The sequence below is a fragment of the Magnolia sinica genome, chromosome 8 (assembly GCF_029962835.1).
Source record: "Magnolia sinica isolate HGM2019 chromosome 8, MsV1, whole genome shotgun sequence".
NCBI classification, from domain to species: Eukaryota; Viridiplantae; Streptophyta; class Magnoliopsida; order Magnoliales; family Magnoliaceae; genus Magnolia; species Magnolia sinica.
The window spans coordinates 59,727,663-59,799,751 of record NC_080580.1 but is presented as its reverse complement, the minus strand read 5'-3'; the positions used below and the strand labels follow the sequence as shown (position 1 = coordinate 59,799,751).

At 41.6% G+C, this 72,089-nt stretch overlaps 2 non-coding genes across 2 annotated transcripts; both read right to left on the bottom strand.

Moving 5' to 3' along the window:
- Positions 1–43,007: 43,007 nt before the first annotated feature.
- LOC131254590 (small nucleolar RNA R71) lies at positions 43,008–43,114 on the bottom strand. The gene has a single exon (XR_009175711.1). It is a non-coding gene; the product is annotated as a small nucleolar RNA R71 (small nucleolar RNA).
- An 8,297-nt stretch (positions 43,115–51,411) lies between these two features.
- On the bottom strand, positions 51,412–51,518 carry LOC131254577 (small nucleolar RNA R71). Its single transcript, XR_009175696.1, has one exon. It is a non-coding gene; the product is annotated as a small nucleolar RNA R71 (small nucleolar RNA).
- Between the last annotated feature and the right edge of the window lie 20,571 nt (positions 51,519–72,089).

Genomic DNA, 72,089 nt, shown 5'->3' with positions numbered 1-72,089 from the left:
CTACGGAGCACAAACACAAAATCTATGATAGACCCGCACCCAAATACACTAAAGTGGCGACAACGTGCGGTGTGTGACCATAACCCAAGTCCGGTTTAATCCAGATCATGCTTTGATACCAACTTGTAACGCCCTGAAATTCGGGGGTCGAGCATAACTCGGCTCCCGAGTTCCAAAACATCACTTATGCAACATATTTAATGATGGATGTATGTTGACTGTATTAGTGCATAAAACATGGAATAGATTAAGCCAAAACACAGATATGATTCAGGAATGAGTGAATAAAGTAAGCGGAAGACTTATAGAAAAATATGTGTACAAGTGTAAATCCTTGAAGTACATATACAAACCAGGTTGTATGGAAGTGTTATTTAACAAAATTATAAGTATCAAGTTACATCATTTAAATTCCTAAAAATAATCCCAGCATCCCGTGCATCAGACCAAGGCTCGCTAGAACCCGTCTAAAAACTGCATATAAGAGAAGGCAGCCTCATCATCATCCATCTCCCACTCTGCCTCAGAAGTTGCATCAACATCTGCAACATTAGAACCTAAGACAGAGTCGGGTGGGTGTTTAGCACCGCCCTAGAAACGTGGGAGTGAGTGATCAACTCAGTGGAACAATAAGGCACAGGTTAACATGTTATCAGTTCAATCAAATAGTAATGATAAAGCAGAACAATTAAATAAATCCTAAGTACTCTTGTTAATGCAAGAATGTATGCAATATGATGCGTGCCCTCACGTGTACACCCTCAACATCTTCATCTTACATTACGCATGACACCACCTCAAAGTGCGCCACATCTACAAAATACATGCAAATGCGGTGCATGGATATGATTACCAAGTTGTTATTAGTCCATTTCATACAGCAGGATTGGGAAGCTAAGATACCTTCCTCAGTCACCATCCAAACAGTGATCCATTCTAGGGTCGTCAATCCTAGACATCTCATACGATCATATATTTGACGTCGTAGCAAAGGGCTCTTCACCAATCAATGCACGCCTTTCACACCTTTACTACCACAGTTCGACTTGTCACCTCATTGCGGTATTCAGGTATGCTCGAGGTCACTACAAAGGGCTCATCACCAATCAATGTAGGCCGACAGCACGAATATAGTGTCCCATACCACCATAATCGGCTCACGAGTTTAATTGCTCACTGATCACTACGGGGAGGCTCGTCACCCCAGCGTAGGCCGACAGCTCGACCACGGTGTCCCATACCACCATGTGCGACTCATGAGTCTTAGCGGATCAAGGTACCATGGTTATTAGGATTTCCCTGGTAAGTTCGGTACCCTAGATTCAAGCAGTAGCGTCAATACATGGTGAACATACATCGGACAATCGGGTTACTTGACGAATTCGACTAGCACGAGCGCACGTTGAATTGAGCGACATAGAGTGCGCAAACACTCCGCGTGGCCAAACCACCGCCGACAACTATAATACGGCTCGGGTTCGTCTAATACGTCCTACGTGGCGAAAGCAACCTCAACCATGAACATAGGGTCGATTACCGATTTCCTGGACTAATGCATAGTCCCAAACACCTTACACTACAACAGATATTCATGTTGAATGTAAAACAGTAAAGGAACAACAACTCCAATCATGGTACATAGACATTTGAAGAATATCAACTTAACATAAATGTAAGCATATGAAATGCTTGAATTTAAATAATATGGAATGTAACTTGCATAAAGGAAATCATGCACATTAATAGGAGTGTTGAGAATCACTTCTCAATGCCCGCAATTAGTGTAATAAGTTACACTTTAGATCATTCATGCATTTCTACAAACACTTAGCATACATGGAACAACATACATGACGTATGTTGAAATACATGCATTTGGACAATTCCTTTTACCAAGGAGTTGTCACACATACATCTAATATACATACATGACAAATAATCATGGCAAACATTAGTGCATATTTTATACGTATACGGTACTTTATACATACACATAGAATACACAAATCTCAATATAACACATGCATATCAGGAAAGTAACGTAAACACAACATTTGGCATGTGAAATCTCATCCATAACATGAATAAATCATTAACTGATATTGAAAGCCTTGAAAACCATAACCTATATACTTAAAGTCCGCACCTTAAGCGAGGAAAGAAACACCGAACTGATTTAGACGAGTTGTCTTCGTCAACGGCGATAGGATACCCTAAAACAAGGATAGAAATGAGATACAACAACACCAAGACTAATCTAAGCGCTAACATAGATTAGAGTTAGGTTAACTTACCCCAAGATGAACTCAGAACCGGCAGAATAACGATTCAAAGTGAAGGTTCAAAGATGAAGAAGAACAAGAAAGAATCCAAGATGATTCACCAACTTATCTCTCTCACTATCTCTCTCTTTTCCACTCTCTTTCCAAGCTAGGGTTAGAGAAAATTCGTATGGAAAAGAGAGCTAGGGTTTAAGGACTATAAATAGGCCTCAAATTGATGAAAATAACCCCAGGGTCAAGGTATACTTAAAGTATAACTAAAACCTGCCTCTTACGATCCAACGAAGCACTTCTGGTGGGCCTATAACCACGAAAGGTTAGACTTAAGCTCATTGACCCTGGATCTACGTCAAGCTAAGTTTTCATACCGACCGGCTCTTCAGATCAGCCGTGGCAGACCACACACAATTCAACGGTCACGAAATCTCGATCAAGTCCACAAGCACTAGGATATGCCTGGGCCACCTTCCCTGATCAGAGGGTGAAATTTGGTCAGAATCCAATGGTCAGATAGCTTAAAATCGTTGCGCAAGCGACACGACTCAGATTTCATAAAAACTTATTAAATATCCAACCGTTCTCACACTCTTCACTCCGAACTCAATCAAATCGACCCAAAACATCACATGGACTTGATTTTCGAGGTGATGGTCAAGCCCAACATAGTGACCGCAACAGCCCAAGATCATCGCTATCGGACTTTCGACGCACGGTCCAGGTCCGATCCAGATCTTTCAAAAATTCTCCAGAACAACTGAATTTAGCGATGGATCTCAGATTTCAGAGTAACGTAGCGCTAACTAATCTACAAGTTTAGAGCCATGCAGATACAATTTAAAGTGATTGATGCGAATTTCACAAGCAATCGAGTATAGCGCTAATTACCCCAAAAACAACTACTTAAGGAAAGATTAGCACAAAAATTTCCAAGGTCGTTACATTTGATGAAATTCGTATATGAGAGAGTTACATGTATACTCAGGACTGGTCGAGTACCAGCTAAAAAAATCTAATTTTCAACAATATATACAAAATTTGAAATCTAATCAAGCAAATATATACAATACGATACAAATACGCATAAATACTCATTTTAAAATGCACACGCCAAGATCAAATTTTATTTTGTTAAACCTGCTTTTGTCGAGCAGTTTAGTAAAAATGTCAACATGTTGATTCTCTGTAGGGATATATTCCAAAGATATAACCTTTTCTTCTACTAAATCTTGAATATAATAAAATCTAATGTCAACGTGCTTAGTACAAGAATGCTGAATTAGATTTTTTAAAATATTTATGGCACTGGAATTATCATAATATGTTAACATAGAATCCTGTTTAATTTCATAATTACTTAGCATATGTTTCATCCAAACAAGCTGTGTACACGCATAACCAGCTGCGATATATTCAGCTTCAGCTGTTGAAAGTGATATAAAACTTTGTTTCTTGCTAAACTAAGAAACTAAACAGTTTCCAATATAAAAGCAACCACCACTGGTTGATTTTCTATCATCAAGATTACCAGCCCAGTCAGCATCCAAGTACCCAGCTAATTGAACACTAGTCTCATGTGGATACCAGAGACTGAGATTAACAGTACTAGCGACTATTGCATAATCTGCTTGACAGCAATCATGTGCGACTCTTTAGGATCAGACTAATATCTAGCGCAAATACCAACACTTAGAACGATATCGGGTCTACTAGTAGTTAAATACAGTAAACTACCAATCATACTCCGATATAATTTCGGATCCACATTTTTACCTAAAGAATCTTTTGAGAGTTTCAAAGTTGTACTCATAGGAGTATCAAAGTTCTTACCATTCTCAAATCCAAATCTCTTAATCAAATTCAAAGCATATTTAGATTGAGAAATGAACATTCCATCAGGTTTTTGCTTAACTTGCAACCCAAGGAAATAATTCAATTCCCCAACCATGGTCATTTCAAACTGAGATTTCATCAAATTTGCAAACTCAATAGTCATGTTAGTACAGGTAGATCCATAAATGATTCATCAACATAAATCTGTACTATTAGAATGTGATCATTATATTTTTTAATAAACAGAGTCTTATCAACACATCCCATTTGAAAATTATGGCTTAATAGAAACTTTGTTAGTTTCTCGTACCATGCCCTAAGAGCTTGTTTTAAACCGTAAAGTGCCTTTTTAAGGCGATACACTTGATCAGCATTTTTGGGGTCTTCAAAACCCATTTGTTGTTCAATATAGACTTCCTTATGCAGATCGCCATTTAAAAATGTACTTTTCACATCCATTTAGTAAATCTTAAACTTTCTAAAATATGCAATGGATATAAAGAGTCTAATTGATTTAAGATGTGCTATTGGTGCGAAGGTTTCATCAAAATCAATACCTTCAATTTGAGTGTAACCTTGTACCACTAGCCTAGCCTTGTTTCGAATTATATTACCAGGCTCGTCAGACTTATTTTTGAAAATCCATTTGGTTCCAATGATGTGTTTATCTTTAGGTCTAGGTACAAGATACCAAACATCATTTCTCACAAATTGGTTAAGTTCTTCTTGCATCGCAACAATCCAGTTTTCATCAGCAAGAGCTTCTTTTACGTTAGGTGGTTCTATCTGGGATGTAAAACATACGTAATTACATATATCCTCAAGTTGTATATGGGTACGAACACTAGTGAGAGGGTTTCCAAGAATCTGTGTGGTTGGATGATCTTTAACAGTCCTCAGTTCAGAATCAGTCTAATTAGATGAAGCATCAAATTTATCAATTACTAGAACTTCATCATTATCTCAACTTGAGACTGGCGTGTTTAAGTGATCATCAATGACTACATTGATAGACTCTTGAATCACACTAGTGCTTTTGTTCAGAACCCTATAAGCCCGACTGTTTAAAGAGTATCCTAAAAAGATCCATTCATCACTCTCTGCATCAAACTTTCCCAGATTTTCATGATCTCGTAAAATATAGCACTTGCTACCAAAAACTCGAAAGTATATGACAGTAGGCTTTTTATCGAACCACATTTCATAAGCCGTTTTATTATTACCTTTACAAGTGTAAACCCAGTTAATGATATAGCAATCTGTATTGACTGCTTCAGCCCAAAGATTCTTAGAGAGCTTCATACTATTCAACATGACATTAGCCATTTCTTGAAGCACTCTATTTTTCCTTTCAACTATACCATTTTGTTGTGGTGTTTTGGGCACTGAGAATTCATGTAATATTCCCTGGTCGCTATAGAACTTCTCAAAACCGCTATTCTCAAATTCAGATCCATGATAACTATGAATCTTACTGACTTAAGAACCTTTTTCAGTTTGAATCCTTTTAAAAACTTTTTTCACTTCTTCAAGGGTTTCTGATTTGTCCCTTAAGAAGACAACCCATGTATCTCTGGTAAAGTCATCTACTATTACCAAGATATATCTTTTGCCACCTCGACTTTTCGTCCTGGTAAGTCCTACAAGATCCATACGGAGAAGCTCAAGTGGTCTTGATGTGGTATTGGAATTCACCTTTTTGTGTGAATTCCTCTTTTATTTCCCAATCTGGCATTCACCACATATTTTATCTATTTTTTGTAGTTTGCATAGACCTCTTATAAGTTCTCGTTTGCTTGATTTATATAGATTTTGGTAGTGTACATGTCCAAGACGTTTGTGCCACAAATCAGTCTCGTCTATATAGACCATGTAACATGATTGATTAGATGAGCTGGATTTGCTAACAATATAACAGTTTTCAGACGTTCTACGTCTAGTTAGTATTAATGAACCCTTGTTGTTTGAAATCTCATAGCTTTGATTAGAAAACCGTACACTATGGTTATTATCACAAATTTGAGATATGCCTAGAAGATTATGTTTCAGTCCTTCAACATATAAAACATTTTTAAACAGAGGATGGTTAGATTTGAACCGTTCCTTGGCCAATTATCTTGCAATTGCTTTCATCACCAAAAGTAACTGACCCATCAATCATATCTTTAAGATCGGTGAATAAAGCCTTGTCGCCTATCATATGCCTAGAGCGTCCACTATCTAGGTACCACTTTGAATGGCTTGTAACTTTGAAAGTGATGTGGGCAACCAAGCAGGTAAACTTAGGAACCCATTTCAAAACTGCTTTGGGTTTTGAGAATATAGTTGGTCTTCTTCTGTCTATTGTTATAAGGATGACCTACTGAGTTAGATTTTAAGAGCTCCTTGAATAAATTAACTATCTTTTCAGCTAGTGGGTTTCTATTCTGCTTTTCAAGTTGACATAGCTGGTTTTTGGTTTTTGAAAAGCTTTTGTATTTTTAGAAAAACCTTGACTAGTATTTTTCCCTTTTGAGTTAAAGGACTCTCCTTTCACAAACTTAGGAGGAGTATACTTTTGCTTAGGAGGAACATTTTTATCATAGCCCAACCCAGATCTGTCGTCACATTTTCTAGATCTAGATAAAAGTTTTTCTAACTTTGGATCTCCTTGGGCATACCTCCACGTATCCTTTAAACTTAGAAGAGAAGATGCATCATTTTTAAGTTTCTCATTTTTAGATTTTAGATTTTAAATTAGGGAGGTTTTGAATTCTAAATCGCATTTTGATTTTTCAAAACAATCTGAAATTTGGGATTTTTCTAAAATAAGAGATTCATAAATTTCTTTGAGTTTAGAAAATTTCTCTTTTTGAAGTTTCAATTTCACAGTAATTTTACAACTTTTCTTGTATAGGGCATGTAAGCGTCTTGAAGATCACCTTCATTTTCAAAATCACTATTCAGATTTTCTTCGCTAGTTGAATCATCATAATCTAAAAAAGTGAATTTGGCTAGAGTCATAAGGGCTTTAACTTCACTGCCTGACTCGGTTTCAGAATCTTCTAATTCAGAAAAAGCTTCAGAATCAGACGATTCATCCCAGGAAGCCAACATACCCTTCTTTTTGGGTTTGTCCTTTTTAGGACACTTGTTTACTAAATGCCCATATTCTTGGTAGTTGTAACATTGACTATCTTTTAAAGACTTCCAAGTTTTAGATTTAGGTTTTGATCTTTTCTTATCATTTGATTTTTCAAAATCAACCCTCTTTGTACTCTTGAAAATCTTGTGAAACTTTTTCGCTAAAAGAGCCATATCATCTTCAAAATCAGAGTTGTCTTTAGAAGATTTAAGAGCGATAGATTTACTTTCTAAAGATTTAAAATTTAACTCATAGGTTTGTAAAGAACCAACTAGTTCTTCTACCCTCATATTATCTGTATCACGAAGTTCCTAGATCACGATTACCATAGAGTTGAACCGTTCAAGAAATGAGCGTAGTATCTTTGCACACACTTTACTTTCTGGGATTTTATCGCCAAGACCCCACATTGAGTTTACAATGTCATTTAATCTAGTGTAAAAGTCCATAAACATTTCATTTTCCTCCATATGAATTTCTTCAAATTTGGTTGTGAGGATTTGGGCTTTTGATTTTTAGACAATTGTAGTACCCTCGTATGGAATTTCTAATATATCTCGGGCTTGCTTTGCAGTATCACATGATATGATTCTTTTGAACTCATCCAGTGATAGTACGCAAGTGATTGCATTTAGTGCTTTTGCATTGGCACTACTCTCATTTTTCTAAAGGGTGGTCCAAGAGAAATAAGGAGTTACTCTCATTGATTTTGAACCATTGATACTAGTCACTTCAGTGGTAGGTGGGTTCCATTCAGTCACTGTGGCTTGTCACTCACTTTCATCCATTGATTTGAGGAAGATATTCATCCTAGCTTTCCAATCGGCATAGTTGGAGCCATCAAAGGGTGGAGGCCAAGTGACTAATAGGCTATCAAAAGTTGACATCTTATATAAAGCTTAGATCGTAAGGTCAAGAATTAAATCCAAATAAGAAAGAGAGCTATTAGGCTTTGATACCACTTGAAATGGCCAAGCTTATATGTCCTAGATATAGGACTATGCTAAATTTAAAATAAATATAGCGAAAATAAAGAAAGAGAGATAGCCAAATAAATCAATACACAATGCTGAATGTAATTTCAAAATATTGATTGTTCTAAGGACAACCATGCACCATAAAAATGGCAGTACAACCTTACTAGAACAATTAGAGAAGCTGAAGCTCAAACTAATAAAGAGATAGCAAGGAATAAGTTACAAAAATATAAATCTAAACTATTACAACATTCCCCACTGAGCTTTGAAATAAAATGATTACAATCATTCACATTCACATATACATCCCACAAATGAATAATTAAAGATATGAAATATAAATCACACAACCACAAAAACACAAGGGATTATAGTGGTTCGCCTATGTGTATACCAACTGTTAATAAATAGCCACACAACTACTCCACTCCTAATATCCTCACACAGGGGATATCAGCGTTCACTATCAAAGATAGGTTTTCTAGGTTCACCTAAAACCTTCACAATTGTGTCTTTCTCTGTGGGCTTATATAATTAAAAAAACCTCTCTTTTGAGTTTTCCTAGCTCTCCTCAGATAACCAATACAATGAGATTTTTCTAGCAAATCCCAAAAAAAAACCAAATGAAAGTAAATTACATAAATGTAAAATACCTGACTTTCTCTTTCATTGTAGTAGCTCAGAAGAACCAAGTCGGAGTAGAGATTTGAATGTCAAAGTTCAATGTCCAATACTCACTTTATAATGGTTCTAGGTTCTAATAGATTTTAAATTAAACCAAATGGGGCATAGCTCTATTTGATTTTGATTCCAAGAAGACGGAATACAGAAATTCCTCTTTTCAAATAAGATTGGAATATAGGAACAAAATCAAATAAGAAAAGCTAAAGAAAGAGAATATTAAATATCCACACTTAGCTTAAAATGGAGCACAGACTTATCTCTTAGAAGGCCAAATTAAAGTAGCTTGAATTTCATGTTATATTCTGAGATTCGTGCTCTATTTATAGGTGAGCAAATCATGTCTTTGACTGGTCTAAAGAAATCTACGATTGGTCGTAGAACCAACAGATATTTGAAAATTTGGGCACGATAAGATCTGGTGGTTTCACGACTGGTCGTACGTAGTATATGACTGGTCGTAGGTCTCCTTTAACTGGTCATAGGTTGCTCACGACTAGTTGAAGCTAGCCAAATTTCAACACTATATTTTGAGTCGTAGGTCTACGACTGGTCGAAGCAACAGTCAACACTGTTCATACAACTAGTCAAACAGACCCTAAGACTAGTCAAAGCCTAATAGAAATTTCTGAATTTTTCAACAAACTTACGACTGATCTAGGAAATTCTTAGACAGGTCGAAGCAGTGCTAGGACTAGTCGAACAAGGTCCAGGACTAGTCTTAGAACAGCCTAAACTCACTTATATAAAACATATGAATTATGTATCCAGAATGGCCTACTCTAAAGGTCAACCTAAGGTCAGCCATACCTCAATAGTGAAGTAAGGACATTGAAAATAGGAGACAAGTGACCTTTGAAAGTAGTGAAGCTTGAAGTATTAATGAAGTTCAAACTTGAAAGCTTCTTGAGATCTTGACTTGTGAACAGTACTTGTCAATCAAAGCTGATCTTGAGTAGAGCTTTGTTCTTCATATATGCAAGCTTCATAACAGTGTCTTTGGCACCACAAATTTAATAACAAAAAGGGGCTATTAACTATAGCACTTATACCTTGGAACACAAGCATGAGTAAAATAGGACATTAAGCAGTATCAGGTTCATAAAACCAAGATATAAATGGGGTTCAATATGCAATATTTAACCCTTAACATAATCCTCAACCAGTAGTTTGCTAGTGCCAAGCAAAGTATGCGTAAAATAAGTCTCAATGCTTAATGTTAGAAATCTCTTTAGGAAACCAATCTTTTGTGCACTCACGTATGAATGTGTATAATTAGGATATGAAAGCAAGATTTTGAAAACCTACAACCAAATCACATAAGCAACCAATCAAATAAGTTCTTGATTTATTAAATTGAAACATAGTTTGCATATCAAGTTTTTTAATGTGCTCAGTGAAAATCACTTCAAGATTGGTTTGAAACTCAAGTACTGATTCCGAACTTATCCCCTTTTTCTTCTTTTTCCAGTTTTTGATTTTATATTAATGGTTAATTTTTTTATTCATTCTTTTTATTTTTGCATTCTTTTCTAAATTTTTCATTATTTTCATTCTTTTTCATGACCTCTTTATCGATCTCCTATTTTTTAACTGGTTCTTCTCTTCTTTTAAAGTGGATAAAATTCTCCAGACTCGATTCTCACCATCTATTAATGATTCACATACTAATAATTAGAAATTCTACTACATCTTACAGAAGATAAATTGAATGTGTCTTATGATTTAGATTAACATGATATTCAAACTTTCTCTTAATCAATTGAGCACAAGAACTTAGGTGATAGATTACTCAAATGATTAACTCTAACAATCTAAAATTCAATCTCTATCTCATCATACTCAAAGAATTCTTAAGTACACAATCATCGCTTCCCAAACATATTTCAACTTGAAACATTAAAAATTTTTAAAATTTTTGCTCAAAACTAAGAAAACACTGATTAGGTTAACTAATCCCCCATCCCCAACCGAAAAATCTGTATTTTCCAAAATGTAAAAGAATTAAACATGCAATGCAAAAGAGACAATGAAAAGAAAAGGGAAGTGATGGAAAGGAAATACCTGAAGAAGAAATTTTGAGGCTTCTCTAATGATATCAGTGTGAAGATGGGTTAGCACAAAACAAAACTCAATAGAGTATAAGTAAACTATCCTAAATAGCGAAAGCAAATACCTTAGTCCTATGAAAGTGATAAACCTACCTATACCTCCATCAAACTAAGAGATCAATCCTAGTACACAAGTTCACTCAGAGGTGTGGACATGTCCTCTTTATCAAATTTTTTAACAAATGGCTTTGATCGATATCCATTTACTTTGAACTCATTACCATTGTTTGTATTCCGAATCTCGACAGCCCCATGAGGTTAGTAATAGTGAAGGGGTCGGTCCAATGAGATCATAGTTTACCCGGGAAGAGATGTAACAAAGAATTATAAAAGAGGACCTTCTGACCTGTGTGAATGATTTTCAAAGAATGTGTTGATCATGAAACACCTTCATCCTATCCTTATAAATTCTCGAGTTCGCGTATGCATCATTCTGGATCTCTTGAAGTTCATTCAATTGAAGTTTGCACAGCGAGCCAGCATTGGCCAAATTGAAATTTAAATTTTTAATAGCCCAGTAGGCCCTATGTTCTAACTCCATAGGTAAGTGGCATGCCTTCCCATAGACAAGTCTAAAGGGAGACATTCCAATAAGGATCTTAAATGTAGTACGGTAAACCCATAAAGCATCAATCAATCGAATTGACCAATCCTTACGGTCAAGGTTTACCATTTTTTTCAAAATATGTTTAATTTTTCTATTGAAAATCTCAACTTGCCAACTAGTTTGTGGGTGGTATGGAGTGTTCACTTTGTGGAAAATGTCATATTTCTTCATTAAGTTTGCAAATGCCCTATTATAGAAATGAGAGCCTTCATCACTAATGATGGCTCGAGGCATTCCGAACTGGGAAAGGATGTTCTCTTTTAAGAATTTAATGACCAGTTAATGATCATTATTCCAGCACGAAATCGCTTTGACCCATTTAGTGACATAGTCTACGGCGATCAAAATATATGAGTTTCCAAATGATTGGGGGAATGGTCTTATGAAATCGATGCCTCAGCAATCAAATGCTTCAATGATCAGCATGAGGTTCAAATTCATCATATTTCGATGGGACAATGCTCTCAATTTTTGACAGAGCTCACAAGCTTTGCAAAACTCATGAGTGTCCTTGAATATAGTGGGCCAGTGAAAGTCTCACTGCAGAATTTTGGTCATGGCCTCTTTGGTAGAAAAGTGACCACCACAGGTTTGAGAATGATAGAAGGAGATGACACTTTGGTGTTCATTGTTTGGCACACATCACCTTAAGATTTGGTTTGGACAATATTAAACAAATATGGATCGTCCAAGAAGAATTTGTGTACTCAGTAAAGAATTTTTTCTTATGTAGTCCAATGTGTCGACATGAAACATATAGCAAGATAATTATCAATATCCACAAACCAAGATGAGTGGGAGACTTAGAATAATTGTTTGTCAGGGAGCACTTCATTTATATGTGTTGTCTCAAGGGAATTAGAGAGATCAAGGTGAGAAAGATGGTCAACCACTATGTTCTCTACTCCCTTTTTATCTTTTATTTCCAAATCGAATTCTTAGAGTAGGAAAATCCATCTTATTAGGTGGGGCTTAACATCATTCTTTGAAAGAAGATAATTGAACGCCGCATGATCTGTGTAACTGACGATCTTGTATCTGATCAAGTAAGACCTAAATTGTCCAAAGCTAACACTAGGGCTAAGAGTTCCTTATCTGTAGTAGAGTAGTTCACTTGGGCAGGATTTGGAGTTCTACTTGCGTAATGAATAATGTAGGGCTTCTTTTCTTTTCTCTAGCCTGAAACTGCCATAAAAGTATAGTCAGTCGCGTTACACATAAGTTCAAAAGGAAGGCTCCAGTCGGGTGGCTCCATGATAGGTGCACTGGTTAACATGCCCTTGAGCATATTAAAAGCTTCCTCACATTCCTCGATCCACTCGTATAATGCATCCTTTTGAAGTAGATTACATAGAGGACGAGAGAGGTGACTAAAGTCCTTTATGAATCTCCTGTAAAAATCGACGTGTCCTGAGAAGGATCGTATATCTCATGAGTTCTTGGGTGGAGGTAAGTTAAAGATACGATCAATCTTAGCCTTATCAACCTCAATTCCCTTAGATGAGATGATGTCCAAGGACAATTCCCTTACGAACCCTGAAATGACACTTCTCACAATTCAGTACCAAATTCTTTTCCTCACATCGCTTCATTACACATTTAAGATTCTCCAAACAATCGCTGCAGGATGGACTAAAGACAAAGAAATCATCCATGAAGACCTCTAAAATTGCCCCACCATGTTAGAAAAAATATTCATCATGCATCGCTGAAAAGTGAGGGGGGGGGGGGGTATTACATAGTCCGAATGACATCCTTCAGTAAGCAAAGGTGCCAAAGAGATATGTGAATGTGGTCTTTTCCTGATATTCAGGGGCTATCTTTATTTGGTTGTAGCTCGAATACCCATCAAGGAAACAATAGTACAAGTGACCAGCTAGCCATTCCAAGATTTGATCAATGAATGGCAGAGAAAAGTGGTCCTTCCTAGTGATAGTATTCAACTTCCTTTAGTCAATGCACATTCTCCAACCAGTAGTAACTCTAACTGGAATGAGTTCATTATTGGCATTGGCTATGATGGTGATTTCGGACTTCTTAGGGCCACTTGAGTTGGACTCACCCATTGACTATCTGATATAGGGTATATGATACCCACATCCAATAGCTTAAGAACCTTAGCCTTAACCGCTTCCTTCATATATGGATTTAGTCTAAGTTGTGGTTGCCGGGAGGGCTTTGCATTATACTCTAGATAAATGCAGTGAGTACAAATCAAAAGATCAATTCCCTTGAGATCCGCAATCGACCATCCAAGAGCTCCTTTGTGCTCAATGAGAGTAGAGATAAACATACTCTCTTATTCTTGCTCAAGTGGGAAGAAATCACCACTGGGTATGTCTCATCTTGACCTAAATAAACATATTTCAAATCAGAGGGCAAAGGTTTTAGGTCAAGTTTCGGTGCCTTGAGGTTAGACAGTGGAGGCACTACATCAATTTGGTGCAATTCTTCAAATTTTAGCCTCCACTAGTTAACTTTAAAGTATTGGCACAATATCAAGCATGGCCTCTATAAGGACCGTATCCTAGTCCGTACCATTCCTTAAACTCCCGCAATCCTCTCCATCGAATTCCTGTAACCCGTGAGTTGTAATCGGCATTTGTGCGCGACCCTAAGTCGTATTCTGTAGATCTGAGTCGACTCGACTCAAAACATGTACCATAGTGACCGCACCGTCGCCGCGGTTCCAACGTGGCATCTTGCGCACCGATACGATACTCAGGTTAGGAGTTATGGGCCTATGTATATTTCAAGGAAACGCCGTACATTCCGAATCCCAAGAGAATCTCTACCCAAACATCACATCAATCAATCAAGTACAAGTCAAGTACAACGCATACCTAACCCATCCCACTCTTACTAACAAGGCATGGCACCCATCCTTCTCTCACCCAAAAGTCAACTAAGCCCATACCCTCCATGTTATTTCTTCTTGCAACACCCATTCCACTCTCCTATTTCTCACCCATTCGATTTTATCTCCCTCCATTTCCCAAGCAATCATGAGAGAAAAAGCCTAAGGAGAAAAAAAGTTAAGTGTTAGGCCCACTTTTTTACCCCAAATCTCACCATCCAACCCTTCAATCTTCATCATACTCCATCAAAGAGAGAGCTTAAGAGCCAAGGATTTCAATGAGTTAAAGAAGAAGACAATCGATGGGTGTTTTATAGGATTAGATTGTGCTTTTTATGATGGGCCAAGTGGGGCCTACGGATTGATGGTATGGATCTCACTTTGGACCCTACGTGTGGCCGATGGCCTACTATGATTCATATGTTCATCCCATGATGGGTCCATTCTCCATAGACCCCATCATGATGTTTGTTCTCCCATTGTGAGAAAGTCATCTAGACCTTACATTTTTCATTGAAAAGGAATCTCCACCATCGATATTTTTTTATATTCGTGGGCCCACATGTATTGGGACCGACTTGATGTATGTTTTGTAATGTATGGAAAGGGGGCTCATAGTGGCGAAGCCCACCATCACATGCCTCTCTCTCTCTCTCTCTTCCCTGTTTACGGCCCATCGTGATGTATGGACCCCACCAAAGCCCACCTTATATTCATATCGAGCCCCTATAGGGAAGCCTAGTTATTACATGATAAAGAGGGTGAGGAAACCCACTTGTTGTACTTAGATTCATCCTCTTATACACCCGCTTGACCACCTCGTGAGATGTGTTCTACTCTCAAAACCAATTGCAAGGACTTCGATATGATGTATGTATCATCCACACTGTCCAATTACCCCTTTTGGGATGAGTGTGAGGCTCATCGTTGACGTTAGTATGTCATCTAAGCCATCCATTATTTGTAAGATGAGTACATCATCACGCATTGCCGTAGATGAAAGAATATATGCTATCAGGTTTTGTATATCCAATATATAGAGCCTATCTCGATGTATGGGCAAGATTCGCCATCCTTCCATTGGACCCTGTCTTGGGGTATAAGATATATTAGTACCTTAGAAGGCTAATGTTAGTAAAACATGAGACATGATGCATGGACTACTATAGTTGAGAAGGAACATGTTGTTTAGTTTATGCTCTTGGTATGTGACATGCTAGTGATAGTCAATTATGGATTATTGTTGTCTGCCTTATCAGATAATCATACCTATGTACTTTATTACATCATGATACATACCCATACGCATCATATGTATGCTTGTTATGAGGAGTGACTGATCATAGGATGTGCCGTTGAGCTGGTTTATTATGAGACTCCATGTGAGACGGAGTGGCCCCACATGGGTGCATGGTACGCATAGGTTTGATGCATGACTAGATAGTATGACTCATGCATCTCACATTTTTGTGACATGATCACTGTATGCCCTAACAATATTAGGGCTATGGCCACCACAGGTATATCGTGGATGGCTAGTTGAGACACCAAAAATGTTAGGTTCTAGCATATGGGCATCTAATATGTCCACGGGTAAAAGTCCCTAAACCCCTTGATACCTGAGATGATCAAATGTTTGGACCGAGTGGATGCATGATCACCGAGTACCGAATACCAGAGGTCACGCTTACCAATGTGTCGTAGTCAGTTACAAGTAGGTGTGGCCTTACCCGCCCGAAGGGAGTAGGCAATGATTAGGTTGTGTTTGACCTAGCTTGAGGAATGGGTCCGTTATCGACAAGCCAGGCCAATATTGGCAGGCTAATAGTGAGGTCTCTTCCACTTATCCAATTGTGCTCTTGATGGTGCAGCAAAATGGTGCAGAGTGTACTAGACCCCGGTGATGATCCCAGATATGTAAGATACTGATATGTGGACTTACTGAGCAAGAGTTGCGTACTCAGTATTTAATTGATTGATTCATTCATTCACTATCCACTCGGGCTAGTAGTGCGCAACTAATTCATTACGTGTGCCTTCGCAATGGCCAGGATTTCAGTTGGGGCGCATGACCAACCTGAGATCAAGAGTTTATCACATTGAGTCTAGTTATCTAAATTTAGGTATGGGACTAGATTGGATAGAAGTCCTTTGTGATGAACCCCACGACTTGCAATACCACGTGCTATCATCTCGACTACACACTCCAGTTTTGTCATCTCTTTTGCATTGCATCCTCTACATATGACATTTAGTTTACGATGTTTCTGCATTGCATAGCTTAGATACAACCGACAGTATTCATGGACTTGTCAGGATTTGCATATTACATTGCTTCATCAGTATATGATAATGTCTTATTATGTCTTTACATTGCATAGCTTGGATAAGACTGATGGTATTTATGGACTTGCCAATATTTCAGCTTACTTTGATATTGATATGCTTGGCACATGCAGTGCACAAACATACACCACCCTCTCAGCTTCTTGTAAGCTTATGCACGACCGTAGCGTGCAGGTGACATTAGGTCGCAGTAGCATTGAAGCAAGAGCATGGAGGCCGAGCTTTGTGGATATTTTATTATATATATGTATTTCCTTCTAACATTGTAAATAACTATTTATATTAGTGGATATGTAATGATGATGTTGCTCCTGTGATTTGGGTAAACTTGTGGCTATGCTCCTTTACAAAAATTTTAAACTGAAAATCCTCCTTGTAGGATCCTAGGATCGGAATCTGGTGTATAGGCACTGGGAGCTGAGAATGGGGTACTACGGAGGCTGTCGGTGCCGGATTCGATGATCGAAATTTTTGTGAGCCTGGTTTCTAAGTTTGGGGCGTGACAGAAATTAGTATCAGAGCATAACATGGGAATACCTGAGGATAACATCACATATCTGCTAATAGCTACCCTACACTCTATGATTGTTGAGAACTTAGAATGATTAGGTCCCCGAGTTCGAATAACTTAGCGATCTTCTATTATAGACCCCTAACGTGCGTGCCTTCGAAAGTTCTCAAGGTTGATAGGCGCCTTTGTTCTTCCCTATAAGACATTTCGTCCAGGAGAGTGTCATGCCCCAAACCCAGAAATGAGGCTCACAAAATTTCCTATTGCCGAATCTAGTGCCGACAGCCTCCGTAGTACCTCATTCTCGACTCTCAGCGCGCATACGCTAGATTCCGATCTTGGGATCCTACAAGGAGGATTTTCTAACGTACATTTGTCTCGTAATAAGCATAACCACAAGTTTACCCAAATTACAAAGGCAACATCATCATCACATATCCACTAATATAAACATTTGAATACAGTGCTAAAAGGGAAATGCACATATCGAAATCAAAGCTCCAGAAGACCGCTGCACACTCCATACTCAATGATGTTGCAACCTAATGCCACCTGCATGCATCTATTGTGCATAAGCTTATAGAAAGCTTAGAGGGTGGTGAAAGTGTGTGCACAAGATACGTGTCAAGTATTCAATCAATACAATGTCAAAAATATTGGCAAGATCATGAATCATACGATAACAGAGTAAGCGAAAATACTGACAAGTCCAAGAGTCTTACAATATCAAAGTATGCAATACACATCAGCTATGCAAATGCAAAATCATGGAGAGCCAAATATCAGATGCCAAGGGTACAATGCAATATGTAAATCCTGCTAAGTCAGTCTAGGCCATATAAGTATAGAAAACATAACAACCTAAAATGTCATATGCCTGTGGATGTAATATGCGATGCGAATGAAATGACCAAGCTAGAGTGTGAGGTCGGATGATAGTATGTAGTATCACTAGCTATGGGGTCCATCACAAGGGACTTCTATCCAAACCAGTCTCATACCTAAATTTGAATAGTCAGACTTAATGTGATAAACTCCTGATCTCAGATTAGTCTCGCGCCCAACTAAAATCCTGGCCATGCGAAGGTAGACATAATAAATAGATGCGCACCACAAGCCCTAGTTGATAGTGAATGAATAAATGAATGAGTATGCAATTCCTATTTAATAAGTCCACATATCAGTACGGTTCCTCTTTGGGATCATCACAGGGGTCTAGTACACTCCACACTGACTGTCGCCTCCCTAGCCACACAGCCCAGCTAGTGAAAGAGACCACACTATCCGCATGACTAGTAGTCTGTCAATACCTACCTGGCTCGTCGATAGCGGACTCATTTGCGAGCTGGTCAAACTCAGCCTAGCTTATAACCCCCTCACTTGGGCAGATAAGGCCACACCCCCTCCCAACCGACCATGACATAGTGGGAGACGTGGCCTACTGGTATTCGGCACTCGGGCGCTCATGTATCCATTCAATCTAGACATTGGGGCGTCTCTTGGCCTCGGAGGTTTAGAGACTTTCACCCACGGACATCCAAAGTGCCCAGATGCATTAACCAAACATTTTTGGTGTCCCATCTAGCCATGCACGACCTGCCCGTGGAGGCCATGACCATGATGTCACTAGAGCGTACAATGATCATGTCACACATATGCGAGATGCATGAGTCACACCGTCTAGTCATGCAGCAATCCTGCACGTACCGCGCGCTCATGTGGGTAACTCCTATAAGTGAGTCCCATAAATAATCTGCCCAATGGCATATGCTATGATCAGTCACTCCTCATATCAAGCATACATATGATGCGTATGAGCATGAATCATGGAGTTATACTAAGCATGTTAAATGGTGATGAACTATTCTTCTAACGAAGATGGACCTAGATGGCCTACACATAACAAGTATGGGCCTATTAATAGGCCTTAGGGAGAGTTATAATATAAAATTTAACCAACATTATTCTTACAATGTGGACATCAAACCATCATTACTCCTAAGGCATGGCCTGTCATAAACATCATTACACAAACCATGGTGGAATCACATATTGCAATGGACCTTATATACATCCAATTGGGCCTCGACCCATAGGCCTCAAATACGTTAAATGGGCTGCATCACATGGGCCTCATATACATTAAGGTGGGCCTCAACAATGGGCCACAAATGCATCAAGATGGGCCTCTTCACATGGGCCTTATATATATATATATATATATATATCAAGGTGGGCCTCAACAGACGGCCACAAATACATCAAGATGGGCCTTATCCAATGGGCTGAATCAATGGGCCAAGTTAAATGGGCCGAGTTAAATGGGCCAATTCAAATAGGCCGAACCCAACTCATCTATTTTTAGAAATCAATATATATATGTGTGTGTGTGTGTGTGTGTGTGTGCATATATATATGTATATATATATATATAATGAATCATATCAAAAGATCAACTGGACCGCACTCCAAATAATAGTGGTGACAATGATTTCCACCATTAAAATTCTCAAGGCCCATTATAGCATTTATTTTCTACCTAATTTGATCATAAGGTCACGCATACCTGAATTAAGAGGAAACACAAATTTCCTAATGATCCAAAACTTATGTGGTAACAAAAAGGGTTTCAATGGAAAATGCTCAATCCCCACTATTTTGGTTGTGGTCCACTTGATAGGCAGATCTGCCTCATTTTATCTTAAGCTTTAAGGCAGCTCACCAACTAGTTGGACAGTTTAGATGTAACTCAAACATCAAGGGTGAGGTCCACTGGCCATCCAGCGGATGGACGGCTAGCCAAAGGCTGGACGGCATAGATAAAATGCATGCATCGTGGTTGGGACCCTTGGTCCCCTGCCCATCCATCCACATCATAGTAGGATGCTGCCTGCGTGTCCTCTGGACGTTAATAGCAGCACCTGCTGCATCTTGTTTTATATATTATTTTAAAAAATAGTTTTTCATCAGTTTTTCCTAGGTGGGGCCCGCATCGAGAGGATCCACTCCACCCATTGAATTCTATGGCTCAAGACAGACCAATCAAGCCCAATATTTAATGTGTTTCAGTGTGTAGTAATATTAAAGTGGGCCATAGCGGATTTAAATGGTAAAAATTACTATTTTCTATGCTATGGCCATCCAGGTAATCAGATTGGCTTCATTTTGCAGCCCTACACCTAAAATGAGCTGAAGAATGGAATGGATGGTGTGGATAAGGTTCATACATCAAGGTGGGGCCTGTATGAGTGGCCCACCGAAAAGCCTTAAAAATCAAACTGCTATATCTTTTTTTTTGCTATGAGTACACCTCACTGTCTGTTCACACTTCACAGTGCACGTCCAATGTCCAGGGACGCTGGATGGATGACGTGAATCAAGGTGGGTCCCTCGTAGACATGGCCCACTTAATTGGATCAACCTAATACTTGTGTTTTCCATCACCAAAGGGTAAGGCCCACATGGCTTGGATGGCGCCAAAAACTTGTTCACACCTCAAGTGCAGGGTTGTGATGTAGTAATAAACTCGGTAAGACCGAGGTCGAATCCACAGGGACTGAAACTTGTACGTTTCCAGAAACTAGGTAGAAATAGAACTAGTCTAAGATGTGATCTAGAACAAATAGAATTTAGGGAATAATTGCAGAATAATTATCTATAACTTAAGTAATTCAGAGGAAGGAAACTAGGGATTCAGACGATCCACTTGTAGAGATTAGGGAGAAATTATGCCTGCATTAAGATTTATGGAAATCAAACTGAACCTACCTGATCTGGTTTTTAAGAGATGAAAAGTATATGAATTAGAATGGATTCCATCATCTAACCATGCCCAGGAGACAAAGAAAACAATAGGATTAAACTAATTACCAACCAATCAACCATGTATGAGGATCAGGAAGGGTACTGTCATCCTACCATGCCCATGGAGCAATGATGAACAACAGGGCTTCCTGACTTCATAAACATAAAAAGGGGAAAGAAATATTCAAAGCCATTGCAAACCCATTGTAATTTCAGTCACAACAGACCATTAAAGACTAAGAAAATATTCCTTATAATAATCAACTTAAAACCAAGTTCAGTTCAGAAATTTAAATTAAATGCATGAAATAGTGTCCCCCATCTCAATACAAGCTTCACCTCTTAGCCCTAGCTAAGAGGTTTAACCACACATGACTGGGCTAAACAAGGCAAGTGATAATAGAGAAAAAAAAGAAAGAAAAGAACAAGAAGGAAAAAAAACCAGCTTAAATAAACTTCACTTCCTGTCTTCTCTGTTCCTTCTCTGTTTCTTTTCTCAGACCCAACTCTTGCTCACGTCCACGCCGCCTCCCCGTGTTGCCAACAGCTTCCACCCCTGCCCTGTAAATTCTCTCCAGCCGCAGAAAACCCAGCCGTGCACTCCACGTTCAGCAGCTCCCCACGGCTCCACACTCTCTTCTCGGCTGCACACTCCCAAAAACTCCCCTCTTCCTCCGCTTTTTCTCCTTTTTAAAGATGGAAAAGCTTCCCCCCGATGCTGTGGAGTCCCACCGGGAGTAGGCTGCGGAAACAGTCCTTCCGCAGCCTGGAACGCGTCCCTCTGCTACGAAAGTCCTCACGCAGTCCGGAATTCCGCATCTCCTTTCTTCTTATTTTTTTTCTTCTTTCCAAAAGGACAGCGTCCCCTGGGAGATTTTTGGCCCACCTACATGATGAATGGTTCAGATCAGCCGTCCGACCGCCCCCAAGGGCGTACAACCCGTCGCAAGGGTCGGACGGCGTCCGGCTTTCACGAACGCGTGTAACAGGGCACGCGCTGACACGCGGTGGGGCCCACTTCACTGGTTTTTTGAAAGATCCACTCCGTCTATTCGTATCAGCTCGAAAAAACAGGTGGGACTCAATGTTTTTGGATAAAAATCGGTGCGGTCCAGGGATGGTTTCATTTAGCCGTCCGCCTCTAGTTTTGACGATCAATAGCCGGCCTCCGATCTTTCTTGAAATTTTGCCATCTAGGCAAGGATGATAGGGGGCAAGGGTTTCTGATGGACGGTTCGGATTGATCATCCGATGCACGGTGATGGCCCACCAACTTCCGCAGTCCGATCGTCTGCGTAACAGCGAGACGTGCTGCAGCTGTTGAGAGGGTGAGTTCGAGTCCAGGACGGTTTGACCGTCCTGGAGTTGCCGTGTACGCCTGGTGCACGCACGCTGTATATGTGCGATGCACATGTGGGTCCCATGCTGATGTATATAAGAGATCAGCTCCGTCCAACCATTCTGCCACATCATTCAAACTGTCTAGAACAATTTTGAAGCATATCCGGATATCAGGCGGGCCCCACATAATGATTAAAGGGGCTGATCTGTCCGTTGAGCCACTTCCACAGTGATCCAGGGGCTGAAATTTTACGTGTACGGTTTATTTATGGTCCTCAAGCCACGTATGAAGTTTCGAACTGATCGGATGGTGGGAACCCTATGATCCTGCATTCTGGACCATTTTCGGCCCTTTTGCTTCAGTTTCTCGATTTTCGTACACCCCATTGTCTATTCACACTCCACTAAAAACACGTCTAGCGTCCAGGGACGCTGGACGGACGGTCTCAATATATATCAAGGTGGGTCCCACATGGTCGTGGCTCACTTGATTTGGGTAAATTGGATACTTATGTGTTCCATCACCAAAAGGTAGGGCCCACATGGTTTGGACGGTGTAGATCCAACACGTCCATCAAGTGGGTCCCATGAAGGCGGACAACATGGATACATTGCATACATCATGGGGCCAACAATCAAGGGAAGAGAGAGAGAGAGAGAGAGAGAGAGAAATAGAGAGAGAGACACGTGATGATGGAGTGACCCCGACATTATGAGCCCTCCCTTCCATGCATTCAATCATACATCAAGTGGGTCCCATGTTGAGGGTCAAATATTGCATATTAGACCCTAGTTATTACATGGATTTACGACCACGAAAATGTTTAAAGGCCTATTTAAATCGTGTTTGTGCTGCAAGGTGAATTTACGAGCATGTGACTGAAAAGGATGTTAAGAGTGTGGAGTTAACGCTCTAATGTCACCAAGGCACGGGAAGGACTACAAGGGACCAAGATCAACGGATTTACACGCCAGAGATTCGAGAAATCGGGCCACTCATGTTAAACGAGCCCGAAAATCGTCCAGAATGCAAGATCACAGGGTTCCCACCATCTGCTCAGCTCACAACATCATTCGTAGCCTGAGGACCATAAATGAACTGTACAAGTCAAATTTGAACCCTTAGATCTTTATGGAAGTGGCTCAATAGACACATCAGCCCTAAAACCTCGATTTGGAGCCCACTTGCTATCTAAATATGACACAACTTCCGTCCCCACTATTAAAATAATATGAGAAAAGATATAGACGGAACGGATCTCCCATATACATCAAAGTAGACCCCACCTTGAGTGGCACGCGCACTCGCTGTGCACTAAACCACTCAAGCCGGTTGAACTTGGTTTGATTGAGCTTTCCTTCTCTAAAACGGAGTTTCCATTTTCATTCCAGCATTCACACGCCGTCCATGTGGGATGCTGATGTGGGCCACCATGAGTGTCTATTAGAGAAATCTGAACCGTCCATTCAAAGACCAAGGACCATATGACTCAGACCTAGAGGAGGGAACTAAAAGAGGACAGCTTGAAGGTTTTCAACCATTCAAACATGGAACGGACGGCAGCAACAAAAGTTCTGTGGGCCACACTGAAACTAAGAAAAAGTCATCCATACCCGATTGGTTTTGCGAGGGGAATTCAGTGGACGGAATGGATTTTTCAGGCATCACCGATCACGGATCCCATCATCATCACAGCGTAATCATCTTACGTAGGCTCTGTTTCACATCCGGACGCTGTCCGAGTTTTGCGGAAGGTTGTATGACCATGGCGGTGATCGGACCGTCAATCAGAACCGTCCAGTAGCTATCCAAACAAGTTTCTACCACTCCTATGAGGTTGGATTTGTTAGTTTGGGCAATCCTACCTCTCGGATTCACTTGAAACACAACCCATCTTTGCATTTTTGCTAAGCAGAGGCACGCAGTCCGACGTTTTTGTGAACCACATTGCGTAAAGAGGAGTGCGAAACTCCTGCTCCAGGGCGCCCTTGCCTATAAGAAAGAAGAGAGAGAGAACGGAAGGGGGCATTCAATTGGCAGGGATCCACGGCTGGGAATCTTCTAACGTGAGAGAGAGAAAGAATTGTTAAGAGTGTTTTTTTTTGTTTATTTTTTAAATTTTGGAGGATTAGCCAAATCATGTCAGGCTAAACCTCTTAGCTAGGGCTAAGAGGTGAAACTTGTGGCGTGATGGAATGATCCTACGGTTTGATTCATGTTGAACTTGTTATTGATTGATTTGATTTTAAGGAAGGCTTTAGTTTTTAATGGTTTATTGTGACTGATATTACAGTAAATCTGTGATGGCATGAGTTTTTTCCTTTTCCTTATCCTGATTATGCAGTTAGGAAGTCCCGTTGTTCACCATCGTCTCCTGGGCATGGTTGGATGATGGAATCCTTCCTAACATTCATACATCTATCTGATTGATTGTTGATTAGCATAATTCTGTTGTCTACTTTGTCTCATGGGCATGGTTTTGTGATGGAATCATCTCTAATTCTCATACCTTTCATCTCTTTGAAAACTAGATCGAAGGAAGTTCAGATTGGGTTTTAGTGACATATCTTCCAACTGGATGAAGATGAGACTCAAAGTCCAGTTGAGTTCATGAATCAAGCGTAGATCTCCCTGATTTCTACAAGTGGATCCTCTGAATCCCTAGTTTCCTACCTCTAAATTTCTTAAGTTTTATATTAATATTTCACCATTATTCCTCAAATTATAATCAATTTAGATTTCATCTTACTCTAATTTTAATTCTACCTAGTTTCAGATAACATACAGGTTTCAGTCCCTTGGGATTCGACCTCGGTCTCACCAAGTTTATCACTACATCACAACCCTATACTTGGGGAGTGAACAAGTTTTTGGCACCATTGCCGGGGATTGACGGTTACGATTCTTTGAAATTAATTAGTTTTAGAATTAGTTTGAGATTAGGATCTTACTAGCTTTAGTTTTAGACTTTTATTTCTATTTGATTTCTAGAACTAACTTGTTTCCTGTTATGTAGGATCCTGACATAACCTTCTAAATTGGTAATCCCTTTCTAATTTCTCTACTTTTTCTATTTTTAGAATTAGGGTTTAAGTTTTAGAAATTTTCTAATTCTAGTATTTTTCTATTTTTAAGAAATAGTTTATTTTTAGAAACTTTCCTCTTTTGTTTTTAGAAACTAGGTTAATTATTTCCTCTTTTAGAAATTCTTTCCTTTTTAGAAACCAACATAACTTTCCTGTTTGTAGGATTTTGAGATAAGTTTCTAAATTGGTAATTTCTTTCTTAATTTCTTCCTTGCTATTTCTAAATTAGGATTTATTTTAGCAAGTTTCTAATTCTAACTCTTTTAGAATCTAACTTTGTTTCCTAATTTATTTTTAGAAATTTTCTACTTGTAGATTTTTTTAGAAACTAAGCTTCCTATTTTGTAGGCTTTTAAGATAGAAATTTCTAATTTGGTAAGCTCTTTCTCTACTTTATATTTTTCAGATCTCTTTTAGTAACTTACTTTCTAGTTTAGGACTTTCCTAATTTATTTTAGAAATTTTTCCACTTTCCTTTAGGAATTTCTTCTTTTAGAAACTAGTTTACTTCTATCTTTCTATTTAAGGACTTCCTAATTTTAGACCTTCTCTTTAGAAACTGACTTATTTTGTTTTCTTTTGCAGGTTTTTAACTTAAGGACTCTAATTTGGTAACTTCTTTCCAACCCTCTCTTTCTTTCTAGATTTTCTTTTCCTTTCCTAGGATTAGGTTTCGAATTAGATTGAGGGTTGCGAGTGTTTCATGCCCAAGTGGGCCCATGATAACACTCGACGTCTCTTGACTGAAGGAGGATTGGTTGAGGGGTTAACTATCCATCGTAGGACTAAACACCACTCAAAATTCCCTAAGTTAATTGAAGTGATGGCTAAAAATCAACCTCTTCTACCCCAACATAGGGTGGAGGACATTTAGGATGAGAATGAGGTGCATCAAGCACCCCCGCCTCGTACTTTACGAGATTATTTACAACCAACGGGGGTGAGTACGCTCCCATGCATGATTTTTTCTGAAAATGCAAGACATATGGACATCAAGCCAGGGGTTATCCAACTCCTTCCTAAGTTCCATGAGCTTAAATCTGAAGAAACATATCTACATTTGAAAGAATTTAATGAGTTCATAACTGTTGAGGGTCAAATATTGCATATCAGACCCAGTTATTGCATGGATTTACAAGCATGATACCATTTAATAGCCTGATTTAATCGTGTTTGTGATGTAGAGTGTATTTACAAGCATGAACTGAAAAAGGGTGCTTAAATCATGGATTTAACGCTCTGATGACACCCAAGGTAAGGGACGGACTCCAGGGGACCAAGATCGATGGAATTACACACCGGGGATCCGAGGAAATCAAGTCATTCACGTTAAAGAGGCCCGAAATTGGTGAAAAATACAAGATCACATAGTTCTCGCCATCTGATTGGCTCAGAACTTCATACATGGCCTGAGGGCCATAAATTAACCGTACATATCAAATTTCAGCCCTCGGATCACTATGGAAGTACCCCAACTGACAGGTTAGCCCATAAACCGTTGATTTTGGGCCCGCCTGATATCTGGAACTGTCTCAACTTTGGTCTCGGCGGTTTAAATAAGATGAGGAAATAAATGGATGGATCGGATCTTGCATATACATTACAGTGGGCCCCGTATATACAGCGTGTGTACATGAGGTACACACGTGCCAAGCCGCACCGAACCACGTAAGGCGGGTCAGCGCTGCTGACCCGCGTCTTCTTCTCAAAAACGGCAACTGCCGTTTCACGCTGGTGTAACGGACGGACGCTGTCCGTTTTTGCGGACGCTAGTGGGCCCCACATAGTGTACGTACGGATAATCCAATCCGTCCATCGTGTAGAGGGCCACGAATTCATCGAACCTATGCTAACTGTTTGTACCCATGCAAGCATACGTGCGCAATACAGAGGCCATAAGTGGACTGCCCAGCAACGTTCAAATTGATGTTTGAATGATTTCTTCTCTGATTCTGAGCCAATGGACATGAAAAACCATCCGTTTCTTACTGAAATTTCATCCTGAATCTAATGGACGGGATGGATTTCCCTGAAAATACCTCTGTGGGGCCCACCGATCACGTCAGCGCGGGACGTGCGAAAGGCTACGCACGTCTGCGAAATCTGATCTTCCAGGCAGTTGTGGCCCACCATCTTTGATCATATGGCAAATCTGAACCATCCATCGTGTAGGCCAGCCAAAATACTTCCAAGAGACATTGATTTTACAAAAATAATGCAAGGAACGCGAGAGTTATGAAGCCCCGAACTTAGCTGCGAAAAGGCTTTCGTTGCGCATGCGATAGCTTCCCAAATCCGATTTTCGCCACTCCAAAAGCTATAAAAAGAGTTCCAAACGTGGAGAAGAGGGTATGCTTGAACAGGGGACGCCAGATAGAGAAAGAGAGGCGGAGAGAGAAGTGTTTGGAATTTTTATGTATTTTTTCTTTATTTTTCTTCTTTTTCCTATGATTATGTTGGGCTAGGAGGTGAAGCTTGTGGCTTGATGGGAGCTTCTACAGGTTTGATTTGAACTGAACTAATTGACTCTGTTTTGATTTAAGAAATTCTTTTAGTCATTAATGGTTTGTTGTGATTTAAATTACAGTAGATCTGTGATGGCTTGAATAATTCCTTTCCTTTTATTTTGATGTTCGGAAACCCTGTTGTTCGCCATCGTCTCATAGACATGGTTGGATGATGGAATCCTTCCTAACAGTCATACATCTTTTAGTTGGTTATGGATTGGTCTAAGTTCTGTTGTTTACCTTGTCTCTTAGGCATGGATTTGTGATGGAATCATACCTAATTCTTATACCTTTCATCTCTTGAAAACTATATCGAGTAAGTTCAGTATAATATCCATGAAGCAGGCATAAGTTCAGTATAATATCCATGAAGCAGGCATAAGATCTCCCTGATCTCTACAAGTGGATCCTCTGAATCACTAGTTCCCTTTCTCTGAATTCTTTACGTTTAGATTCATATTTCACCATTATTCCTCAAATCACAATTGGTTTAGATTTCATCTTAGCCTAGTTCTAGATTTGGTTATTTTTAGATAACGTACAGGTTTCAGTCCCTGTGGATTCGACCTTGGTCTTACCGAGTTTATTACTACATCACAACCCTGTACTTGGGGTGTGAACAAGTTTTTGACGCCGTTGCCGGGGATTGACGGCTACGTTTCCTGAAGTTAACTGGTTTTAGAATTAGTTTAAGATTAGGACTTTTCTGATTTTTTTGGATCTATTTTTAGAATTTTCTAATTCCAGGTTTTTCTTTAATTTTTAGAAATTTCCTATTTAAATTACTTTCTATTTTTAGATAGTTTTCTTTTTTTTTTTAGAAACTAACCCAACTTTCTTATTTTGTAGGATTCTGAGATAGGTTTCTAAATTGGTAATTTCTCTCTTCCTTACTATTTCTAGATTAGGATTCCTTTTTAGTAAGTTTCTAATTCTAACTCTTTTAGAATCTAATTTTGTTTCCTATTTTATTTTTAGAAATTTTTTTTAAGACTTTCTGTTTAGAAACTAACTTTCCTGTTTTGTAGGCTTATTAGAAATTTCTAATTCGGTACGCTCTTTCTAAGTTTCTACTTTCTAATTTAGGAATTTCTCCTTGTTTCTTTTTATTTCTATATTTCTCTTCTTAAGAATTTTATAGGCTTACTATTCTTAGAAACTAACTTGTTTTGTTCTATTTTGCAGGTTTCAATTTAGGGACTCCAATTTGGTAACTTCCTTCCAACCCTCTTTCTCTTTTAGATTTTTTATTTCCCTTCTTAGGATTAGGTTTAGAATTTGATTGAGGGCGGCGAGTATTTCATGCCCAAGTGGGCTCGTGACAACACTCGACGTCTCTTGACTGAAGAAGGATTAGTTGAGGGGTTAACTGTCCATCGTAGGACTAGACACCGCTCGAAATCCCCTGAGTTAATTGAGGATATGGCTAGAAATCAACCTCTTATACCCCAACATAGGGTAGAAGATCTCCAGGATGAGAATGAGGTGCATCAAGCACCCCCACCTCGTACCTTACGAGATTACTTACAACCGACGGGGGTGAGTACGCCCTCATGCATGGTTTTTCCTGAGAATGCAGGACACATGGATATCAAGCAAGGGGTGATCCAACTCCTCCCTAAATTTCATGGGCTTGAGTTAGAGAATCCTTACTTACATTTAAAAGAATTTGACGAGATCATAGCTACCTTATACTTTCTTAACGTGTCTGATGACACGGTCAGGTTGAAACTATATGCCTGTAACGACCTTGGAAATTTTTGTGCTAATCTTTCCTTAAGTAGTTGTTTTTGGGGTAATTAGCGCTTTACTTGATTGCTTGTGAAATTCGCATCAATCACTTTAAATTGTATCTGCATGGCTCTAAACGTGCAGATTAGTGAGCGCTACGTTACTCGAAATCCGGGATCCATCGCTAAATCCAGGTGTTCTGGGGAATTTTTGGAAGATGTGGATCGGACCTAGACCGCGCATCGAAAGTCCGATGGCGATGATCTTAGGTATATTGCGGTCACCGAGTTGGGCTTGATCTTCACCTCAAAAATCAAGTCGATCGGATTTCTCGGTCGATTTGATTGAGTTCGGAGTGAAGAGTGTGAGAACGGTTGGAATTTAATAAGCTTTTATGAAATTGAGTCGTAGCTTGCGCGACGATTTTAAGCTATCCGACCGTTGGATTCGACCCAATTTCACCCTCGATCGGGATGGTTGGCCCAGGCATATCCTAGTGCTTGTGGACATGATAGATTTTGTGACCGTTGAATTGAGTGTGGTCCGCCACGGCTATCTGAAGAGCCGATCAGAGCGAAAACTCAGCTGACCTAGATCCATGGTCGGTGAGCTTAAGTCCGACCTTTCGTGGTTATAGGCCCACCGGAAGTGCTTCGTTGGATCGAGAAAGGCGTACTTTGGTTATTACCTAAGTATACCTTGACCCCTAGGGTTATTTCCATCATTTTAAGGCCTATATATAGTCCTTAAACCCTAGCTCTCATTTCCATACGAATTTTCTCTAACCCTAGCTTGGAGAGAGTGGAAAAGAGAGAGTTAGTGAGAGAGATTGGTTGGTGAATCATCTTGATTCTTCCTTGTTCTTCTTCACCTTTGAACCTTTGCTTTGAATCGTTCCTCTGACGATTATGAGTTCTTTTTGGGGTAAGTTAACCTAACCCTAACTGTGTTAGAGCTTAGATTAGACTTGGTGTTGTTGTATCTCATTTCTATCCTTATTTTAGGGTATTCTTGCGCCGTTGACGAAGACAACTGTCTAAATCAGTTCGGCTATTCTTTCCTCGCTTAAGGTGCGGACTTTAAGTGTATAGGTTATGGTTTTCAAGGCTTTCAATCCCAATTAGTGATTTATTCTTGTTATGGATGAGATTTCACATGTCAAATGTTATGTTTACATTGCTTTCGATATGCATGTGCTATATTGAGATTTGTGTATTCTAAGTGTATTTATAAAGTACCGTATACGTATAAAATACGCACTTATGTTTGCCATGATTATTGGTCATGTATGTATGCTAGATGCATGTATGACAACTCCTTGATAAAAGGAATTGTCTAAGTGCATGTATTTCAACATGCGTCATGTATGTTGTTCCATGTTTGCTAAGTGTTTGTAGAAATGCATGAATGACCTAAGTGTAACTGATTACACTAAATGCAGGCGTTGAGAAGTGATTCTCAATACTTCTATGGATGCGCATGATTTCCCTTATGCATTTACATTCCAAGTTATTTAAATTCAAGCATCTCCTATGCTTACATTTATGTTAAGTTGATATTATTCTGATGTGTATGTAACATGATTTGAGTTATTGTTCCATTACTGTTTTACATTCCATATGAATATCTGTAGTAGTGTAGGATATTTGGGACTATGCCTTAGTCCAGGAAATCGGTAATTGACCCTATATTCGTGGTTGAGATTGCTTTCGCCACGTAGGACGTATTAGACGAACCCGAGCCGTATTAGAGTTGGCGGCAGTGGTTTGGCCACGCGGAGTGTTTGCGCACTCCATGTCGTTCAATTCAACGTGAGCTCGTGCTAGTCGAGTTCGTCAAATAACCCGATTGTCCGATGTATGTTAACCATGTATGGACGCTACTGCTTGAATCTAGGGTACCGAACTTACCAGTGAAATCCTATTAACTATGGTACTTGATCCGCTAAGACTCATGAGCCGGACATGGTGGTATGGGACACCGTGGTCGAGTGTCGGCCTACGCGGGGTGACGAGCCTCCCATAGTGACCAGTGAGCAACTAAACTCGTGAGCCGATTATGGTGGTATGGGACACTATATTCGTCGTTGTCGGCCTACATTGATTGGTGACGAGCCCTTTGTAGTGACCTCGAGCATACCTGGATACCGCAAGGAGGTGACGAGCCGATCTGTGGTAGTAAGGGCATGAAAGGCGTGCATTGATTGGTGACGAGCCCTTTGCTACGACCTCAACTATATGATCGTATGAGATGTCTAGGATTGACGACCCTAGTATGGATCACTGTTTTGGATGGAGATATGAGGAAGGTATCTTAGCTTCCCAATCCTGATGTATGAATTGGACTAATAACAACTTGGTAATCATATCCATGCACCGCATTTGCATGTGCTTTGTAGATGTGGCGCACTTTGAGGCGATGTCATGCGTAACGTAAGATGAAGACGCCGAGGGTGTACGCGTGAGGGCACGCATCATATTGCATTCATACTGCATTAACAAGAGTACTTAGGATTTATTTAATTGTCTGCTTTATCATTCTTGTTTGATTGAGCGATAGCATGTTAACCGAGTGCCTTATTGTTCCACCGAGTTGATCACTCACTCCCACGTTTCGGGCGGTGTTTCACACCCACCGGACTACATCTTAGGCCACGATGTTGCGAGATGTGGATGCGACGTCGAGGCAGAGCGGGAGCTGGATGACGACAGAGCCTTCTCTTATATGCAGTTTTGAGACGGGTTCTAGCGAGCCTCGTGCTGGCGCGGATCTATGGGATTACTATTTTGGGAACGAAATGATGTAACTTGTACTTATAAATTTTGATAAATAACACTTTTACACGATCCGGTTGTATATGTAATTCGGGACTTACACTTGTACACATATTTTACTATAAGTCTTCCGCTTGCTTTATTCACTTATCCATGAATCATATCTGCGTTTTGGCTTAATCTATCCCATGTTTATGCACTAATACAGTCAACATACATCTCTCATTAATTATGTTGCATAAGTGATGTTTTGGAACTCGGGAGCTGAGTTATGCTCGACCCCCGAATTTCAGGGCGTTACAAGTTGGTATCAAAGCATGATTTGGATTAAACCGGACCTGGGTTATGGTCACACACCGCACGTTGTCACCACTATAGTGTAATTGGGTGCGGGTCTATCATCGCTTTGTGTTTGTGCTCCGTAGTTTCTATCGGCGAAAGTTTCCTGAAAACCTTTACCGAGTCGAGTCTGTACCCTTACCTGATCACACACAGCGACCCGAAACCTGTTCTAGACCCTCTATTAATGAGTGTAGATGGTCTACCTTCCCATTATTCAGTTTTAAACCTTCCAGAAATCGCTGTTTGCATCAGATTTCTGTCAGAATGACCCGATAAGCTTCAAATTACACAAGGGGCCAATCGGGGCATTTTCTGTGGGACCCAGGGGGGAACCACATCATTTGGACCAAGGAGGACCAGGAGGACCTCGCCAAATCGGCGAGGCATCGCCGATATGTCCAGAGACCGGCGATGTCATCGCCGGTTCGGCGAGGGATCGCCTCGCCGGTCGGCGGGCCGACGCGGGCCGATCGTCCATGAGGCTTGTGTGGCCCACCCCTCCACGGTTTTCATTTTAAAACCCTTCCTTTCATCTATTTCCTTCACAAAACCCTCTTCCAAGCTCTCCTTTTCTTCAACAACCTCTCCAAACTCTCTCAAATCTCTCCCAAATCTTCATCTTCCTTCCATTTTCGTGCAAACCCATCACCCCATTCTCAAATCTTCCATTCCATTGCTGATTTCTCCATCTTTCCCTCTCATTTGAGCCCTTTCATTCCCTTTTTGGCTCATAGTGGTGTGGAAGCTTCACCATCTTCCTATTTCTCTCTTTCTCTCATTTCTCATGGCCCTCTTTGAGATTGTGACGGCCATCTTTTCCATTTCTTCCCTTCTTTCCTTGATGGGGAAGAAGAGAGCGCCGGTGGATGAAGCCGGGCCGAGCCGCGCTACCCGTGCACGGAGGCCGAGAGGTGCCGCCGCGAGCACGTCCGCCACGCGCGAGTTTCAGACGAAGCGGGACCTCGATCCTCGAGCTCCTGTCCGTAGGACCGTGTTGGCGGAATTGTCGCATGGAGTCTATGAGGGGCGTAGAGTCCTTTTTGAGGCTCATGTTGATCCGCGGCTCTTTGGTGAGTTCTTTTTGTTGGAGCGCCTAGAAGGGGCTGGTTGGGGTCCCTTGTTCGAAGGCGAGTATCGCGCGAATGCTAGCACTGTTCGGGCCTTCTATGCCAACATTCTGGAGCCTTCGCTGGATCCTCTGCAGTTCAAGATTTCCTGTGGTAGCGGTCGAGTTGGAATTGTCAATGTTGCTTTGATATCCCGACTCTTGAAGGTGCCACTTGGGGAAGTGCATGCCAGCGAGAAGAATGTGGACAGTGTGCGCGAGAGGGATCGTCGCACCCGATCCTTGTGTGGTCGTCTGGTCGAATGGCAGCCGAATAAGAGTCTTTTGGCTTCTCACATGACGGACGACTTCCGTTTGCTTCACCACATCTTTACGTTCAATGTGTATCCCAGGTGGAGCAACCGCAGCGAGTGTACGCGCCTGATGGTAGATTTTCTATATCAGGTGGGGCAGGATGCGAAGTTGTGTGTGCCGACGTACGTCCTGCGCCAGATTATTCTCATCGCTCGTTCGAGTAGACGGACCGAGTCTCTTCCCTTTGGCCGCCTCATTTGCAAGATTGCACATGAGTTTGGCTATAGGCTTGGAGCTGAGAAACCGGTCCCTGTTCGTCATCTCAACTTGAGGACCCTTAAGCTGATGGAGGTTGGTTCTGGTCGGCTTGCCTCTGAGGGTGAGGCCGGGTCTGAGAGTGATGATGAGAGTTATGCTGAAGGTGGTGCGGAGTCTGAGGAAGAAGCAGAGCAAGACGAGGAAGAGATTGAGGCACAGGATTCGAGTGATCGCTCTCCTCCTGTGGTGCCAGAGCAGGGCGCAGAGCAGGTTGCCAGAGATGCCCGTCTTACACGGCTTGAAGAAGGGCAAGCTACTTTACGCCAGGAGATGGTTGATCTTCGAGGCTTGGTTAAGCACAAGTTCAAGAAGATGTCCCGGACTTTGAAGTCTATCCTGTGTTGCTTGCAGGATAAGGGTGCTCCGCCTCCATCTCCTGATTTCGACGAGTAGCATCGTCGTGGCCTTCTTTGCTTTGTTTGGTGTTTCTTTCTGTGTGTGGCCATTGTTGGCTTGTAGTTGGAGTTGTTGTAGTGTGGTAGCTGTTAGTGGTGGTAGTTGTTGTGGTTGTTTGAAGTGTTAGATGTTGTTATTTTCATGCTTTCCTAGTCGTGATTCATGTATTGCTGCACTACTTGTATTGCGACGATTTTGATTAATGGAATGCATGTGGTTTGTTTTGGTGTTGTGCTGTGTTGTTGTTGTGTGGATGGATTATGTGACTTAGAATCTGACAGGTTGCATCCTTTGATTTAATGTAGGGATGCCTCCTAAGGGTTCGAAGGCTTCGGCCCGTCTTTCGTTGAGTCGCTTGTTGGGGTTCCTCCCTTGAGCGATAGCCGCACGAACCCCAGCTTGGGCCCGGATAGTGGGTGTTGGGTCGACACCTATGGCTCCTCCGGTCACACCTCGGTTCCTGAGCCGAGCCATGCACCTTCTTACGCTTCACTGTTGATAGGTTTGGCGAGATGATGTTGTTGATCGGCGCGATTTGCGGCGATCGGCGGCGGCGAGCGGCGGCGAGTTCCTCTCCTCCATGGTGGCATCTTTGCTCAGTCGATAGGGAGACTCCAACTGTTTCACCTATGCCTCCATGCAGGAGTGCCGGTGCCGTGTTAGTGCGGCGGCACATTCGAGCGATTCCGGCGCTTGAGACCTCCTACTTTTGCGGGTTCTCATGGACGAGGAGGCCGAGTATTGGATTGACCGCATCTCTAAGATCTTGAGGCGTTACACTGCTCTGAGGTCGAGCAAGTTGAGCTTGCCACCTTCATGTTTGAGAAGGAGGCCGGTTTGTGGTGGGACAGTGTGCTTCGCATTGTCGAGGAGGACTTCGTGTGGTCGTGGCGGGCGTTTGAGGCGCGTTTCCACGAGAAGTATTTCCGGTTAGTACTGACATGAGAAGGAGAGTGAGTTCCTTCGCCTCCGCCAGGAGGGTTGTCGATTACGGAGTATGAGAACCGGTTTCTTGAGTTGGGGCGGTATGTTCCTTTGATCTGGGTGATCGGCCGATGAGGATGCGGCGTTTTACGAGGCTGCGACACGAGATCCGATCGAAGATTTGCTGTGGCAGCATTTCTTCATATGCGGAGCTAGTGAGCATGTCCTTGCGAGCGAAGCAGAGAGAGAGCGTCCCGCATGCGAGCACCGATGCCTCCTAGGCCGAGACCGGCTTTCACGGTGCACCTTTCCTTGGCAAGAGGCCGCGTGTTGATTCTCCTCCTTGGCGTTCGGCGCCGCCCGCTCAGCAGATGAGAGCGGATTGAGATGTTCTTATTGTGGGAAGGTTGGGCACTTGGACCGTTTTTGCTTTTCGCGTATGCGGGGCAGTGGTTTCTCCACCGGAGAGGGTTAGCCGTCCGATGCCTCCGGTTATTTCTCCTCCTCCTCTTGATCGGCGCGCTCATCCATCCTTGAGACTGCAGTTCTGGTTTCGAGGCCACCTCGGGGCCCATGGTTCCTCGCGAATCGTCGGCGCGAGCTCGTGTTCATGCGCTTTGTGAAGCGCCTATGTCGACTTGGTGCCGAGGTCCTTTGAGGTGACGCGCATATGGAAGGTATTCCCGTTTCTGTGTTAGGATACAGGGTCCACTACTTCTCTTATTTCTTATGCGGCGATTAGGCGTTTGGGTTTGAGATCTGTTCCTATGCAAGGTGTGCGCTTACTACCGCTACGGGGATGTCCTCTGCCTTGGGCAAGCGTTGTATGGATTGTTTGGTCGATCCTGGGAAGTGGATCGATCCGTGTTGATTTGTTAGTCGCACCGCTTTATCACTACGATGTTATTATGGGTATGGATTGGCTCACGAGGATGCGGGCTGAGATTGATTGTGAAGCTAGATCAGTGACGATCCCTGAGGGCGAGATTGTTACTTTCCTAGTTCAGGTCAGCTACCCTATTCGTATTGATTTTTATTCTTCTCTGTTGGAGAGTTCGGCCGAGTCGGCGTTGGTTAATCGCCGGTAGTTCGGGAGTTTGAAGATGTGTTTGAGTCGATTCTGGATTACCTCCTCGGCGTGAGATTGATTTTGCTATCGATCTTATGCAGTGCGGCGCCCATTTCTTTACCCACCTATCGGATGCCTCGAGTGAAATGGAGGAGTTGAGGAAGCGGATAGATGGCTTGCTTAAATTGGGTTTTATTCGGCCCAATGTGTCTCCTTGGGGAGCGCTGTTTTGTTTGTGAAGAAGAAGGATGGTTCCTTGCGATTGTGTATTGATTATCGCGAGTTGAATTATAGCTGTGAAGAATAAGTACCCCTTGCCCGGGATTGATGATCTGTTTGATCGGTTGAAGGGGGCACGGTACTTTTCGAAGGTTGATCTGCGATCGGGTATCATCGATTGCGCGTCGAGGATGGGGGCGTGCGAAGACCGCTTCAGGACCGGCCGGTCATTATGAGTTCCTTGTGATGTCGTTGGTCTCGCGCCGGCCGTGTTCATGGATCGAATGAACAGGTGTTTCGGCCTTTCCTGTTTTGATTCGTCATTGTATTTATTGATGACATCTTGATTTATTCGGCGAGCCGGGCGAGCACGAGGAGCACTTAAGAGCGGTTTTGGGTACTCTTAGGAGCATCAGCTTTTCGCACAATTCAAGAAATGCGATTTCCGGAAAGAGGAAGTCAAGTTCTGGGACATGTGGTGTCCAAGGAAGGTATAGCCGTCGACCTTGCCAAGGTAGGTGCAGTGCAGGCAGCCTGGTTCAGTTTCTGAGGTGAGGAGTTTTCTTGGCCTTGCCAGGATATTATCGACGCTTTATTCGGGACTTCTCGAAGATTGCCGGACCGTTATCACGGTGACACGGAAGGATTTGAAGTTTGCTTGGAGTGAGCAGGCGGAGTTAGCTTTTCGGGAGCTGAGGACAAGTGGACGTCCGCCCCTGTGCTAGTATTGCGAGCAAGGGGTTAAGTATATTATTTATACTGACGCCTCTCGCTGTCTGGGTTGTGTCCTTATGCGGAAGGACAGGGTGATTACTTATGCTTCGCGTCAATTAAGGAAACACGAAGAGAATTACCCTACGCACGACATGGAAGCAGCTTTCATCTTCGCATTAAAAGCTTTGGAGACATTACCTTTATGGTGAGGAGTTCGAGCTCTTTTGCGACCACAAGAGCCTTAAGTATATTTTCACGCAGCGTGATTTGAATATGAGGCAGCGCAGATGGATGGAAACATTGAAGGACTTCAAGTTCGATGTTTCTTACCATCCTGGTAAGGCGAACCTTGTGGCGGATGCGTTGAGTCGCAAGAAGGCTTTGGAGTTTGCGGCTCCGCTGATGATAGCAGAGTGGGAGATGTTGGAGTTCGTGCGCGATTTTGAGCAGAAGCTTACGGTGGTTGAGCCGTATGAGGTTATCGCACACATTCGTGTACAGCCCGTTATCGACGAGAGGATCGTTGCAGCTCAGGTAGATGATGAGCTCTTGGTGAAGATGAGGCAGCGGGTTGGTACAGATGGGAACTCAGACGGGGGGGGTCTTTCAGTTGGGGGCCTACGTATTCGTGGCGGGTTATGTGTTCCAGACATCGTTGACTTGAGGCGGGAGGTTCTCGAGTTCGCCCATAGTTCTAAGCTTGCGATGCATCCAGTAGCACGAAGATGTATCAGGATATGAGGAGATCATATTGGTGGGATAATATGAAGGTCCAGATTGCTGAATTTGTTTCTCGTTGTCTCACGTGCCAGCAGGTCAAGGCAGAGCATCGCCGACCTCTGGGTTGCTGCAACCCATGCCCATAGCAGAATGGAAGTTTCATCTCTATGGATTTTATTTCCGGGTTGCCGAGGACGAGAAAGGGATTTGACTCTATTTGGGTGATCGTCGATCGATTAACGAAGTCGGCGCATTTCTTACCGATCAGTGTCACTTACTCCGCAGACGAGTTGGCTAGGTTGTATATCAAGGAGATAGTGCGTCTGCATGGAGTTCCCCTGGAGATTGTGTCTGATAGAGACACGCGTTTTACATCTATCTTCTGGACTCGTATCCAGGAAGCAATGGGTGTGAAACTGAAGTTCAGCACCGTGTTTCATCCGCAAGCAGATGGGGAGACGGAGCGCGTGAATCAAGTCTGGAAGATATGTTGCGAGCTTGTGTTTTGGATTTCAAAGACGGTTGGGATGATTTCTTCAGTATGCCGAGTTCGCGTATAATAATAGTTTCAGGCGAGTATCGGTATGGCTCCCTTCGAGGCGTTGTATGGTCGCCGTGCGAGCACCACATTGTTGGGCGAGTGGTGAGCGTAGTTTGCTTGGCCCGAAGTTGGTGCAGGTGACTTGAGAGAAGGTTGACATCATTCGACGTCGACTTCTAGCAGCGCAGAGCAGAGAAGAGTTATGCCGATACGAGGCGTCGACCGCTTGAGTTCGTAGTGGGAGATCATGTTTTTCAAGGTCTCTCCTATGAAGGGAGTTTTGCGGTTCGGTAAGAAGGAAAGATGCCGAGATTTTTTGGTCCATTTCAAGTTCTGGATCGAGTGGGAGCGGTAGCTTACCGCCTTGCTTTGCCCACACCTCTTGCGGGCGTGCATAACGTATTTCATATCTCTATGCTGAAGATGTACGTTCTTGATCCTTCGCATATTATCAGTTGGGAGCAAGTGCAGTTAAGTGAGGATCTTATGTACTGTAACCGACACGTATTCTGGATAGAAAGGAGCAGGTACTGCGGAGCAAGGTTATCCCTCTCGTGAAGGTGTTATGGTCGCATCATGGCGTAGAAGAGGCTACTTGGGAATCTAGCTGAGGTCAGGAAGACCTACCCTCTGATCCTCGAGGCTTATATGAAGGTATGAATTTCGAGGACGAAATTTTCTTTAAGGGGGTAGATTGTAACGACCTTGGAAATTTTTGTGCTAATCTTTCCTTAAGTAGTTGTTTTGGGGTAATTGCGCTTTACTTGATTGCTTGTGAAATTCGCATCAATCACTTTAAATTGTATCCGCATGGCTCTAAACGTGTAGATTAGTGGGCGCTACGTTCTGAAACTGGGATCCATCGCTAAATCCGGTTGTTCTGGGGAATTTTTGATTGGATCGGACCTGGACCGCGTCGAAAGTCCGATGGCGATGATCTTAGTTTGCGGTCACCGAGTTGGGCTTGATCTTCACCTCAAAAATCAAGTCGATCGGATTTCTCGGTCGATTTGATTGAGTTCGGAGTGAAGAGTGTGAAACGGTTGGAATTTAATAAGCTTTTATGAAATTGAGTCGTTTGCGCGACGATTTTAAGCTATCTGGCCGTTGGATTTCGACCCAATTTCACCCTCGAATCAGGATAGTTGGCCCCGGCATATCCTAGTGCTTGTGGACCGGATCGATCTGTGGCCGTTGAATTGAGTGTGGTCCCCCACGGCTGATCTGCAAAAACTCGGCGACCTAGATCCATGGTCGGTGAGCTTAAGTCCGCCTTTCGTGGTTATAGGCCCACCGGTGCTTCGTTGGATCGAGAAAGGCGTCTTTGGTTATAACCTAAGTATACCTTGACCCGGGTTATTTCCATCATTTTAAGGCCTATATATAGTCCTTAAACCCTCTCTTTTCCATACGAATTTTCTCTAACCCTAGCTTGGAGAGAGGTGGAAAAGAGAGAGTTAGTGAGAGAAATTGGTTGGTGAATCATCTTGATTCTTCCTTGTTCTTCTTCACCTTTGAATCTTCACTTTGAATCGTCCTCTGACGATTCTGAGTTCTTTTGGGGTAAGTTAACCTAACCCTAACCCGTGTTAGAGCTTAGATTAGACTTGGTGTTGTTGTATCTCATTTCTATCCTTATTTTAGGGTATTCTTGCGCCGTTGACGACGACTCGTCTAAATCAGTTCGGCGTTTCTTTCTTTGCTTAAGGTGCGGACTTTAAGTGTATAGGTTATGGTTTTCAAGGCTTTCAATCCCGTTAGTGATTTATTCTTGTTATGGATGAGATTTCACATGTCAAATGTTATGTTTACATTGCTTTCGATATGCATGTGCTATATTGAGATTTGTGTATTCTAAGTGTATTTATAAAGTACCGTATACGTATAAAATACGCACTTATGTTTGCCATGATTATTGGTCATGTATGTATGCTAGATGCATGTATGACAACTCCTTGATAAAAGGAATTGTCTAAGTGCATGTATTTCAACATGCGTCATGTATGTTGTTCCATGTTTGCTAAGTGTTTGTAGAAATGCATGAATGACCTAAGTGTAACTGATTACACTAAATGCGGGCGTTGAGAAGTGATTCTCAATACTTCTATGGATGCGCATGATTTCCCTTATGCATTTACATTCCAAGTTATTTAAATTCAAGCATCTCCTATGCTTACATTTATGTTAAGTTGATATTATTCGATGTGTATGTAACATGATTTGAGTTATTGTTCCATTATTGTTTTACATTCCATATGAATATCTGTAGTAGTGTAGGATATTTGGGACTATGCCTTAGTCCAGGAAATCGGTAATTGACCCTATATTCGTGGTTGAGATTGCTTTCGCCACGTAGACGTATTAGACGAACCCGAGCCGTATTAGAGTTGGCGGCGGTGGTTTGGCCACGCGGAGTGTTTGCGCACTCTATGTCGTTCAATTCAACGTGCGCTCGTGCTAGTCGAGTTCGCCAAGTAACCCGATTGTCCGATGTATGTTCACCATGTATGGACGCTACGCTTGAATCTAGGGTACCGAACTTACCAGTGAAATCCTAATAACCATGGTACCGATCCGCTAAGACTCATGAGCCGGACATGGTGGTATGGGACACCGTGGTCGAGCGTCGGCCTACGCTGGGGACGAGCCTCCCCGTAGTGACCGGTGAGCAACTAAACTCGTGAGCCGATTATGGTGGTATGGGACACTATATTCGTGCTGTCGGCCTACATTGATTGGTGACGAGCCCTTTGTAGTGACCTCGAGCATACCCGGATACCGCAAGGAGGTGACGAGCCGATCTGTGGTAGTAAGGGCATGAAAGGCGTGCATTGATTGGTGGCGAGCCCTTTGCTACGACCTCAACTATATGATCGTATGAGATGTCTAGGATTGACGACCTTAGTATGGATCACTGTTTGGATGATGATATGAGGAAGGTATCTTAGCTTCCCAATCCTGATGTATGAATTGGACTAATAACAACTTGGTAATCATATCCATGCACCGCATTTGCATGTGCTTTGTAGATGTGGCGCACTTTGAGGCGATGTCATGCGTAACGTAAGATGAAGACGCGAGGGTGTACGCGTGAGGGCACGCATCATATTGCATTCATACTGCATTAACAAGAGTACTTAGGATTTATTTAATTGTCTCGCTTTATCATTCTTGTTTGATTGAGCGATAGCATGTTAACCGATTGCCTTATTGTTCCACCGAGTTGATCACTCACTCCCACGTTTAGGGGCGGTGTTTCACACCCACCGGACTCTGTCTTAGGCCCTGATGTTGCAGATGTGGATCCGACGTCTGGGAGCGGGAGCTGGATGACGACGAGGCCGCCTTCTCCTATATGCGGTTTTCAGACGGGTTCTAGCGAGCCTCGATCGATGCGCGGGATCTATGGGATTACTATTTTGGGAACCGAAATGATGTAACTTGTACTTATAAATTTTGATAAATAACACTTTTACACGATCTGGTTGTATATGTAATTCAAGGACTTACACTTGTACACATATTTTACTATAAGTCTTCCGCTTGCTTTATTCACATATCCCTGAATCATATCTGCGTTTTGGCTTAATCTATCCCATGTTTATGTGCTAATACAGTCAACATACATCATTCATTAATTATGTTGCATAAGTGATGTTTTGGAACTCGGGAGCTGAGTTATGCTCGACCCCGAATTTCAGGGCACTCTTTCCCTTTTCTTTGAAAGAGAAAGCCAAGACGTGGTTACATTCACTACGTCCTCGATCAATTGGCAGATGGAATGACATGACAAGGGAGTTCATTAAGAAGTTTTTCCCATACCATAAGACGAACACCCTAAGAAAGTCGATCATGAACTTCGCCCAAAGGGAAGATGAAACATTCTTCCAATGTTGGGAGCGGTTCAAGGATCTTGTCAGTTCATGCCCACAACATGGTTTTGAAACGTGGCGCATCACGAACTTTTTCTATGATGGACTGACATCTCCCATGCGCCAATTAGTCGAGACGATGTGTAATGGGGAGTTTATGAATAAAGGAGTCGATGAAGTGTGGGATTACTTTGATAAACTTGCTGAGAACACACAAACATGGGACATCTCCCCTAGACCTAGTACTACGTCTAGGCCGACTCATTCCAAGGAAAGGGGTGGAATGTATCTCCTGAGAGAAGACGATAATATTAATGCTAAGGTAGCTAATCTCACTAGGAAACTCGAGGCCATGGAATTTAAGAAGGATAAGGCTAAGGAAATTGTTTGTAGCATTTGTGGTTGCAACATTCATACTACTGAAAACTGTCCAACTATCTCCGCCTTTCAAGAGGTATTAAATGAGCAATCCAATGCTGTAAGTAATTACCAAAGACCTTTCAGTGGGCCCACCTCTAACACATACAATCCTGGCTGGAGAAACCAAACTTCAGTTGGAGGAATGGACAAACCGCTACACCTCAAGGTTACATAAATCAAAATCCAACTCAAGAGAAACCTCAAGAGGATTCGGTTCTGAAACATTTTCAAAAGCAAGAGCTTTTCAATCAGGGTATGCTACAGGCCTTCCAAGACCTAACAAAAGCAATACAAGGACTTAAGGCTGAACATACGATTGGGAACAAGGGGAGCTTCCCAGCTCAATCTCTTCCTAATCCTAAACCGCAATATGAAGTTAGCGACCCAAGCTCTTCAAATCAGATGGAGCAAGCTAAATCCATCACCACTCTTAGGAGTGGAAAGATCATTGACAAAACCATTCCGGTTAGGGCTGAAAAGCCTAAGGACCCGGAAGTGGATAAAGAAGATGGATCTAGCCATGCCCCACCAGAATTAGAACCGGAACCTCAAGGAAAGCCGGTTGCTCCATTTCCCCAACGGTTGGTTGCACTAAAATCGCTCTCTAACTCTCAGGATATTCTAGAGGTGTTGAAACAAGTGAAGGTCAACATTCCACTACTTGATGCCATGAAACAAATACCTTCATATGCCAAATTCCTGAAAGACTTATGTACGACCAAAAGACGGTAAAATATTCAAAAGAAAATCTTCCTGACTGAGAAAGTGAGTGCCATCCTAAAGCAAGATGTGCCGCAAAAATTCAAAGACCCCGGTAGCCCAACCATATCATGTGTAATTGGGGACCATCGAATTGATCATACACTTCTTGACTTAGGAGCGAGCGTTAATCTTATCCCCAACTCGGTATATAAACAGTTGGGCTTAGGTGAATTAAAACCCACCTTAACCACACTACAACTTGCTGATCGCTCTGTTCGTATACCAAGAGGGATAATTGAAGATGTGTTGGTCCAGGTTGATCGATTTTACTACCCAGTTGATTTCATCATCCTGGATACCGAACCCATCGGTAACACAAGCACTCAGATTCCCGTCATTCTTGGTCGCCCATTCCTTGCCACTTCAAACACAATTATCAATTGCAAGAATGGTGTCATGAGTATGTCTTTCGGGAATATGACATTAGAAATGAATATCTTTTTCAACACGGCCAGACGGATAGAGGAAGATGACGATATCTACGATATTAACATGATCGATACTTTCGTGGATGACAGGACACCCCTTACCTTATCCTCTGATCCTCTAGAGACATGCCTGGCCCACTCCCATGAGTTTGATGATGACATAATTAGGGAAACATGTGCCATGCTTGATGCTGTACCGGTACTTGAAGTTAACTGGTGGAGGCCACAATTTGAAGAGTTACCCCAAACTGATGAAGTACCTCTACCGTCTAACCTCAAGCCACCGAAGCTTGACCTAAAACCTTTGCCCTCTGATTTAAAATATGCATACTTAGGTCAAGATGAGACATACCCGGTGGTGATTTCTGCCCACCTTGAGAAAGAACAAGAGAGTATGCTCATATCTACTCTCTTGGAGCATAAGGGAGCCCTTGGATGGACAATCGCAGACCTCAAGGGAATCGACCCCTTGATTTGTACTCACCGTATATATCTTGAGGATAATGCGAAGACCGCTTGGCAACCACAACGTAGACAAAATCCAAACATGAAGGAAGTGGTTAAGGCCGAGGTTCTTAAATTATTGGATGTGGGTATCATATACCCTATATCTGATAGTCAATGGGTGAGTCCAACTCAGGTGGTTCCTAAGAAGTCCGGGATCACCATCGTAGCCAATGCCAATAATGAACTCGTGCCGACTAGAGTCACTACTGGTTGGAGGATGTGCATTGACTACAGAAAATTAAATACCGTCACGAGGAAAGACCACTTTCCTTTGCCCTTCATTGATCAGATCTTGGAAAGGTTAGCTGGTCATTCCTATTACAGTTTCCTTGACGGGTATTCGGGCTACAACCAGATAGAGATCGCCCCTGAAGATCAAGAAAAGACTACGTTTACATGTCCCTACGGCACCTTTGCTTACCGAAGGATGCCGTTTGGACTATGTAATGCTCCTGCCACCTTCCAGCGATGTATGATGAGCATATTTTCTGACATGGTGGGGCAATATTTAGAGGTCTTCATGGACGATTTCTCTGTCTTCGGTCCATCTTTCAGCGAGTGCTTGGAAAGTCTTAAATGTGTGCTGAAAAGATGTCAAGAAAAGAACTTGGTACTTAATTGGGAGAAGTGCCATTTCATGGTTCAGAAGGGAATTGTCCTTGGACACATTATTTCATCCAAAGGAATCGAGGTGGATAAGGCAAAGATCGATCTTATCTCTAACCTACCTCCACCCAAGAACATAAGGGACGTGCGATCCTTCCTAGGACACGCCGGGTTTTACAGAAGATTCATAAAGGACTTTAGTCTCATCTCTCATCCTCTATGTAATCTTCTTCAAAAGGATGCACCATACAAGTGGACTGAGCCATATCAGGAAGCTTTCACTAAGATTAAAGGCATGTTGACCAGTGCACCTATCGTACAGCCACCCGATTGGAGCATTCCTTTTAAACTTATGTGCGATGCGTTTGATTATGCGCTTGGGGCAGTTTTAGGCCAGAGAAAAGATAAGAAACCTTACATTATTCAGTAGGCAAGTAAGACTCTAAATCTTGCCCAAGTGAACTACTAGACTACGGAAAAGGAACTCTTGGCTATAGTGTTTGCTTTGGACAAATTTAAGTCCTACTTGATATGATCCAATATCATTATTTATACAGATCATGCGGTGCTCAAGTATATTCTGTCTAAGAATGATTTTAAGCCCCGCCTGATAAGATGGATCCTCATACTCCAAGAATTTGACCTAGTAATAAAAGATAAAAAGGGAGTAGATAACGTAGTGGCTGACCATCTTTCTCGCCTTAATCCCTCTGATTCCCTTGAAACAACACATATCAATGACATGTTCCCCGATGAACAATTGTTCAGTCTCCCATTCACCTTGGTTCGCTGATATTGCTATTTATCTTGCCACAGGTTCCATACCAACACATTGGACTGCGCAAGATAAGAAGAAATTTTTCACCAAGGTACATAACTTTTTCTGGGATGATCCGTATTTGTTTAAATATTGCCCAGACCAAATCCTGAGGAGATGTGTGCCAGACGATAAGCATCAAAGTATCATCTCCTTTTGTCACTCACAGGCCTGTGGTGGTCACTTTTCTGCTAAAAAGACCATGGCCAAGATTTTACAGTGTGGCTTTTACTAGGCCACTATGTTTAGGGACACTTACAAGTTTTGCAAAGCTTGTGAGCATTGTCAAAATTTGGGAGCGTTGTCCCGTCGAAATATGATGCCTTTAAATCCCATTCTTATCATCGAGGCATTTGATTGCTGGGGCATCGATTTCATGGGACCATTTCCCCAATCTTTTGGAAATATATATATTTTGCTCGCTGTAGACTATGTCACTAAGTGGGTTGAAGCGATTCCGTGTCGGAATAATGACCATCGCACGGTCATTAAATTCCTAAAAGAGAACATCCTTTCCCGATTCGGTACGCCTCGAGCTATCATTAGTGATGGGGGCTCACACTTTTATTATAAGCCATTTGAGAGTTTAATGAAGAAATATGATATCTCTCATAAGGTGAGCACCCCATATCACCCACAAACAAGTGGGAAAGTTGAGATTTCTAATAGGGAGATCAAACACATTTTGGAGAAAACGGTTAACCCTGACCGTAAGGATTGGTCATTCCGATTGACTGATGCCTTATGGGCTTACCGTACTGCATTTAAAACCCCTATTGGAATGTCTCCCTTTAGACTTGTCTATGGGAAGGCTTGCCACTTGCCTGTGGAGTTAGAACATAGAGCCTACTAGGCAATCAAAAAATTGAATTTCAATCTGGACAACGCTGGCTCGCTACGCGAACTTCAATTGAATGAACTCGAAGAAATCCGGAACGATGCATATGAGAACTCGAGAATTTATAAGGACAGAATGAACGCGTTTCATGACCAACGTATTCTACGAAAATCATTCACACCTGGTCAGAAAGTCCTTTTATATAATTATTGGTTACATCTCTTTCCAGGTAAGCTTCGATCTCATTAGACTGGCCCTTACATTGTGGTCACTGCGTATCCTCATGGGGCCGTTGAGATAAGAGATCCGGACAATGGCAAGGAGTTTAAAGTAAATGGACATCGCTTAAAGCCATTTGTCAAGAAATTTGATTCAGAGGACATGTCCATACCTCTGACTGATCCTGTTTACCAGGATTGACCTCCTAGTCTGATGGAGGTATAGGTAGGTTTCCTTTTTTCTTAGGACTAGGATAGTTTCATGTATACTATTTTAGGATAGACGGTAAACTTAGCGCTCTTGGGAGCCAACCCAGTTTTTCATTCTGTTTCATTTTCCTAGTTAGTTAGTTCAATGTTTGTGGGTAACATTGCTGCAAACCCTCACGAGACTACAACTCGTCCACTAGGGGCAACCTAGGGGTTTAAAGGCTTGTTGCATACGCTAAATGCAATCGAGAGTACCTGTGAAAGTGGTGTAGGTAGGATTTCATTGTTGTTATTTTTATTTTACTTCTGTTGGTTTCTCTCTTGTACTGACCCAATCTTACGTAGATATCTTTGGAAAGCCTTTTGATTCTTTCATCCAGGTACTATCTTTCCATCACTCCTCTTATATTTTTGTTGTCCCATGTGCATTGCATGCTTATTTCTTTTACATTGAGGACAATATAGATTTTAGGTTGCGGGTGGGAGATTAGGTTTCCTAATCAGCATTTTCTTGGTCTTGAGCAAAAATTGTGAAATTTTTTTAATTTTTCTGGACTTTCTTGTGAATTCGAAGGGATTTTGACGGCCATCTAGGGTACTTAGAATTTCAAGATACGTGATGTTGGTAAATTAAGACGCTTGGATTCAGTATCTGTTGGATTTCATAGTTAAGTTTGAATTGTTAATCCAAAATTAGAAGTTGTAAACATTGATTGAGTTATGATCTCACATGTCACATCTCGCTTTCACATTAAGGTTTCAGTTTGATATTGAAGGATTTACTTGGTACTCACTAAGCTTGAAAGGAACCAACCTGAGAAATTGAAAGGATTGGGTGAATGGTCTACACTATAGGTTTGCTCCCTATAAGTGTAGATTTAATTCCCTATGAATGATATGTGAAAATTTTGGGTGTACAGTCTTCATCATAGGTTTGTTCCCTGTAAGTGAGGATTTGATTCCCCTTCTTGGCGTCACTTTTAATGGAAAAATCAAAAGCTGAAAGAATGAAAAGATGATCTGTGAGGCAAGTTTTGGTTATCATGAATCTTCTTATTGGTTACCAATGATATCCTGAAATAGAGAAGTGAATTTTAATGATGATAAGCTGAGATTACACTGTACGCTCATAGATCTCAATGATTAGAATTTTTCTAATTAATGGAATAATACTTTGAAGTTGATTATGAAGTTTACCGTGCGCTTGAGTCTAGGAGAAAGTAATATCCAAGATTCATGAATCTGGGAATTCTCATATCTGGATTATTCTACAAAAATCACTCGAGTTCATAGAAATTGTTCTGTAATTCTCAACTTACTTTTTGCATATTTTGCTCGAGACTAGCAAAATGCTGGTTGGGGATTGTGTTGAGGGTCAAATATTGCATATCAGACCTAGTTATTGCATGGATTTACAAGCATGATACCGTTTAATAGCCTGATTTAATCGTGTTTGTGATGCAGAGTGTATTTACAAGCATGAACTGAAAAAGGGTGCTTAAACCATGGATTTAACGCTCTGATGACACCCAAGGTAAGGGACGGACTCCAGGGGACCAAGATCGATGGAATTACACACTAGGGATTCGAGGAAATCAAGTCATTCACGTTAAAGAGGCCCGAAATTGGTGAAAAATGCAAGATCACATAATTCTCGCCATCTGATTGGCTTAAAACTTCATACATGGCCTGAGGGCCATAAAATAACCGTACATATCAAATTTCAACCCTCGGATCACTATGGAAATGCCCCAACTGACAGGTCAGCCCATAAACCGTTGATTTTGGGCCCGCCTGATATCTCGAACTGTCTCAACTTTGGTCTTGACGGTTTAAATAAGATGAGGAAACAAATGGATGGATCGGATCTTGCATATACATTACAGTGGGCCTCGTATATACAGCGTGTGTACATGAGGTACACACGTGCGGCTGCGTACCGAACCAAGTAAGGCGGGTCAGCAGCACTGACCCGCACCTTCTTCCTAAAACAGCAACTGCCATATGACGCTGTTGAAACGGACGGACGGCGTCCGTTTTTGCAGACGCTAGTGGGCCCCACATAACGTACATATGGAGGATCCAAGCCATCCATCTTGTAGAGGGCCGTGAAATCTTCAAACCCATGCTAAAATTTTGGACCCATGCAATCACACGTGCGCGATACAGAGGCCAGCAACGTTCAAATTGATGTTTGAATGATTTCTTCTCTGATTCTGAGCCAATGGACATGAAAAACCATCCGTTTCTTACTAAAATTTCGTCCTGAATCTAATGGACGGGGTGGATTACCTCGAAAATACCTCCGTGGGGCCCACTGATCACGTCAGCGCCGGACGTGCGAAAGGCTACGCATGTCTGCGAAATCTGATCTTCCAGGTAGTTGTGGCCCACCATCTTTGATCATATGACAGATCTAAACTGTCCATCGTGTAGGCCAGCCAAAATACTTCCAAGAGACATTGATTTTAAAGAAATAATGCAAGGAACGCGAGAGTTATGAAGCCCCAAACTTGACTGCGAAAAGGCTTTCGCTGCGAATGCAATAGCTTCCCAAATCCGATTTCCACCACTCCAAAAGCTATAAAAGAGTTCCAAACGTGGAGAAGAGGGTATGCTTGAACAGGGGACGTCAGATAGAGAAAGAGAGGCGGAGAGAGAAGTGTTTAGAATTTTTATGTATTTTTTCTTTATTTTTCTTCTTTTTCCTATGATTATGTTAGGCTAAATCTCTTAGCTAGGGCTAAGAGGTGAAGCTTGTGGCGTGATGGGAGCTTCTACAGGTTTGATTTGAACTGAACTGATTGACTCTGTTTTGATTTAAGAAATTCTTTTAGCCATTAATGGTTTGTTGTGATTTAAATTACAGTAGATCTGTGATGGCTTGAATAATTCCTTTCCTTTTATTTTGATGTTCGGAAACCCTGTTGTTCGCCATCGTCTCATAGACATGGTTGGATGATGGAATCCTTCCTAACACTCATACATCTTTTAGTTGGTTATGGATTGGTCTAAGTTCTATTGTTTACCTTGTCTCTTAGGCATGGATTTGTGATGGAATCATACCTAATTCTTATACCTTTCATCTCTTGAAAACTATATCGAGTAAGTTCAGTATAATATCCATGAAGCAGGCATAAGATCTCCCTGATCTCTACAAGTGGATCCTCTGAATCCCTAGTTCCCTTTCTCTGAATTCTTTAAGTTTAGATTAATATTTCACCATTATTCCTCAAATCACAATTGGTTTAGATTTCATCTTAGCCTAGTTCTAGATTTGGTTATTTTCAGATAACGTACAGGTTTCAGTCCCTGTGGATTCAACCTTGGTCTTACCGAGTTTATTACTACATCACAACCCTACACTTGGGGTGTGAACAATAGCCACTTTATATTTTCAAAATGTGTCTGAGGACACAGTCAAGCTGTGACTATTTCCTTTTTCCTTAAAGGAGAAGGGTAAGAGGTGGTTACATTCACTGCGTCCTAGATCCATTGGCACATGGAATGATATGTAAAGGGAATTTATAAAGAAATTTTTTCGACATCATAAAACGATTACCCTTAGAAAAGCAACCATGAACTTCACCCAAAAGGAGGATGAAACATTTTACCAATGTTGGGAAAGGTTCAAGGATTTGGTCAGTTCATGCCCACAACACGGCTTTGGAACGTGGCGCATTACAAATTTTTTCTACAATGGACTGACATCTTCCATGCGCCAAATGGTCGAGACAATGTGTAATGGAGAATTTATTAATAAAAATGTCGACGAGGTATGGGATTACTTCGATAGTCTTGCTGAAAAAACACAATCATGGGATTATTACCCAAAATCAAACACCATGTCTAGGCCGACTCAATCTAAGGAGAAAGGTGGATTGTATCTCTTGAAAGAAGAGGATGATCTCAAGTATAAAGTGACTACGCTCATAAGGAAAGTTGAGGCCATAGAAGGAAAGAAGGATAAGGTTAATGAAAGTGTTTGCAGTATCTGTGATTGCAACATTCATACAACTGAAAATTGTCCTACAATAACCACCTTTCGAGAAGTGTTGAATGAACAATTCAATATCGTAAATAATTATCAAAGACCTTTCAATGGACCGACCTCTAATACGTACAATCCTGGTTAGAAAAATCATCCAAACTTTAGTTGGAGAAATAGACAAACTGCTACCCCTCAAAGTTTCTTCAATCAAAATCCAAATCAGGGGAAACCTCAAGAAGAACCGATTCAAAATTCCATGCAAGAGCTGACCCAGGCAATGTGAGATTTTATGCAAAAGATGGATTCACGTATGACAGTTATAGAAAAAGGGATGCTTCCTGCATAACCGCTCCCCAATCCTAAACAGCATTAAGAGATAAGTAATCCCAGCTCTTCAAATCAAATGGAGCACGCTAAATCCATCACCACTCGTAGGAGTGGGAAGATCATTAATAAAACCCTTCCGGTTAGGCCCGAAAAGTCTCAAGAATCAGAAGAGGACAACAATGATGGATCTAGTGAGGCCCCACAAAAATTAGAACTAGAACTTTTAGAAAATCCAGTTGCTCCATTTTCCCAACGGTTGGTCACACTAAAACCTCTCTCTAACTCTCAGGTTATCTTAGAGGTGTTGAAACAAGTGAAAGTCAATATTCCTCTACTTGATGTCGTAAAACAGATACCTTCATATGCCAAATTCCTGAAAGACTTATGCACGACCAAACGACGGCAGAGTATTCAAAAGAAAATCTTTTTGACCGAGAAAGTGAGTGTTATCCTAAAGCAAGACGTGCTACAGAAATTCAAAGATCCGCTAGCCCAGCCATATCATGTGTAATCGGGGACCATCGAATTGATCACGCACTTCTTGACTTAGGAGCGAGCGTCAATCTGATTCCCTACTCGGTATACAAACAGTTAGGTTTGGGTGAATTAAAACTCATCCTAACCACACTACAACTTGCTGATCACTCTGTTCATGTACCCAAAGGGATAATTGAGGATGTGTTGATCCAAGTTGATAGATTTTACTACTCTATAGATTTTATCATCCTGGACACCGAACCCATCAATAACATGAACACTCAGATTCCTGTCATTCTTGGTCGCCCATTCCTTGCCACTTCAAACACAATTATCAATTGTAGGAATGGTGTCATGACTATGTCTTTTGGGAATATGACATTGGAGTCAAACATCTTTTTCAATAACGGCAAAAACTTAGAGGATGATGACGATTTCCACAACATTAACATAATTGACTCTTTAGTGGAAGATACGACACCTCTAACCTTATCCTCGGACCCTCTAGAGATGTGTCTGGCCCACTCCCATGATTTTGATGATGACATGATTAGGGAGACGTGTGCCTTGCATGATACTACACCGGTACTTAAAGTTAACCGGTGGAGGCCACAATTTGAAGAGTTGCCCCAAACTGATGTAGTGCCTCTATCGTCAAACCTCAAGCCGCCGAAGCTTGACCTAAAACCTTTGCCCTCTGATTTGAAATATGTCTATTTAGGTCAAGATGAGATATATCCGGTGGTGACCTCTGCCCACCTGGAGAAAGAACAGGAGAGTATGCTTATATCTACTCTCATTGAGCATAAGGGAGCCCTTGGATGGACGATAGCGGACCTCAAGGGGATCGACCCCTCGATTTGTACTGACCGCATATATCTTGAGGATAATGCGAAGACCGCTCGGTAATCACAACATAGACTAAATCCAAACATGAAGTAAGTGGTTAAGGCCAAGGTTCTTACACTATTGGATGTGGGTATCATATACCCCATATTCGATAGTCAATGGGTGAGTCTAACTCAGGTAGTTCCTAAGAAGTCCGGGATCACCATCGTAGCCAATGCCAATAATGAACTCGTGCTAACTAGAGTTACTACTGGTTGGAGAATGTGCATTGACTATATGAAGCTGAATACCGTCACGAGGAAAGACCACTTTCCTTTGCCCTTCATTAATCAAATCTTGGAAAGGGTAGCTGGTCATTCCTGTTACTGCTTCCTTGACAGGTATTCGGGCTACAATCAGATTGAAATCGCCCCTGAGGATCAGTAAAAGACCACATTTACATGTCCCTACAGCACCTTTGCCTACAGAAGGATGCCATTCAGATTATGTAATGCTCCCGCCACCTTTCAGCGATATATGATGAGTATCTTTTCTGACATGGTGGGGAAATATCTAGAGGCCTTCATGGACGATTTCTCTATTTTCGGTTCATCTTTCAGCAAGTGTTTAGAAAGTCTTAAATGTGTGCTGAAAAGATGTGAAGAGAAGAACTTAGTACTTAATTGGGAGAAGTACCATTTCATGGTTAATAAGGGAATTATCCTTAGACATATTATCTCATCCAAAGGAATCGAGGTGGATAAGGCAAAAATTGATCTTATCTCTAACCTACCTCCACCCAAGAACATACTGGACGTGCGATCCTTCTTAAGACATGCTGGGTTTTATAGAAGATTCATAAAGGACTTTAGTCTCATCTCTTGTCCTTTATGTAATCTACTTCAAAAGGATGCACCATACAAGTGGACTGAGCCATGTCAGGAAGCTTTCACTAAGCTTAAGGGCATGTTGACTAGTGCACCCATCATACAACCACCCGACTGGAACCTTCCTTTTGAGCTTATATGCGACGCTTCTAATTATGCTCTTGGAGCGGTTCTAGGTCAGAGAAAAGATAAGAGGCCCTACGTCATTTATTATGCGAGTAGGACTTTAAATCCTGCCCAAGTGAACTACTCGGCTACGGAAAAGGAACTCTTAGCCGTAGTGTTCGCCTTAGACAAATTTAGGTCATACTTGATCGGATCCAAGATCATTATCTACACAGATCATGTGACACTTAAGTATCTTCTTTCTAAAAATGATTCTAAGCCCCACCTGATACGATGGATCCTTCTACTCCAAGAGTTTGATTTGGAGATTAAAGATAAAAAGGGAGTAGAGAACGTAGTGGCCGACCACCTTTCTCGCCTTAATACCTCTGATTCCCTTGAGGCAACCTATATCAATGACATGTTCCCTGATGAACAACTGTTTAGAGTCTCCCATTCACCTTGGTTCACTGATATTGCTAATTATCTTGCCACAGGTTCTATACCGATACAGTGGACTGCACAATATAAAAAGAAATTCTTTACCAAGGTGCGCAACTTTTTCTGGGACGATCCATATTTATTTAAATATTGCCTAGACCAAATCTTAAGGAGATGTGTGCCAGACATTGAGCATCAGAGTGTCATCTCTTTTTGTCATTCACAGGCCTGTGGTGGTCACTTTTTTGCTAAAACGACCACAACCAAGATTTTACAGTGTGGTTTTTACTGGCCCACTATGTTCAGGGACACTCATGAGTTTTGCAAAGCTTGTGAGTGTTGTCAGAAATTGGGAGCATTGTCCCGTCAAAATATGATGCCCTTAAATCCTATTCTTATCATCGAGGCATTTAATTATTGGGGCATTAATTTCATGGGTCCATTCCCCCAATCCTTTGGAAATCTATATATTTTGCTCGCTGTAGACTATGTCACTAAATGGATTGAAGCGATTCCGTGTCGGAATAATGACCATCGTACGGTCATTAAATTCCTAAAAGAGAACATCCTTTCCTGATTCGGAACACCTCGAGCTATCATTAGTGATGGAGGCTCACACTTTTGTAATAGGTCACTCGAGAGTTTAATGAAGAAATACGGTATCTCTCATAAGGTGAGCACCCCATATCACCCACAGACAAGTGGGCAAGTTGAGATTTCCAATAGGGAGTCAAACACATTTAGGAGAAAATGGTTAACCCTAACCGTAAGGATTGGTCAATCCGATTGACTGATGCCTTATGGGCTTACCGTACTGCGTTTAAAACCCGTATTGGAATGTCTCCCTTTAGAGTTGTCTATGCGAAGGCTTACCACTTGCCTGTGGAGTTGGAACATAGAGCCTATTGGGCAATCAAAAATTTAAATTTCAATCTGGACAACGCTGACTCGCTACGCAAACTTCAGTTGAATGAACTTGAAGAAATCCGAAATGATGCATATGATAACTCGAGAATTTATAAGGACAGAATGAAGGCGTTTCATGACCAACGTATTCTACGAAAATCATTCACACCTGGTCAGAAAGTCCTTTTGTATAATTCTTGATTACATCTCTTTCCAGCTAAGCTTTGATCTCGTTGGACTAGCCCTTACATTGTGGTCACTACGTATCCTCATGGGGCCGTTGAGTAAGAGATCCTGACAATGGCAAGGAGTTTAAAGTAAATAGACATCGCTTAAAGCCATTTGTTGAGAAATTTGATTCAGAGGACATGTCCATACCTCTGACTGATCCTGTTTACCAGGATTGATCTCCTAGTCTGATGGAGGTATAGGTAGGTTTCCTGTTTTCATAGGACTAGGGTAGTTTGCTTTATGCTGTTCTAGGTTAATTTGCTTTCTATATTGTTTTATGATAGTTTTCTTTTATTGGTTTCTCTTTTGTGCTGACTTACTTTCATGCTGAGATCTTTGTGTAAAAGCTTCTTAAATCCCTCATCCAGGTACAATCTTCCCATCACTTCTCATTTACTTTCATTGTCTCATGTACATTGCGAGCATATCTTTTGCATTGAGGACAATGTAGATTTTTAGTTGGGGGTGGGAGATTAGGCTACCTAATCAATGTTTTCTTAGTCTTGAGCAGAAATTGTGAATTTTTTTAATTTTTTTTTTGGAATTTCGTATGAATTCGAAGTGATTTCGACGACCATCTTGAATTGAGACTTACAAGATACAGGATGTTGGTGATGTATGTCTCTTGGATTTAGTTGTTTGATAGATTTCATAGTTGAGAGCGACTTATCAATCCATGATTAGAAGTTTTAAACATTGATTGAGTCATGATTTCACAAAACACATCTCGCTTGGACATTAAGGGTTCGGTTTGATATTAAAGGATTAACTTGGTGATCACTAAGCTTGAAAGGAACTAACCTGAGAAATTACAAGGATTGGACGAATGGTCTACACCATAGGTTTGCTCCCCATAGGTGTAGATTCAATCCCCCATGGATGTTATGTGAAAAAAGTTGGGTGTACAGTCTTCACCATAAGTTTGCTCCCTATAGGTGAGGATTCGATTCCCCTTCTTGGCATTACTTTTAATGGAAAAATCAAAAGCTAGAAGAATGAAAACATGATCTGTAAGGCAAGTTTGTCTTTAAGTTTTGGGCTTGAATTCTCTTGTTGGTTACCAATGATATCCTGAAATAGAGAAGTGAATTTTAATGATGATAAGCCGAGATTACACTATACACCCATGGAACTCAATGTTTAGAATTGTTCTAATTGATGGATTAATACTTTAAATTTAATTATGAAGTTTACCATGTGCTTGAATCCAGGAGAAAGTAATGTCCAATATTCATGAATCTTAAACTTCTCGTATCTGGGTTATTTTTCAAAAATCACTTGAGTTTATAGAATTTGTCTTGTAATTCTCAATTTATTTTTCGCATACTTTGCTCGGGACTAGCAAAATGCTGGTTGGGGGTTGTGTTGAGGGTCAAATATTGCATATTAGACCGTAGTTATTACATGGATTTACGACCATGAAAATGTTTAAAGGCCTATTTAAATCATGTTTGTGCTGCAGGGTGAATTTACGAGCATGTGATTGAAAAGGATGTTAAGAGTGTGAAGTTAAGGCTCTGATGTCACCAAGGCAAGGGAAGGACTACAAGCGACCAAGATCAACGGATTTACACGCCAGAGATTTGAGAAATCGGGCCACTTATGTTAAACAAGCCCGAAAATCATCCAAAATATAAGATCACAAGGTTCCCACCATCCGCTCAGCTTAAAACATCATTTGTAGCCTGAGGACCATAAATGAGCCGTACAAGTCAAATTTGAACCCTTGGATCTTTATGGAAGTGGCTCAATAGACACATCAGCCCTAAAACCTCGATTTGAAGCCTACTTGCTATCTGGATATGACTTAACTTCCGTCCCCATTGTTAAAATAATATGAGAAAAGATATGGACAGAACGGATCTCCTATATACATCAAAGTAGACCCCATCGTGAGTGGCATGCGCACGCAGCGCATGCACACTCGCTGTACACCAAACCACTCAAGCCGGTCGAACTCGGTTTGACCGAGCTTTCCTTCTCCAAAACGAAGTTTCCATTTTCGTTCCAGCGTTCACCCGCCGTCCATGTGGGACGCTAACATGGGCCACCATGAGTGTCTATTAGAGAAATCTGAACCGTCCATTTAAAGACCAAGGACCATATGACCCAGACCTAGAGGAGGGAACTAAAAGAGGATAGCTTGAATAGTTTTCAACTGTTCAAATACGGAACAGATGACAGCAACAAAAGTTCTATGGGCCACACTGAAACTAAGAAAAAGTCATCCATACCCGATTGGTTTTACGAGGGGAATTCAATGGACGGAATGGATTTTCCAGGCATCACTGATCATGGATCCATCATCATCACAGCGTAACCATCTTATGCAGGCTCGGTTTCACGTCCGAACGCCGTCTGAGTTTTGCGGAATGTTGTATGACCATGGCGGTGATCAGACCGTCAATCAGAACCATCCAGTAGTTATCCAAACAAGTTTCTACCACTCCTATGAGGTTGGATTTGTTAGTTTGGGTGATCCTACCTCTCGGATTCACCTGAAACACAACCCATCTCTGTGTTTTTGCTGAGCAGAGGTGCGTAGTCCGGCGTTTTTGCGAACCACATTGCGTAAAGAGGAGTGCGAAATTCCTGCTCCCGGGCATCCTTGCTTATAAGAAAGAAGAGAGAGAGAACGGAAGGGGGCATTCAATTGACAGGGATCCACGACTGGGAATCTTCTAACGTGAGAGAGAGAAAGAATTGTTAAGAGTGTTTTTATTTGTTTATTTTCTGAATTTTAGAGGATTAGCCAAATCATGTCAGGCTAAACCTCTTAGCTAGGGCTAAGAGGTGAAGCTTGTGGCATGATGGAATGATCCTATGGTTTGATTCATGTTGAACTTGTTATTGATTGGTTTGATTTTAAGGAAGGCTTTAGTTTTAATGGTTTATTGTGACTGATATTATAGTAAATCTGTGATGACGTGAGTTTTTTCCTTTTCATTATCCTGATTATGCAGTTAGGAAGTCCCATTGTTCACCATCGTCTCCTGGGCATGGTTGGATGATGGAATCCTTCCTAACATTCATACATCTATCTGATTGATTGTTGATTAGTGTAATTATGTCATTTACTTTGTCTCATGGGCATGGTTTTATGATGGAATCAACTATAATTCTCATACCTTTCATCTCTTTGAAAACTAGATCGAAGGAAGTTCAGATTGAGTTTTAGTGACATATCTTCCAACTGGATGAAGAAGGGACTCGAAGTCCAGTTGAGTTCATGAATCAAGCGTAGATCTCCTTGATCTCTATAAGTGAATCCTCTGAATCCCTAGTTTCCTACCTCTAAATTTCTTAAATTTTACATTAATATTTCACCATTATTCCTCAAATTATAATCAATTTAGATTTCATCTCAGTCTAATTTTAATTCTACCTAGTTTCAGATAACGTACAGGTTTCAGTCCCTTGGGATTCGACCTTGCTCTTATCGAGTTTATCACTACATCACAACCTTATACTTGGGGTGTGAACATCCCAATACACGTGCGCTCACCAAATCAAAAATCAACAGTGAAGATTCCTTCTCCACCAAAATAGAAGGTCAAAATGACCTCTTTCAAACTTAGAAAAGTAAACATCATGATGGGGTCCATAGAGAATGCCCCCATCATGGAATGATCATGAGATTCATAGTGGGTCATCGGCCACATCTTGTGTCCAAAGTGAGATCCATACCATCAATTTGTAGGCTCCACTTGACCCATCATCAAAAGAATAAAATTTAGGCCTATAGAACACCAACCGTTCGATCTTCTTAGTCCGATGAAACTTCAAACTCCTTGTGTCTCACTTTGATGAAAGCTGATGAGAAATGAAGGGCTAGGATGATGAATCTTGGGAGAGGAAGTACACCACACAACACACTCTCTTTTCTCTCTTTTGGAAGTGCTTGGACATGCACTATTTTTATCTCCTTTGTTGCTTGGAAAACGTGAAGAGAAAGAGAGAGAGAAAGGATGGTTGTAAGAGAGGTGATGGATGTGAGTGATAAGTGTACTTAACATGTGTGGGTGTGTAAGAGAGAGAGAGAGAGAGAGAGAGAGTTGACTTTGGGGTTGCTCTTATACTTGAGATGAGGTGATTGATTGATTGATGGGACATGATGTAGAGATTCTCTTGGTATTGCAAATGCGCAGTTTTTTCCTCGAACTGAATGCGGGCCCACATCTCCTGGCCAGGGTATCGGATCGGTATGCAAGACGCAGCGTTGGAACCACAGCGATGGTGTGGTCGTAATGGTACAAGTCTCGGATTGAGCCGACTCAAATCTATGGGATACAACTTAAGGTTGCGCACAAACATCAATCATCGGTCACAGGTTGTCGAAATTCAACGGGAATGATCATGGGATATACGGAACGGTATGAACTAGGATACGGGCCTTATAGTGAACTAAGTGGCTCCCGTGTCCGAGACTAGTGCGGCCCGACCATATCAGTGAGCGCGGATAAGCTTTAGTAGATGTTACAGGCACTGATCACAGTTCTTCAGGGGCAAGGTAGGCAACCTATGGATACACCTACTCATGTTAAGAAGGAGAGCGCGAGCTCCCATCTATGTGACTTCAGGCGACTTGATCTCCCGCGTTTCCAGAGAGGAGACCGTAAGAGTAAGGTCCCCTCCAATAGCTCCCAGCAGCGACAGCGATGGGCACGGTGGCACAGGAACCATCCATCCTTTCAAGCACTATTAACACCTCCAACACCACCTCGCGAAAGTTCCCAGGTGCTTGCTTTGAATGCGGTGAGATAGGGCACCGTAGGCACGAGTGTCCTCATCCTTAGCAGTAGCAGCGATGACAATATCTGCCGCCAAGGTCCCAACTGCTGCAACAACAGCCACATCAGCCACCGAGGCACCCACAATAGTATACGCCACCACAACAGTAGCAGCAGTAACGACCATGGAGGGGACATACACCTCCCTAGCAGGACCCTCATTCGTCAGGAGTTGTCGTTGACGATTCGTGCGAACAAGCCTTAGGACCATCATACTAGATTATTCATGGAGACATCTTGGAAGTGAGAGGCTGAGATTCACAAGCATTATCCCCATCTCCTTATTGTTTAACTGCATTCATGTGTTGTGTTTCTGATTTTACATAATGGATTGATTTTCCTCTTTTATGAGCTCTAGTTAGTTGCATGATAGTGTAAATTTTGAGGACTATATTTTTATTAGGAGGGGAGAGCTGTAAGGCTCGTATCTTAGTCCGTACCATTCCTTAGAATCCCACGATCCTCCCCGTCGAATTCTAGTAGCCCGCGACCTATAATTGGCATTTACGAACAACCCTAAGTCGCATCCTATAGATCTAAGTCGACTAGACTCGAAACTTGTACCCTAGCGATAGTGCCGTAACCGCAGTTCCAACATCGTGTCTTGCACACCAATGTGATACCCAGGCTAGGAGTTGTGGGCCTACGTATATTTTAAGGAAATGTTGTGCATTGTGAATCTTGAGAGAATCTCTACCCAAACATCACATCAATCAATCAAGTACGAGTTAAGTACAACCCATACCTAGCCCATCCCTCTCTCACCCAAAAGTCAACTAAGCCCATACCTCCATGTCATTTCTTCTTACAACACCCATTCCTCTCTCCCGTCTCTCACTCATTCCATTTTATGTCCCTTCATTTCCTAAGCAACCATGAGAGAAAAATCTTAATGAGAGAAAAAGAAGTTAAGTGTTAGGCCCACTTTCCTACCCCCAAATCTCACCATCCAACCATTCAATCTTCATCATCCTCATTCAAAGAGAGAGCTTAGGAGCCAAGGATTCCAAGGAGCTAAAGAAGAAGACAATCGGTGGGCGTTTTGCAGGATTAGATTGTATTTTTGATGATGGGCCAAGTGGGGCCTACGAATTGATAGTATGGATCTCACTTTGGACCCTATGTGTGGCCGATGGCGTACCATGATTCATATGTTCATCCCATGATAGGCCCATCATGATGTTTGTTTTCCCATTGTGAGAAGTTCATCTAGACCTTACATTTTTGGTGGAAAAGGGATCGCCATCGTCAATATTTTTTTATATTGGCAGGCCCACATGTATTGGAACCCACTTAATGTATGTTTTGTAATGTGTGGAAGGGAGGGCTCATAGTGGCGGAGCTCATCATCGCATCTCTCTCTCTCTATCTTCCCTATTTGCGGCCCACCATGATGCAAGTATTTTATTCACACTGTCCATTTATTGGGCCACACCACTTCCAAGCAGGACCCACCTCGTTGTCATGTCGTAGGCCCACACTTGCTGTCCGTTTGGGCTGGCCCAAACTGAAAGGAAAACATAAATATCAGTTTGATGCAAAATAGGTGGGCCACGCTGACGTGGACCCCACCTTGATGCATGATGCATCCACACCATCCATATGTGGGGACCACCGTGATATATGTATTTTATCTAGTAAGGACCACTAGCTATATAGATTTTGTATTGACGTCGGTAAAATTCTGTGGGTCTGATCATGAGGTATGTGTGATACCCAAACCATCCATCAGTGTAGGTCCCACCTTGATGTATATGTTATACACGTGGACCCCACATGATGTATATATTTTATATCCACACCGTCCAGCTATTTGGACGACGGAAACCCACCATGATATATGTGTTAAACTCACATCGTGCATCCATGGGACCCACCCCGCACATGCTGCACATGTGGAGGGGGGCCCATCATGATGTATGTATTTTACATCCACGTCATCTATATGTTTTATATCCACGTTGTTCGTCCCTCTAGACGTGACCCACCTGATGTATGGATTTTCTCCACACCATCCAGTAGGGATGGTGGGACCCTCTTGTTGTGCGTGCATCATCCAGCACGCTGCATGGTGCTGGACGCACCTTAATGTATGTGTTTCATCACCACACCGCCCACACATGGGACGTGGGACCCACGTGATGCATGTATTTCATATCCTCATCAATGGCGAGATCCACTGTAATATATGTGTTATATCTAGGCCGTCCATCTATGTAGCCTGTCGTGATGAGACCCATCTTGATGTATAGGAGGCCCATGCAATGTGGCCCACTTGATGTATATGAGTCCCATGCAATGCAGCTGTAATGCCCTGAAATTCGGGGGTCGAGCATATCTCAGCTCCCGAGTCCCAAAACATCACTTATGCAACATATTTAACGATGAATGTATGTTGACTGTATTAGTGCATAAAACATGGAATAGATTAAGCCAAAACACATATATGATTCAGGGATAAGTGAATAAAGCAAGCGGAAGACTTATAGAAATATATGTGTGCAAGTGTAAATCCCTAAAATACATATACAAACCAGGTCGTATGAAAGTATTGCTTAACAAAATTTCAAGTATCAAGTTACATCATTTAAATTTCTAAAAAATAATCCCAACATCATGCGCATCAGAACAAGGCTCGCTAGAACCCGTCTGAAAACTGCATATAAGAAAAAGCAGCCTCATCATCATCCATCTCTCGCTCTGCCTCAGAAGTCGCATCCACATCTGCAGCATCGGAACCTAAGACAGAGTCTGGTGGGTGTTTAACACCGCCCCAGAACGTGGGAGTGAGTGATCAACTCAGTGGAACAATAAGGCACTGGTTAACATGTTATCAGTTCAATCAAACAGTAATGATAAGGCAGAACAATTAAATAAATCCTAAGTACTCTTATTAATGCAATGATGTATGCAAAATGATGCGTGCCCTCACGCGTACACCCTTAGAGTCTTTATCTTATGTTACGCATGACACCACCTCAAAGTGTGCCACATCTGCAAAGCACATGCAAATGCGGTGCATGGATATGATTACCAAGTTGTTATTAGTCCATTTCATATAGCAGGATTGGGAAGCTAAGATACCTTCCTCATGTCACCATCCAAACAGTGATCCATTCTAGGGTCGTCAATCCTAGTCGTCTCATATGATCATATATTTGAGGTTGTAGCAAAGGGCTCGTCACCAATCAATGCACGCCTTTCATACCTTCGCTACTACACTAAGGCTCATCACCTCAATGCGGTATCTAGGCATGCTTGAGGTCATTACAAAGGGCTCGTCACCAATCAATGTAGGCCGACAGCACGAATATAGTGTCCCATACTACCATAATCGGCTCACGAGTTTAGTTGCTCACTGGTCACTATGGGGAGGCTCGTCACCCCAGCGTAGGCCAACAGCTCGACCACGGTGTCCCATACCACTATGTCCGGCTCATGAGTCTTAGCGGATCAAGGTACCATGGTTATTAGGATTTCACTGGTAAGTTCGGTACCCTAGATTCAAGCAGTAGCATCCATACATGGTGAACATACATCGGACAATTGGGTTACTTGACGAACTCGAGTAGAACGAGCGCACGTTGAGTTGAGCGACATAGAGTGCGCAAACAATCCGCGTGGCCAAACCACTGCCGACAACTCTAATACGACTTGGGTTCGTCTAATACGTCCTACGTGGCGAAAGCAACCTCAGCCACGATCATGAAGCAAATTACCGATTTCCTAGACTAATGCATAGTCCCAAACACATTACACTACAACAGATATATGAATTGAATGTAGAACAGTAAAGGAAACAACAACTCAAATCATGGTACATGAGCACTTGAGGAATATCAACTTAACATAAATGTAAGCATAAGTAATGCTTGGATTTAAATAACATGGGATGTAACTAGCAAGAAGGAAATCATGCACATTAATAGGAGTGTTAAGAATCACTTCTCAACGCCCGTAATTAGTGTAATAAGTTACACTTTAGATCATTCATGCATTTCTACAAACACTTAGAATATATGGTTCAACATACATGACGTATGTTGAAAAACAAGCATTTGGACAATTCCTTTTACCAAGGAGTTATCATACATACATCTAGCATACATACACGACAAATAATCATGGCAATCACATGTGCATATTTTATACGCATACAGTACTTTATACATACACATAGAATACACAAAACTCAATACAACACATGCATATCAGGAACGCAACATAAACACAACATTTGGCATGTGAAATCTCATCCATAACAAGAATAAATCATTAACTGGCATTGAAAGCCTTGAAAACCATAACCTATACACTTAAAGTCTGCACCTTAAGCAAGGAAAGAACACCGAACTGATTTCAGACGAGATGTCTTCGTCAACGACGATAAAATAACCTAAGGCAAGAATAGAAATGAGATACAACAACACCAAGACTAATCTAAGCTCTAACACAGATTAGGGTTAGGTTAACTTACCCCAAGATGAACTCAGAATCGTCAGAATAACGATTCAAAGTGAAGGTTCAAGGATGCAGAAGAATAGGAAAGAATCCAAGATGATTCACCAACTTCTCTCTCACTTTCTCTTTCTTTTCCACTCTCTTTCCAAACTAGGGTTAGAGAAAATTCGTATGGAAAAGAGGGCTAGGGTTTAAGGACTATAAATAGGCCTATAATTGATGAAAATAACCCCAAGGCCAAGGTATACTTAGGGTATAACCAAAACCAGCCTCTTACGATCCAACGAAGCACTTCTGGTGGGCCTATAACCACGAAAGGTCGGACTTAAGCTCATTGACCATGGATCTAGGTTAGGCTAAGTTTTCGTACTGACCGGCTCTTCAGATCAGCCGTGGCGGACCACACTCAATTCAACGGTCACGGAATCTCGATCAGGTCCACAAGCACAAGGATGTGCCTGGGCCACCTTCCCTGATCAGAGGGTGAAATTGGGTCAGAATCCAATGGTCAGATAGCTTAAAATCGTCGCGCAAGCGAAACGACTCAGATTTCATAAAAGCTTATTAAGTTTCCAACCGTTCTCACACTCTTCACTCCGAACTCAATCAAATCGACCCAGAGCATCACATGGACTTGATTTTTGAGGTGATGGTCAAGCCCAACATAGTGACCGCAACAGCCTAAGATCATCACTATCAGACTTTCGACGCGCGGTCCAGGTCCGATCCAAAACTTTCAAAAATTTTCCAGAACAACTGGATTTAGCGATGGATCCTAGATTTCAGAGTAACATAGCGCTAACTAATCTACAAGTTTTGAGTCATGCAGATACAATCTAAAGTGATTGATGTGAATTTCACAAGCAATCGAGTATAGCGCTAATTACCCCAAAAACAACTACTAAGGAAAGATTAGCACAAAATTTCCAAGGTCGTTACAGCGGCCCACTTGATGTATATGAGGCCCATGCAATGCAGCCCATTTGATGAGGCCCATGTGATGCAGCCCATTTGATGTACATGAGGCCCATTTGATGAGGCCCATTTTGATGTATACGAGGCTTGTGTGCAAGGCTCATTATGATGTATATGAGACCCATTATATGTGTGAGGCCCATTGTATATGTGAGGCCCAATTGTGAATATGTAAAGTCCACGAGACGAAGCCCATTGTGATTGTATAAGGCCCATTGTATGAGTGAGGCCCATTATGTGTGTGAGACACACCATGATGTATGTGTTATATACACACCGTTTATTCATTCTTATGTCGTGGGCCCCACCACCTTATGCAGGCCCACCATGTATGAGTGATGGGCATGCAGTATCCATCCATTTCCTAGATAATTGGAGGGTCGAGAGCCTCGTTATGATTTCGATTCCGATCCCAAATGGACCGCACCTAGGGAGCAATAGTGGTTAAATGTCCATGTTGTAAACAGTGGTTAAATGTCCTCATTGTAATCTCCCTAGGGCCCGTTGTTAAGCCCATGACCATCTTACCTTATTGGGCTATCCCAAATCATTGGGCCCCCCATAAGTGTTACCCATATTACCCTAGAGGGCTAATCCAAACTATTGGGCCCCCATTCTTGCTAGTGCTCTCTACCGCCCTTCTAGGAATCACCATAACTTGTAGACTCACCTTGTTTGTATCGGGCCTCATAAGAAAGTCCAACTTACCATATGATAGAGTGGGTGAGAAAGCCCACTTAATATACTTAGGGATGTTGACTCCCACTGTTGAATGATTCACCCTATGAGGTTCATCCTTGATGTAGTATGGCATTTAGGCCGTCGCTATATATATATATATATATGAGAGTACATCATTACTGTAGATCATGCTTAGTATAATCCTCATGATTCTTGCCCATGTGCATCATATGTATTGTCGGGCTACCCCAAAACATTGGGCCCCATTGAAAATGATGCTTTCCACCATACCCTGTAGAACTACCCCAAGCTTCAAGCCTTCCATAGCAATGTGACCCACCTAAATTTATGTTTTTCCTAAGTTTAGTGACCATACCCAAGGCTAATTGAGGAGTTGAGCAGGCTACCCAGATCATTTGGAAGGACAAAGCCCACCTTATATTCATATCGGGCCCCCATAGGGAAGCCTAGTTATTACATGATAGAGAGGATGAGGAAACTCACTTGTTGTACTTAGATTCATCCTCTTGTACACCCGCTTGTCTCACCTCATGAGATGTATTCTACTCTCATAACCAATTGTTAGGACTTGGATATTACGTATATATCATCCACACCATCCAGTTACCCTTTTTGGGATGAGTGTGAGGCCCTTCATTGAGGTTAGTATGTCATCTAAGATATCCATTGTTTGTAGGATGAGTACATCATCACCCCTTACCGTAGATGGAAGAATATGTGGTATCAGGTTTGGTATATCCATTATATAAAGCCTATCTCCATGTATGGGCAAGATCTGTCTTCCTTCCAATTGACCTCATCTTAGGATATAAGATATATTAGTACCTTGGAAGGCTATGTTAGTATAACGCGTGACATGCTACATGGACTCCTATAGTTGTAGAAGGAGCATGTTGTTTAGTTTATACTCTTGGTATGTGACATGCCGATGAAGGTCGATTGTAGATTATTGTTGTCTGCCTTATCAGATAATCATACATATGTACTTTATTACATCATGATACATGCCCATATGGATCATATGTATGCTTGTTATGAGGAGTGACTGATCATAGCATGTGCCATTAAGTTGGTTTATTATGGCACTCCTTGTGAGACGGAGTGGCCCCACATGAGTGCGCGGTATGCACAAGTTTAATGCATGACTGGATAGTATGACTGACGCATCTCACATTTGTGTGGCATGATCACCGTATGCCCTAGTGACATCAGGGCCATGGCCTCCATAAGTATATCGTGGATGGTCAGTTGGACACCGAAAATGTTTGGTTCTAGCATATGGGCATCGAGTATGTTCGTGTGTGAAAGTCCCTAAACCCCTTGGTACCTAGGATGCTCCAATGTCTAAACCGAGTGGATACATGAGCGCCGAGTAAAAAATACCAGGAGGTCGCGCTTGAAAGTGCCCTGGTTTGTCAATTAGCGTGAGTGTTGAGTCGGCTAGACAAAAAAGCTCCATGGAAGATCAATCAGCTGTCTGCCTCAATCGGATGTGTGCCCGAACTCGCCATAGGTAAATATAAGCCTCACATCCCATGTCCCAAAACATCAAGTAAATAAAACCCTTAAAACTGATTAGAATATCATAAGGTTTTGGGTTAGAAAACTTTTTTTTACAAATTCAGAAAATCTCTAAGTTTTCTACCCCTATCGATTTATTGATAGACTGTTCGATATCATTGAGCAGTGCTATCGATGTCCTCGATGATCAATAGATACCATTGAAATGAGCACTAAAGATGTCCAGTAACTACATATTCTTCTAGATGGAATTATCGATGTATCAATACCCATATCGATATCATCGACACTTCAAACTCAAGTATATCGAATTTAACTCGATAAAATCGATAGCAGAGCTTTTGTGTCCCTGTTTTTTATAAGAAAATCATATTGACCTTCGATATATCGATGTACTCCTCGATATCCTTAGAATTCAAAAAACTGATGATTTTGGAAGGCCATCGATGACATCGGTCTTGAACACAGTTCTCCAGCAGATATTTTCAGGTGGTTTTTATTTCGGATCGAGGACCACTCGATAGAATCGATATTTAAATATCGATGATATCAAGGCCAGATCGATTATCAAAAAAGGACATAAACTATCCAGTAAGATCACTGATAAAATTCTTGGATTTATCGATGCATCAACACAACCTTCGATATCATTGATATTCAAATACTGATGATATCGAGTGTACCTCGATCACATCTTTGACCTGAAGATATTTCAAGGCAAGTCTCTCTCATTTTTCAAATGTCGAGTAATCGATCCTCAAATCGATATTATCGAAGTTCAAAATCCGATGTCATCAACACATGTATCGATTCCCTCGACCAGCTGGCAAAAGGTTTCAAAAGCGTATGACATTTGAGTTTGTGTCATCGAGCAGCCAGTCGATGAAATCGAGAGTATACGCTCGATGATATCAACCTAACTCGATGATATCGAACTCTATCATAAATGCTACCGTTTTATATCCGTTGTAACTTTTTGCCTATATATAGAGAGCTTGTCTTTTGTTGCTGGTAGAGAAGGAAGAGGGTGCTTTTGACTGTTTAACCTTGGATCATATAACTAAAGCCCTTTCTCTCGAGGGAGTTCATCCTCCAATCCACCCTCATCATTGATATTCAATAGAGTGGATTGGGAAATGAACTTACATATTCAAGGATCCTCCAGCTACCATCTCAATGAAAAATCATAAAGTTGGGATACCTTAAATGCATAGATGATTGGAATCGCTCTCTTCCTTATAGGAAAATATTTAGAAGAGTAGGATTCCATCGTAGCCTTGACCCAACCTGTCATCATGTATTGGTACATCTTCTGAGTTGTGGATCAAGGAAGTTGAAGTTCTTCATCAAAGGAGGAGATATTCAACAATGTGCTGAAAGGGACTCGTCTGCTTATCTGTAAGTTATTAGAGTCTAAAGGACCCTTGTGATCATTCCTTTCTACGAATGGGTCCAAGCATTTCTCACCCTTTGCAAGTCTTTTATGAGGCTTTTGGTGGGAGTGTATGTGGTAGGTACGTAGTTTTGACTCTTGCTCTGTAGAGAGCATAAACATCTGGTTAAAGGTGAACCTATCTAAAACCTTGGTTTTGAGGTAAACCGTGTGAAACCTCCATTAATGTCTCGTGGAAGATCCTTGGCCAGTGTGCCTAAAAGTGGGTGCGTTGTGTTGACCCTTGCTCGTGAGAGCATAAACAGTCAGCCTAAGTGTAGGTTATAAAGGTTAAAGGTGAACCTGATTTAAAACCTTGGGTTTGGGGTGAACCGTGTGAAACCTCCTTAGTGAAATCCGGTACACTCATGGGTTGAGTGCGGTTACCGGGAGTGGAGTAGACAAGTAGTCGAACTACTATAAAAATGACTGTGTTTGAGATTGCTATGGTCTTTCATTTGCTTATGTGATTTCCTTAAATACTTTCATATCTTATTATTAGAGATCACTCCTCTCACACACGCACACACATAGTCATATCCATCATAAATTAGTTTGCATATTGTTCATCTCTCAAATAGTTTGTGAATGGATCCTCTACCAGGCTTGGAAGCCAGTAGAGTTACTCTTGAGTAATCCTAATATATGCTTGTTGTTAGGATTAAAGTGATAGGATTTTAAAATTTCTATAAAACTTTTATAAAGTCCTATTTACCCCCCCCCCCCCCCCCCTCTTGGACATATTGGCATATTCCAACCTCAACTAAAGCGGTCTTCACCGCAATTTCAATTGGCATCAGAGAGGGTCTCTCTTTAAGGGCTTCACCACCTAGAGAGTGATCTTGACTGAAGTTGGGAATATGGCCAATGGAGAGGGCTCATCGGTCACTATGCCTCCTATATTTGATGGCTCAAATTACGTATACTAGAAGGCTAGAATGCATTACTTTCTAAGATCTTTGGATCATGATGTGTGGGACAGTTGAAAGTGGATATGTGTCACCATTTGAACAAATCGTACTTGATAATGGCACAACCATCACAAAACCCAAACCCAAAGAAAAGTGGACGACGTTCGATAAAGAAAAATAGAGTGTTGAAGCTAAAGCTATGAATGCCATCTACTGTGCGTGTCCCAAGATATTTTCAATCAAATAAGTATGTGTGGGACATCCAAAGAAGCATGGGATCTATTGGAAACAACCCATGAAGCACAAGCAGTGTGAAGAGATCTAAACTATAATTACTAACCTCACAGTTTGAAAGTCTCAAAATGGAAGAGCATAAGACCTTCATGGAGTTCTTCATAAAATTGAATATCAATTGCAACTCCATGCGTGGATTAGGTGAGAAAGTTCCGGTCTTAAAAATTTGTAGAAAAATACTAAGATCACTACTGAAACGGTTCAACCCTAAAGTAACAACCATTAAAGAGTGTAGGAATATTGATGAAATGAAAGTAGAAGAACTGGTAGGTTTTCTACAAACTTTTGAACTACACTTCAAACAAAACCCCTAAATCCAAAACAACTATCCTAAAAACTTCAAACAAAACAACACATGAGGACATTAAAAGTGAAAGAGAAGATGAAGATGAGGAAAGCGACTCTAGGCAGTCTTTTAACGATTCAGAAAGTTCTTTCAGAAAAATTGTGGCCGTCCATTTAACGGAAGAAAGCTGGACAATAGACCTTCTACAGGTAAATTTGGTAAAAAGACCAAAGAACCACAATGTTACGTCTGTAAAAAGTTTGGGCACCCGTCTACTGAATGCTCAAACAGAAAAACCAAGGGCAAAGCAATGGCTACCACATGGGATGATACAGAAGGGTCAAACTCAAAATCCAGCAACTCAGGGAGCGATGGAGACTAGAAATCATTGAAAATTCTTATGGTCTCCACTACTCCAATGATTCCCAGTGAAACTGAGAACGAGAACTAAGCCACTGAATCATTTCCATCTGATAATGAGGAATTAGAAAAGGAAGAAGAAGAAGAATAGAACAAACTACAAGATGCTTACAATCAACTCTACATCCATAACATCAACATTGTTAGAAGGCTCGAAATATCTGAGAACAAAAAGGAATTGCTGTAAAGAGATCTAGATGAAACTCTGGAAATTAACACACATCTAATCACTGATTTACAGTAATATCATTCA